This window comes from Triticum aestivum, chromosome 2A (assembly GCF_018294505.1).
Source record: "Triticum aestivum cultivar Chinese Spring chromosome 2A, IWGSC CS RefSeq v2.1, whole genome shotgun sequence".
NCBI classification, from domain to species: Eukaryota; Viridiplantae; Streptophyta; class Magnoliopsida; order Poales; family Poaceae; genus Triticum; species Triticum aestivum.
Genome location: NC_057797.1, coordinates 148,872,493 through 148,944,581, shown reverse-complemented (window position 1 = coordinate 148,944,581; position 72,089 = coordinate 148,872,493). Strand labels below are relative to the sequence as shown.

Sequence of the window (72,089 nt, the reverse complement as noted above, 5' to 3'; positions counted from 1 at the left end):
CAGCACGAGGTCCATCCCCCACATGGCGTCCTGTTGTGCCTCGTTGAATGCCAGGACCCGCGCGGAGCGACGTCTGACCTCGTGAGGGAGGACCGCTTCTGCTCCGTAGACCAGAAAGAACGGGGTCTCCCCAGTCGGCTTGGTCACGGTTGTGCGGATGGACCATAACACAGACTGAAGCTCGTCGTACCAACCTCTGCCACAGGCCTCCAGCTTCTTCTTGAATGTCCTGGTCTTGAGGCCCCTCAGGACCTCCGCATTGGCTCGCTCGGCCTGGCCGTTGCTTCGGGGGTGCACCACTGAAGCGTAGCATATCTGCGTTCCAAGGTTAGCATAGTATGTTTTGAAGAGGTTACTGGTGAACTGCGAACCGTTGTCCGTGATGATGCGATTCAGCACCCCGAACCGGCTCACGATGCCTTTGATGAACTTGACCGCGGAACCCGCAGGAATAGTGCGGACAGCCTCCACTTCAACCCACTTGGTGAACTTGTCGACAGCAACGTAAAGGTAGCGGTAGCCCCCTGGCGCCCGAGGAAACGGACCCAAGATGTCGAGCCCCCAGACTGCGAATGGCCATGAAAGGGGGATAGTCTGCAAGCCCCCTGCCGGCTGATGGATCTGCTTGGCGTGGAACTGGTAGGCCTCACAAGCTTTCACTAGTTCAACGGCGTCATTGAGCGCGGTGGGCCAATAAAACCCACTGTGGAACGCATTGCCGATGAGGGTCCATGACGATGAATGATGTCCATAGTCCCCGCCGTGTATATCTTCCAGTAGTTCCTTCCCTTGCTCCCTGGAGATGCAGCGCAGGGATACATCGTTTGGTCGCTTCCGGTAGAGCTCTCCATCTCTGATGCAGTATGCCGTGGCCTGGCGTGCCACTCGCTCTGCTTCCTCCTCCTTCTCTGGCAGGGTCCCTTACGTCAAGTAGCCCCGGAGCTCCGTGATCCAACATCCCTCCTGAGGTTCCATCGTCAGGAGCAGGCGTGCTCCTGAGGCCGGGCCACAGGCCGGAGCTCCAGAGGCAGGTGGCTGGGGGAGCTCCTCTCGGGGCTGAGCCGTGTTTGATAGTGACGGCAAGGCTGAAGGCTTGAAGAGTCGTTCCTCGAAAACGCCAGGCTCTTGAGGTAACCGCCTGGACGCGCGTTTGGCGATGTCATCGGCCTCTTGATTGGTGCCACGGGGCACATGCTACAACTCCAACCCCCAGAACTGCTTCTCCATCCTGCGGACCTCTGCAAGGTAGGCTTCCATGTGCTCATCCTTCGGCTCGTATGCCTTGTTAAAGAAATTGACAAGGAGCTATGAATCGCCCTTGATGGTGAGGCGTTTCACCCCCAGGGCAGCTGCGGCCTTCAAGCCCGTTATTAAACCTTCATACTCCGCTATGTTGTTGGAGACCATTTCGCCTTGCTGGAAACAAAGCTGCACGGCATAATAGAGTTTGTCCTGGGTGGGCGATATAAGCACCGCCCCAGCCCCTGCGCCGTGTCTGGAGAACGCCCCATCGAAGTACATGACCCAGCCTTCTGGCGCCTCGCTTCCCGGGGACAGGGACCGATCCTCGTCGGCCTTGAGGCCTGGCGCCTCCGTCCATTCTGCCACAACATCCGCCAACGCTGCTCCCTTGATGACTCTGGTCGTGCTGAATTCGAGCTAAAACGTTTGCAGCTCTATGTTCCACTCAGCGACTCTCCCAGCTGAATTGGGGCTCCTGAGCACCCTCTCCAGGGGATATGACGAGACGACCTTGATGGGGTGACCCTGAAAATAGTGCCGCAGTTTGCGCGAGGCCACCAGTAGCGCGAGGAGGAGTTTCTGAGGCATAGGGTACCGCGCCCTTGCATCCCGCAACACTGTGCTGACGAAGTACACTAGGTGCTCAACGAGGTGGAGTGCGTCAGTGCTGGCGGCTCCCTTTGGAGACCATGGCGCCTCTAGAGACAATGGGGCCTCCTGAGACTAGCCATCTGGGAGAGGGGCCTCTTCTGCCTCTGGTGCGCCCCTCTGCGGCGGCTGGTCCTCATCAGCCGCTGTGGCGGCTTCTATGGGCCTTCCTCGTACCTGTTCCGCCTTGTCCCGGGCTGCTGCCGCGGTTTTGATTCAACGCTCCTCTCTGACTGCCACCAGGGCTGCGCTGGCGGAGTAGGGAGTGGCGGTGAGGTAAAGCACTAGGGGCTCTTGAGGGCGCGGAGCCACCATGACCGGTGGACTGGTCAGGTATTTCTTGAGATCCTGGAATGCCTTGTCGGCCTCTTCAGTCCACTCGAAGGGCCCCTTTTTCTTTATTAGCTGGAAGAAGGGTAGCGCTCGCTCCCCCAACTTGGAGATGAAGCGCCCTAGCGCGGTTACGCGCCCCGTGAGCTTCTGCATTTCTCTGAGGGTCTTTGGTGGGCTCATGTCTTCCACTGCCTTGACCTTCTCCGGGTTAGCCTCGATGCCTCGGTGAGACACGAGGAAACCCAAGAGCTTGCCCGAGGGGACTCCGAACACACATTTCTCTGGGTTGAGCCGTAGGTTCACTGCGTTGAGGCTCGCGAAGGTTTCCTCCAGGTCTTGTATCAAGGTCCTGGCCTCCCGAGATTTTACCACGATGTCATCGACGTAAGCTTCAACATTCTTCCCGAGCTGCGGGCCCAAGGTGATATGCATGAGCCGCTGAAAGGTCGCCCCTGCGTTACGCAGCCCGAATGGCATGCAGGTGTAGCAGTACACCCCACACGGGGTTAGGAATGCTATCTTCTCGACGTGTTCAACCGCCATCTCGATCTGGTGATACCCAGAGAAGGCATCCAGGAAGCATAGGAGGTCGCATTCCGCAGTGGAATTGACGATCTGGTCGACGCGGGGGAGCGGGAACGGATCTTGCGGGCACACTTTGTTGAGGTTGGTGAAGTCGACACACATGCGTTCCTTCCCTCCCTTCTTTGGCACAACGACAGGGTTGGCCAACCAATCTGGGTATCGGACCTCGCGAATGACCCCAGCAGCCTCTAATTTGCGGGTCTCTTGGACGATGAAGGCCTGCTTTTCTGTGGACTGCCGCCTGGCCTTCTGCTTCACAGGGCGCACGTTGGGGCACACGTTGAGGTGATGCTCGATTACACTCCTGGGGATCCCTGCCAACTGATCTGGCTCCCAAGCGAATACCTTCTTGTTTGCGCGTAGGGTCCCGACCAGGGCCTCCTCCTGCTCGGGTTTGAGGTGGGCGCCTATGGTGAAAGTGGTGTTGGTGGATTCGTCCTCATCGACGGGTATCTGCTTGGTTTCTGCCTTGTCTTGGGTGAACAATTGTTTCTTCTTGGCGGGCGCAGCCCCCTTGGGCTCGGGGGCCTCCAAGGCGGTGGGCTGTGCCGACGCCGCTGTCTTGAAGACGAGCTTGAGCACCCGCAGAGCGTCCCCAGTGTCCCCATGCACGGTGAGGACACCGCTGCTCCCGGGCATCTTCATGAGGTTGTACGCTGGGTGCGTCGCGGCCATGAGCTGGGCCAGCGCTGGGTAGCCGAGGATGGCGTTGTAGGGGAGGCCGATGGGGGCGATGTCAAAGTTGACTAGCTCCGTGCGGAAGTTGTCGTAGGTGCCGAAGGTTACTGGGAGCCGGATCTGTCCCAAGGAGCTGGACGACCTGCCCCCAACGCCTGAGAAGGGTCGGCTGGGCTGCAGCCGTTCCAGGGGTATGCAGAGGAGGTTGAAGGCCTCGACTGAGAGCACGCTGAGGCCTGCCCCGCCATCGATGAGAGTTCTGGTGACGACCACCTGGCAGATGGTGGGGGTGCACAGCATGGGAAGCGCGCCCGAGCAGGCCGAGTTGGAGGGGTGGTCCTCCGAGCCAAAGCTCAGGCCGGTCTCGGGCGCCGCCCGATCCGGGGGAGCCCCCTGCCGCGTGGAAGCGGCGCTGACCCGGCGGATGAACGGCTTGACGTGGCAACTTGTAGGTGGCGCCTGCGAGCCGCCCAAGAGGGTCGCAACGACTGGGGGTGTCGGTGTAGTGCGATAAGTGGGGGAGAGGTTGCGGGGCTCCATGGGCGCGCGGAGCGCGCGGGACGAAGAACCAGCTGGGGCGAGCGAGGGAGTTGCGGTGCGGCCGTCTTCGCGCACGGATGGATGCTGAGACGATGCTTGCTGCTCGTCCCCCGTCGGGCCGATGGCGGCACTGACGGCAGGTGGCGGGGAACGGCGAGGACGCCCGCCGACAGGGGCCGTCTGGGCGACGCGGGAAGTGAGGGCGGCCCGGCACTACGCGCGGGCCCGACGAGCGTCAAACATGAGCGCGATGGTCGGAGGAGAACGGGGTGATGGAGGACGAATTCCGGCGCACCCCTACCTGGCGCGCCAAATGTCGGATTTCGGGTTCCGGCAGACCCTTGAGGTTCGAACACTAGGGTGCGCACGGAGATTTCGCCTCCTACCTACCTGCACCCCTCCGTCTTGCTAGGGTCTAAAACTACGGAAAGAACAACGCAAGAGACACAAGGTTTATACTAGTTCGGGCCACCGTTGTGGTGTAATACCCTACTCCAGTGTGTGGTGTGTGGATTGCCTCTTGGGCTGATGATGATGAACAATACAAGGAAGAAAGGCCTCGCGAGGGCCTGTTCTTGGCTGGGGCGATGAACTGCTGGGAGGAGTTCAGTCACCTTTCTCTTCTCTCTCTCTCTGCTTCTAACCAGCCGACCTAACTCCTTCAACCCTCAGCCAATCGACCTCCCCTGCTACGTGGGTGGTTGGTCCTATTTATAGAGGCCCTGGTCCTCTTCCCAAATATCGAGCGGGAAGGGAGCCAACAATGGAGGGCTAATTTGAAGGGGGCAGGAAGTATCAGCTATCCTGACAAAAGTAGTCTTTGCCTGCGCAAAGCTCTGGTGATGACGCCGTCTTGGGCTCCATGGTGACCTCCGTCTTGTAGTCCTCTTGGTCTTGGTCTCGTTGCACCGAAATGGCAACCTTTGCCTGATGCCTCGGTACTCCGCGGCTGCGCTTGCCCCCTTTGCACCAAAGAGGGAAGGTGGACGCTGCGCGGGCTGGCACCCGCCTGGCGCCCTGAATCGTCATGGCTTGCGTCACGGGCACCTCGCGAGGTACCCCGCCTTGATCTCTCCGCCCCCCTCATGAGCCATCCTGATGAGGCCACGCCTGAGGAAGCTCTGCGTCGTCCGCCCCGCGAGGTTTGGCCCCTCGCTAGGGTCTTGGGTTTGTGTTGGTGAAGATGGGCCATGCTGGGCCCCCTTTTGAGCCACGCCGCAGGCCGCAGGCAGGCAAGTCTGGGGACCCCCGTTCCCAGAACGCCTACAGTCGAGGCCAACTGTATAGGCTCAGTCACACTTGAAGTGGTCTTCGGATCTCCGGATAATTTCCGAAGCGAGGAGTTAATCTTCGACATAGTCCCATTCCGCAGTGGCTATCACGCACTGCTCGGGCGAACCGCATTCGCCAAGTTCAATGCGGTACCGCACTACGCATACCTTAAGCTCAAAATGCCAGGCCCTCGAGGAGTGATTACAGTCAATGGAAACACCGAATGCTCCCTCCGAATGGAGGAGCACACGGCGGCCCTTGCAGCAGAAGTACAAAGCAGCCTCTCTAGGCAGTTCTCCAGTCCAGCCATTAAACGACCGGACACCGTCAAGCGCGCCCGGAGTAACCTACAACAAGACCGCCTGGCATGATCCGAGCAGGCGTAGCAATGCGGCCCCAACCCCAGCCCTCACAAAACCGTGATACTAGTACTTCGTGTACATAACTACGCTCTAGAAATACCATGGGTACAGGGGGAGGGGAACCATCACGGCACGCCCGAAACACGGCTTAAACCGCACCAAGGGCTGCCGATTTTTTAATTTTCTCTTACTTTCAGGACTCCACTCTTCGGAAGGCCTGTTCGGCAGCTCAATTGCCGCACAAATGATGCAAGAACCAGGGAAGCAGACAAGTGTTGGCTATAGATTCCTAGTAGTGAAATCTGAGGTACCTGACCAGAAGGTCGGTACAATTATGGAGTCTAAGGATGCTACGTTCTTCGAGGATATTTTTCCTATGAGAGATATGCAAAGCACTTCTAGACAGGAATCTGAGGAGACTCTTGAACCTGCCATTCCTATGGAATATTATGAATAAACACATTATGAAAATCCTGAGGAGGATGGCGAGGAAACCCTTGGTAGGGGCAAGAGACAAAGGACTGCAAAGACCTTTGGTGATGATTTCTTCGTGTACCTCGTGGATGATACTCCCACTTCTATTTCAGAAGCGTATGCCTCTCCAGAAGCTGACTACTGGAAGGATGCGGTCCGTAGCGAGATGGATTCCATCATGGCTAACGGGACATGGGAGATCACTGATCGTCCCTATGGTTGCAAACCACTGGGGTGTAAGTGGGTATTCAAAAATAAGTTAGGCCTGATGGTACTATTGAAAAGTACAAGGCTAGGCCTGTGGCCAAGGGCTATGACCAGAAAGAAGAGGAAGATTTCTTTGATACTTATTCACATGTGGCTAGACTGACCACCATTCGAGTATTACTCTCGTAGGCGGCCTCGCACGGTCTTCTCGTCCATCAGATGGATGTTAAGACAGCTTTTCTAAATGGAGAGCTAAAGGAGGAAATCTACATGCAACAGCCTGATGGCTTTGTGATAGATGGTCAGGAAAGAAAGGTGTGTAGGTTGATAAAATCTTTATATGGCCTGAAACAAGCACCTAAGCAATGGCATGATAAGTTTAATACAACTCTGACATCTGTTGGTTTCGTTGTTAATGAGGCTGACGAATGTGAATACTATCGCCATGGTGGAGGCAAAGGAGTTATATTGTGCTTGTATGTTGATGACATACTGATATTCGGAACAAACCTCAAAGTCATTGAGGAGGTCAAATCGTTTCTATCTCAGAACTTTGAGATGAAAGACCTTGGTGTGGCTGATGTTATCTTGAACATCAAGCTACTGAGAGATAATGAGGGTGGAATTACACTTCTGCAATCCCACTATGTTGATAAGGTGTTGAGTCGTTTTGGATATTCGGACTGCACGCCATCTCAAACACCATATGGTCCTAGCTTATTGATTCGAAAGTCCAAAGGCATGGCTAAAGATCAATTGAGATACTCTCAAATCATTGGTTCACTGATGTACCTAGCGAGCGCAACGAGGCCTGACATCGCGTTTGCTGTGAGCAAACTGAGCCGGTTTGTTTCCAAACCGGGTGATGTACATTGGCATGCTGTTGAGAGAGTTATGCGCTATCTGAAAGGTACTATGAACTATGGACTTCACTATACCGGATACCCGTCGGTACTTGAAGGGTATAGTGATGCGAATTGGATCTCTGATGCTGATGAGATGAAGGCCACAACTGGGTATATGTTTACTCTTGGAGGTGGCGCTGTTTCCTGGAAGTCTTGCAAGCAAACAATCTTAACGAGATCGACAATGGAAGAAGAATTAACAGCATTAGACACATCTGGTGTTGAAGCGAGATGGCTTCGAGATCTTTTGATGGACTTGCCATTGGTTGATAAACCGGTTCCGGCTATCCTTATGAACTGTGACAATCAGACTGTCATCACCAAGGTGAAGAGTTCAAAGGACAACATGAAGTCCACCAAACACATAAGAATGAGATTAAAAGTTGTCAGAAAATTAAGAAACTCCGGAGTGATAGCGTTGGACTATGCCCATACGGCTAAGAATCTGGCAGATCCCTTTACGAAAGGGCTATCACGTGTTGTGATAGATAATGCATCGAGGGAAATGGGTATGAGACCCACATGAGTTGACATGGTAGTAACCCAACCTATGTGATCGGAGATCCCGTGAATTAGGACCTGGGAAAACAAGCCAGTGGTGAATTGAGGAGAGTAACTATACTAACCCACTCCGTTGGAGATGCAATACTCTCGATACTGTATGGTAGGATGACTATTGTCTTAATGTGTTCCAAAGCTTATGTAAGCAAAATGCTATCCTATAGAGCGATCTTTGGAGGAACACACCTATGTGAGCCCGACTGGTGGTCACAGTCTATGAGATTGGGGTGATCTCTAGTAAGCTCATGAATAGGCCAGGAGTGTGACTTATATGCTCCACCCGAGGGGTCAGCCTTCGGCAGCCTAGTACTAGTAAGACATGTAGTGAAACTTCTTTACACCAAACTAACAATTCAAGGCATAGTCCATTGTTCAGTTGTGAAGGAGTGTAGCTACCTGCTCTAGGTGAAGTTCAACCTTAACAGGTCTTCACTGACACACTGGTATATCGAAACAGCAATTGGAACGGAGGACACAATGGGCCCTCGAGATCTGGTGGGAGATTGCTGAAATTTGAGATGGGCTCTAGGCCCATATAGCAATTTCTGAAAAATCTCTAAGGGCCCATGTGGGTTATATGGCACTAGGTGTAGTGGGAAGTTTAGTCCCACCCCGCTAGTGGAAGGAGAGTTGGAGTGGTTTATAAGGGTTTCTCTTCTACATGCTATTGGAGCTTGAGAAGAGAAGAGACCCTCGCGCACTCCTCCTTCGCCGCCCGCCTCGCCACGCCACGCCTCGCCTCATCATGACGCGCCCCGGGTTGCGAGATTGAGCCGAGACGAGCTCACACCTACGCGCTTATTTTTGCCAGTCACTAACGGAGAGTTCTCTGACAGCTGGGCCACGATCTGAGACGTCGGATCGTGGGCTATCACGTACTCGGACGTGGGTCGAGCCCACGTCTCCCCATGCGGTTGCGTCTATATAATTGTGTGGTGTCTCCTAACCCTAGCCACCACGAACAGATCACATCTGCTCCACGCGCACGCCCACCGTCGTTCCCTTGCTGCTGCTGCCACCGGTGACTCCATCACGTCCGCCGCGTACACGGTCGACGGGAGAGCAGGTCTCCGAAACCACACCCTTCTGGTTCCTGTATGGGGTGAGGGGCGAATAGGTTTTTGGGCAGCGAATACGCGACTGCTCGCTTCCGATCGTCTACTTCATCTACGTCCACGTCGCCTTCATCATCACCATGTCCACCGACACCGAATATGCCGCCGCCGAGAAAGCTAAAGCCGACAAGAATGCTGCTGAGGACGCCGTTGCCGCCACCAAAGCCGCGGCCTCTGCATGGCCTACTGGAGGGTATAACTCGTTTATCCCGCTCCTACTGTTTTCTGTTTTAGCCATGCTAGCGTTATACGTACATCTTTCTGCAATTAGCGTAGTATGTGCTAGCTTGACTGAATATCAGTATGTGTTTATTTGTGTCAATGTCGTGCTAGTGATTTACTCGTGGATTAATTTAATGAGAAATTGCCTATTTACTCAACAATCCAAAAACCTATTATGTGTAGGAATTTTTCGGCAAGTGGCTTTGTCGCTGCACTGAAACCGGATAAGTTTACCGGTACATACTTTAAGCGTTGGCAGACTAAGACCACGTTATGGCTCACGGGTATGAACGTGTTCTGGGTCACTGGTGTCTCCACGGGAACGATTGCTCCTGAACAGGAGCAGGCATTCAAGGAGGCTACCATTGTGTTTCTCGGAGCAGTTCTTAGCGTGATCGGAGATAAACTGGTCGATGCATATTTACATGTGCATGTCGCCAAGGACTTGTGGGAGGCACTCGAATCTAAATTCGGGGCCGCCGATGCAGGGAGCGAGATGTATATTATAGAGCAGTTCCATGATTACAAGATGGTTGAAAACCGTCCTGTATTGGAGCAGGCTCATGAGATAATATGCATTGTTACGGAGCTTGAACTTCTTAAGTGCGAGTTACCGGGCAAGTCTGTCGCGGGCTGCATAATCGCTAAGCTCCCTAATTCCTAGAGGAACTTTGCCACCACTCTGAAACATCAGAGGCGTGAATTCTTTGTGGAGGATGTCATTGGCCATCTGAGTGTTGAGCAGAATTCGAGGGCAAAAGACTCGCATGGAAAAGGGACCGAAGGGACTTCTGTCGCCAACATGGTGAACCAGAGGAACCATAACTCCCACAAGCCCAAGGGAAAGAATGGTGTCCAACAGAATACCGACTTTAAGAAGAAGGGTAAGAAGACCTTCAAGAAGAACAAGAAGGATGAGGGCTACTTTACTTGTGGTTCGGTTGAACATCGGGCCAACAAGTGCCCAACATAATTGTGGGCAACAATGAGAATGGTGCATCTGGGTACGGTAATTTATTTACTGTTTTTTCAGTGTTTCAACCCAACGATTGGTGGGTGGACACAGGTGCAGGTGTTCATGTGTGTGCTGACATTTCATTGTTCACTTCTTACTAGGTCACAGGTCACGGGTCCGTATTGATGGGGAATGGCACGAGTGCTTCTGTTCATGGTGTTGGCACGGTCGATTTGAAGTTTACTTCAGGAAGGATCGTGCAGCTGAAGAACGTGCAGCATGTCCCCGCCATCAAGAAGAACCTCGTTAGTGGCTCCCTTCTATGTAGAGAAGGGTTTAAGTTGGTTTTTGAGTCTAATAAATTAGTTGTTACGAAATATGGACTCTTTGTTGGAAAAGGTTATGAGAGCGGAGGGATGTTCCACCTTTCCCTCGCAGATTTTTGTAATAAAGTCATGAACCATATTCATTCGAATGTTAATGAATCTAAAGTTTGGCATTCACGTCTTTGTCACATTAGTTTTGGTGTTATGACGTGGCTAGCCAAGTTGGATTTAATCCCGAGTTTCACCATAGCCAAAGGTTCTAAGTGCCTTTCATGTGTGCAAGCTAAGCAACCTCGCAAGCCTCACAAGGCCGCGGAGGAGAGACAGATGGCACCATTAGAACTCATACATTTTGATCTTTGTGAGATGAATGGTGTGTTGACTAAAGGTGGAAAGAAATACTTCATGACATTGATAGATGACTCCACTAGATATTGCTATGTGTATCTGTTAAACACTAAAGATGAGGCTCTACGCTACATTAAAATCTATAAGGCAGAAGTTGAGAAACAACTTGAAAAGAAAATTAAACGAGTCCGGTCAGATCATGGTGGAGAGTACTTCTCGAGTGAGTTTGATTCTTTCTGTGTGGAACATGGCATTATTCATGAGAGGACGCCTCCCTATTCACCCCAGTCAAACGGGGTTGCCGAGCAGAAAAACCGTACTCTAACTAATTTGGTTAACGCCATGTTAGATACATCGGGTTTATCCAAGGCATGATGGGGGAGGCTATATTGACGGCATGTCATGTCCTAAATAAAGTTGCGACAAAGGATAATGAGATCACTCCCTATGAGAAATGGGCAAAGAGAAGGACAACACTCTCGTACTTGTGTACTTGGGGTTGTTTGGCAAAAGTTAATGTGCCGATCCCCAAAAAGCGTAAGCTTGGACCAAAGACTGTGGACTGCGTTAATTTGGTTACGCTAAGAATAGCGTTGGCTATAGATTTCTAGTAGTGAAATTTGAGGTACCTGACCAGAAGGTCGGTACAATTATGGAGTCTAAGGATGCTACATTCTTCGAGGATATTTTTCCTATGAGAGATATGCAAAGCACTTCTAGACAGGAATCTGAGTAGACTCCTGAACCTGCCATTCCTATGGAATATTATGAACAAACACATTATGAAAATCCTGAGGAGGATGACGAGGAAACCCTTGGTAGGGGCAAGAGACAAAGGATTGCAAAGACCTTTGGTGATGATTTCTTCGTGTACCTCATGGATGATACTCCCACTTCTATTTCAGAAGCGTATGCCTCTCCAGAAGCTGACTACTGGAAGGATGCGGTACGTAGCGTGATGGATTCCATCATGGCTAACAGGACATGGGAGATCACTGATCGTCCCTATGGTTGCAAACCACTGGGGTGTAAGTGGGTGTTCAAAAAGAAGCTTAGGCTCGATGGTACTATTGAAAAGTACAAGGCTAGGCTTGTGGCCAAGGGCGATGACCAGCAAGAAGAGGAAGATTTCTTTAACACTTATTCACCTGTGGCTAGACTGACCACCATTCGAGTATTACTCTCGTAGGCGGCCTCGGACGGTCTTCTCGTCCATCAGATGGATGTTAAGACATCTTTTCTAAATGGAGAGCTAAAGGAGGAAATCTACATGCAACAGCCTGATGGCTTTGTGATAGATGGTCAGAAAAGAAAGGTGTGTAGGTTGATAAAATCTTTATATGGCCTGAAACAAGCACCTAAGCAATGGCATGATAAGTTTAATACAACTCTGACATCTGTTGGTTTCGTTGTTAATGAGGCTGATAAATGTGTATACTATCGCCATGGTGGGGGCGAAGGAGTTATACTGTGCTTGTATGTTGATGACATACTGATATTCGGAACAAACCTCAAAGTCATTGAGGAGGTCAAATCGTTTATATCTCAGAACTTTGAGATGAAAGACCTTGGTGTGGCTGATGTTATCTTGAACATCAAGCTACTGAGAGATAATGAGGGTGGAATTACAGGTTCCTTATGAACTGTGACAATCAGACTGTCATCACCAAGGTGAAGAGTTCAAAGGACAACATGAAGTCCACCAAACACATAAGAATGAGATTAAAAGCTGTCAGAAAATTAAGAAACTCCGGAGTGATAGCGTTGGACTATGTCCATACGGCTAAGAATCTGGCAGATCCCTTTACGAAAGGGCAATCACGTGTTGTGATAGATAATGCATCGAGGGAGATGGGTATGAGACCCACATGAGTTGCCATGGTAGTAACCCAACCTATGTGATCGGAGATCCCGTGAATTAGGACCTGGAAAAACAAGCCAGTGGTGAACTGAGGAGAGTAACTATACTAGCCCACTCCGTTGGAGATGCAATACTCTCGATATTGTATGGTAGGATGACTATTGTCTTAATGTGTTCCAAAGCTTATGTAAGCAAGATGCTATCCTACAGAGCGATCTTTGGAGGAACATACCTATGTGAGCCCGACTGCTGGTCACAGTCTATGAGATTGGGGTGATCTCTAGTAAGCTCGTGAATAGGCCAGGAGTGTGACTTATATGCTCCACCCGAGGGGTCAGCCTTCGGCAGCCTAGTACTAGTAAGACATGTAGTGAAACTTCTTTACGCCAAACTGACAATTCAAGGCATAGTCCATTGTTCAGTTGTGAAGGAGTGTAGCTACCTGCTCTAGGTGAAGTTCAACCTTAACAGGTCTTTACTGACACACTGGTATATCGAAACAGCAATTGAAACAGAGGACACAATGGGCCCGCGAGATCTGATGGGAGATTGCTGAAATTTGAGATGGGCTCTAGGCCCATATAGCAATTTCTGAAAAATCTTTAAGGGCCCATGTGGGTTATATGGCACTAGGTGTAGTGGGAAGTTTAGTCCCACCCCGCTAGTGGAAGGAGAGTTGGAGTGGTTTATAAGGATTTCTCTTCTATATGGTATTGGAGCTTGAGAAGAGAAGAGGCCCTCGCGCACTCCTCCTCCGCCGTCCGCCTCGCCACGCCACGCCACGCCTCGTCACGACGCGCCGCGGGTTGCGGGATTGAGCCGAGTCGAGCTCACACCTACGCGCTTATTTTTGCCAGTCACTAACGGAGAGTTCTCTGACAGCTGTGCCACGATCTGAGACGTCGGATCTTGGGCTGTCACGGATTCGGACGTGGGTCGAGCCCATGTCTCTCCACGCGGCAACGTCTATATAAGTGTGCGGTGTCTCCTAACCCTAGCCGCCACGAACAGATCACATCTGCTCCACGCGCACGCCCACCGTCGTTTCCTTGCTGCTGCTGCCGCCGGTGACTCCATCCCGTCCGCCGCGTACACGGTCGACGGGAGAGCAGGTCTCCGAAACCACGCCCTTCTGGTTCCTGTATGGGGTGAGGGGCGAATAGGTTTTTGGGCAGTGAATACGCGACTGCTCGCTTCCGATCGTCTACTTCCTCTACATCCGCGTCGCCTTCATCATCATCATGTCCACCGACGCCGAACGTGCCGCCACCGAGAAAGCTGAAGCCGACAAGAAGGCCGCCGAGGACGCCGCTGCCGCCACCAAAGCCGCGGCCTCTGCATGGCCTACTGAAGGGTATAACTCGTTTATCCCACTCCTACTGTTTTCTGTTTTAGCCATGCTAGCGTTATACGTACATCTTTCTGCAATTAGCGTAGTATGTGCTAGCTTGACTGAATATCAGTATGTGTTTATTTGTGTCAATGTCGTACTAGTAATTTACTCGTGAATTAATTTAATCGAGAAATTGCCTATTCACTCAGCAGCACGCTGACACTTTCTTCGTGGCCGCCGCCGTCACGGAACGAGGCCAGGATCACCAAGATGGTCGTCCACGGCGGCCATCTCGTTGTCTACCTCATCGACGCCGTGCTGATTCCGACGGAGCCGGAGCCTGGCTTCTCGTTCTGGGACTTTTTGGGGCCTTTCCTACTTCTTGTCGCTGGGCCCCCGGCCTTGTGAGTTTTCTTTCCTTGCTTAATTCCGCTACGATCAAATGGAAACGCAGCTCGTACGCCTGCCTGTCTATAGCATCACTTCATGCGATTTGTTGGTGTGCTAGAGGATTTTAGTTAGAGCTGCAAAACGTACGTAAGCTCGCCTACGTCTATACATAAATCCTATACTGTGGTGCATTTAGTCTGACGATAATTTAGATTTGGGCTTTCTGTACATACGTCAATTTAATGAACATTACTCCCTCCGTCCCCATAATTTAGTGTCAGAAAACGTCTTATATTACGGGACATAGGAAGTAGTATTTAGTTAACTTGACTATTATGATCTTCAAACTGAACGGTATATTTTAAACCCCACCGTCAATTCATTTAGTTAACTTTTTTTGCGGGGAAATTCATTTAGTTAACTTGACTATTATGCTTGTATGGTTTCTTGAATTGCTCCAGCTGTTCTAAATCTTAATTATGTACGCTAACTGTTTCTGTTATTATTGTTTTGCGGGTGGCTAAATGTATCTATGTTTATTTACCCTTGCAGAATCTTGTTGTGGCGTGCACTTGTATATCTTTGTTCTCTCGTGTGCCGGCTAAGAAGATGGTGTAAGGATCGTGCTACTGCCTACATTTCAGCTGCCCGTGTCACTCCACATGGTCAACAAGAACATTAGTCCGTGGCCGCTTCAGAGTGCATCGTCCCGGGGTCGTTCCCCATGGTCTGTAGTCATCGTTTAGTTTGAACGATCTAGGTCTGTGACTTGTGTATATAATGTTTGCTCACTTTTGAATCTAGGCTTCGTTTGATTTAACCAAATGTTGGTGACTATGAATTTGATATGTAGTAGTAATAGTGTTGTTTTTTAAGGCAACTTCTATTGCAAGCATCCGTCCATGGGGGCTGGATCAGCATTTTTGTTGCAATATTGAGTTATTGTAAAGAAAATGTAGCATGCTGGATGGGGGAAGGTTCCATTTTATACACCATGGTTACAACAACTTTCCAAAAATCATATATAGTACTCCCTCTATTCCATATTCTAATGCGTATAAGGTTTTGGATATTATTCCAAATTGTAGTGCTCATAAGCGCCTTTAGTCCAATATAACCCCCCGCTGAATCAGCGCAGCAAAGTTGAATGCACCCACATTTATGTCAGACGAGCAGACGAGGGGCAATTCTAGTCCAAATAAATATGCCACCACATGTCTTGATATAAGTGCCACAAATAACGGGCATTGGGAATGGAGGGAGTATATATTATAAATTTTTCTACGGCTCCAAAAAAAAGAGGATCTTGGTCATGTGTCGCTCCTGGACGACAACTGGGCGTCCTCAACCTTAGTCGCCAGTATCCGCTGCCACCCCTCGCCATAGCCGACACCGGTGTGCACAGTGGCGGCGAGTCTGCTCATCTGGCCCACGGGCGTGTATGGCTCGTGGACGCAAACCTTTCCAAGAGTTGCATGTATGGCTCGTGGGTGTGTTCCCCACACCAAGCGGCCATAGCCACGGCCATCACGAGTGGGTTGTTTGCTACGGTACCCCTTGCTCCTCACGAGTCCAGCTGTCATGGCCAGCATGGATCTGGAGCGAGCGACGGATTCCTACGATGTGGCGGCCCCTTGCGTGTGTCGGATCTAGGGCACGACGACCTACTTCTTGCGCTGGCATTCCCTGGTTGTTGCTCCTTCGACACTGCACTACGGTGGCTCTTCGGGCGCAACGAATCCGTCCATGGAGGCGGCCCCATGGTTGTGTGGCGATGGACCGGGGGCGCGGTGAACTGGGTGCGTATGTTGTGGCGCTCGCTGGTTGTGCCACTCTGACGCTGCTTGAGCTATCGATTGCGGCGGCTACTAAAGGGTCTTCGTGAGGGTTTCTTCTATCCAAATCCCGTGGCCCCTGCCGGTGGTTATGCATACTATGGACGACGATTTGACACAGAGGTATAGTTGTGCAACAGCGGGCGATGGGTTCTCTAGCCGAGGCATTTAGGTGCTGGGATCGTGGAAAAAGTAGCGGCGACAACACATCATGGACTTCGATTTGGTGATACTCCTTGTGTACCCGGTCTCAAGCTCCGACTTGAAAACCGTAGGTCTAACCCGAGTTTGTTATACCTAGCAGTGGCGATGTTTTTGCATCGTTACTTCGTTGAAGGCATTACTCGATTATCCTCGGACTTCTTCTTCAGGCTAAAAACCTAGATTCTCACCTCTGGTGGTTGGGTTCGATGACAGCAGCGCCTGAGCATTGTTCCCTTTTTGAAGGCATTGTCGTTGAAGAACCTCGTTATCCTTGTGCTGTCAAAAGATGATTGGTATGGATATGGCCGTTCATGTAGTTCGCAGACTGCTCTTTTAGTTGCTTCGTTTCCTTTTTCTTTTCATCGCTTAGGCATCGCTTCGTTCTTGTATGACTTTGCTCTTGCCAATGTGTTTTTGTGTGTGTGCTTGGTTGTGTGCATCCTAATTATGCATAGGTTGGATATTATTCATTGTGTTTTGTATTCACTTGATGCTTCATTTTGAGTTATATATATACTACAACCCCCCTCCCCCTAAGAGTATAAGCTTATTCTACAACCCCCACCCCCCTCCAACCGAAGCAACTACCCCGATTTAGAGTTGCCCCTAGATCCAAATCAAACACTCCCAGATTTACTGTGGCGCCGGGCTCTAGTACGAGTGTTGGTACGCCCACGCCCGGTTGTACTAGATGCCATCGATATCTCTAGACTCCCGGAAGAGTTCCATATTTTGGTCATTATTTCTTATACGGTCTCTGATTTTTTTTACATTGCTGGGCTCGTTGGATTGCTACCGGAAAGCCCGATGCGTCAGTGTCGTGGATCTTTACTTTGGATACTTTAATAAATGTCAAAACATCAAACACTCCATAAGGCTTCAGTTTAGTGCCTCGAATTTCTTGGGCTTGTCCCCCAACTTGGTGTTTTTGATGTGCCAAGTCCATGTACAAGCCAACATACCTACAAAGACCACAAAACAACGAATAACTAATTAAAACTAAATAAAAATAAATGTTGTGCGACGAACTTGGTAAAACAAGTAAAAACCAAAAACTATGCATTGTGAACATGAATAAGTGCTAGATGGATAAGATATAAGAGATTTTAGCACTAAAATATACTCTAAAAGTATGCATAAAATTCGCTCATCATAAGCGTCAGAGTGTGGACTGGGTGGACAAGGTGTTGAACATGAGGAGGTATCGAGAAGAGTAGATCTTTGTCGTGTGTTTACTGTTTGGTCTAGGGTGCTGTATTGTCCTTTGTAGTGGTGGTGTGGATCTAGCACATGTCAAGAACGCGAGCGTAGCTAACACCAGTATGCGAGATTTAGCATTTGAGAAACGTCCTACACGCTTAATAGAGCTAATTCTAGTTCGTCACTAAGTGTTGTTTTTTTGTTTTTGACGAGGATAAGTGTCATTTTCTTCTCTTTTTTAATTTTTTGAATATTTTTCAAATTCGTGAACTTTTTCCAAATCCTTTTTTTCGAATTATTTTTTTCTCAAATTTTTGAACCCTTTTAAAATTTATGTACTCTTTTTAAAATTATATTTCTCCTTTCTTTCTTTTTTGCAAACATTTTAAAAATTCATTATCTTTTTCAAATAAAAACTTTTCTCAGATTGTTAATCTTTTTTGAAATTTGTGAATTTTTCTGAATTCGTGACCTTTTCCAAATAAAAAAATATTCATTTCGTGAACTTTCTCTCAAATTTGTGAACTTTTTTCAAATGTGTGGACACTTTTTTTAAGGCATGAACTTTTTCCAAATTCATGAACTTGTTTCAAAATCATGAACTTTTCCAAAATATGTGAATTTTTTAAAATTCATGAACTTGTTCTTCAAATCCATGAACTCCTTTCGAATTCATGATTTTTTAAACTCAAAATATTGTTTCAGATTCTAAAAGAAAATCAAATCCAAGATTTTCCATAAAGTCTATCGGTCAATGGTTGACTGCTCAATGGTCAGCAGTTAACCAGAGGGAAACCTGATTATTGGGCCAACCTATGCGAGTGGAGCGCCTGAGCGCCAGGGTGTAAACTGGACGCGCAAGGCGGCAATTCCTATTACTGCGTATTTTACAAACGGGCGCTTGAAGCGCCCAGCGCTGGGCCGGCCCATCTAAGTTTTTTTCTATGTTTTTAACCCAACAAAAAAGGCATACTGGTTGTGATCGAACCGGTAACCTTTCTCTTTGAGGAAGGTTGGTAAGTTTTTTTAGGGAAACAGGATGTGGTAAGTTACAACCTTTTCCTTCTTTCATTCATCCTTTTCTTTTCTTATTTTGGTTTCCTTGTTGGTTTTCTATTTTTTTTTCTTCCTTGTTCAATGAAATGTTTGCAAATACGTGAAATTTATCTTCAAATTGATAAATTCTTTTTGAGATTCGATGAACTTTTTTTGAAATTCAATGAACTTTTTCAAATTCAATGATCCTTTTTTCAATTTTTGAGGAAATACTTTTCAGATTGAATGAAGTTTTTCTTAAATTCAATGAACCTTTTTCAATTTCGATGTAATTTTTCCAAATCCATGAAGTTTTTTGAAATTTGATGAACTTTTTTAAAAGTTTAGTGAACTTTAAAAAAAATCCATGAACATTTATTTATTTTTCATGAAAATTTTCAAATACAATGAATTTTTTTAAATTGATGAACTTTTTTGAAAAACTATGAACATATTTTAATTCACAATTTGTTCCCATCTTTATGATTTTTTTGTTTTGTTTATCAAATGCGATCGAGCGAACCCACAGGAAAAAAATGCGATCGAATCTTGCTCTACATGGGCCGGCCCACCAGGGTTGGTGCATGGGCGCCAGGGAGCTTCCCTGACACCTGAAGCGCCCAATAGGACCACCCATAGGGCCAATCCCTATTCTGCGCCTTAGGCATTGTTTTCTTCATTATGCATATGTGGCACTCATGCGCTTCTACACTGGGTTGACCCATATAACACTCCAGGTAGCTTCGGTTTTAGGGAACTACAAGACGAATTTGGTTCGGGGGCCTTTCCTATGTTTTGTTGTTTGGTTTTTCTACCTGTTTTTTGTTTGGTTTATTTTTCTTTCTCTCGTTCTTTCTTTCTTTTTTCTTTTTCGGGTAGCCTATGAGAGCCGCTGACTCCGAATGTCATCCATGAAAGATTCATATTAGATTTGACCAACTGCGCATCCTACCCCTCTATCTTTTTGACAGGTCATCTTTTTATCTCGGTAGTCTTTCAATGGCATGTTTCAGTCATCTTCCCATTAGTTAGAAAAGGTGAGCCATCGGTTCAGGTACAAGATTTTATTGTTACAGTCTAAACAATTAGACAGACACTTGTAATCGCAACGACCCAGTTGTAAGATCCGAGCTCCACCAACTGACCTATATCCCCCCCCCCCCCGAGCCAAGTGAAGTATGCATAAAAGAGTTGGATGCTTTTTCTATTTTGTTCCCTCGCGCGGCCAGGCCATCATGGACTTGAACTAGAGACCTTCCCGTGAACTAAATTCTCGACCCTACAATCCAGCCAATTGGGAGAAAATAAATAGACTCCTTTTCTGGAGTGGTTCATCCTTTCTCAACGCAACATACAACTGCCCGTTGTACCGCGTTCGTTAAGTGTGCTTCTTCCTGGAAAATCCATCTCGGTGCCCGGGCTCATCTGAGCCTGGTGAACAGTAATGCGATTTAAAATAGAAAAAAATTCTGATTTTTTTGCAAGCAAGACGGGCATGTGCAAGATGTTCATGCAAAATTTGGCGATTATTGGACAATGGAGTAGCACGCGGCAAAAAAGGCAAATCCAAGCATGAACAATGTTGTTTTTCAAATGTTTCTCTCAGACCTGAATTGTTTTTTTGTCACGAGCTTCTCGAATGCTCAAACTTATCCAAATTTGGCACAGACATCACACACTCAAACATCTTTCACCACAAAAAATTAGATTTTTTTAATTTGTTTTCTATTTTAAATCGCGTTACTGTTCACTCACGGGCTCATCTGATCTCGGGAGCTAAAACGCTCCTCTCCTTCTTCCTCTCTTTTATATATTTTGGTTTTAGTTTTTAGTTTTTCAATATTTTTTCAAATTTGTGAACTTTTCCAAATTGAAATATTTTTTTCAAATTCTTAAACTTTTTCTTAACTTTGTGAAATATTTCAAATTCATGTACTGTTTTTTTCTAATGCATGAATATTTTTTCAAATCCTCGGACTTTCTTCAAATTTTTGAACTTTTTTCCAAATTCATGAACATTTCTAAAATGTGCAAAGCTTTTTCAAATCCGTGAAATTTTTCTTCAAATGCGTGAACTTTTTTCAAATTCGTGATTTCTTTTCACTCACAAATACTTTTTCCAAATTTGGCAAGGTTGAGGATTCATCATGTATTCATGTGACTAATATTTGGCGAGTTTTTGTAAGGGACATGCTACGCATCGGTGGATCTTTTTAGAAGATCCGCCGGGTTGCGAGCCGTTAGATCCGGCATAATCTCGTGGCTGAGCGTTGTTCTCAGTTTTGCACTAAATGCCGTGTTGCGAGTTCCCTTTCGGAACAAAAGTCTTGCTGCAAAACCTTTTGCAATAAAGGTTATGTTGTACATTTCTTTTGCAAGAGAGGTTTTGTTGCAGATTGTTTTTACGTCTTCACTTTTTTGCAACATAGGTGTTGTTGCGGAAGCAACTTTTGCAATAGAGGTGATGTTGCAAAAAAATTACAACGAAGACCTAGTTGTGACAACGCCGGAGAATACTATGGTGCGGTGCACGAGCCACACACCGGACACGCGTCATGTGCTGAAGGCGGCGGATGCCCTGTGCTGGATCAGCCAGCTGTTCCCAAGTTTTTCCCTTTTCCTAGTTGTTTTTAGATTTTTGGTAAATTTTATGTTTTATGAAACATTTGTGTGTGATTGTGTATAATACACACATGACATTATTCAAATATGGTCCTTATAGTATATCAAAGTGAAGTATTCCGTCCAAACCATATTGATTATCGCTCAGACGGATGTACCTAATACATCTAGATAATGGATCGAGAGAGTACTTTAGGTTACATTGTGGTCACGCTTCGAGAATTTGCTAGCTCCGCCACAACCGTCCCCCACTGGTTAACCCAATCCTCAAAAACTATCACCCGTGTATAGTTACAAACACATTATTTATTTAACTGGTTTGTCATTAATCATACGTGAAAAATAAGAAAGAAGAAGAACCATGCAAAACACACACCGAGGATAGATATGCGCGTTCCTGCCATCTTGTCCAAGCCAGACGTGAACACTGGCATCCATTTGCCAGAATCAAGCCTTCCTCGGCAGAAATCATTGTTTTGACCTAAGGACGAAATCAATTCACAAACTGAACTGTTCTGAGAAAAAATTCACCCAACTGACCTTTTTATGTGGCGCCCGATAGCTAGGCGCCACACTACACTATGCAGCGCCTAACACACAGGCGCTATACATCTGGACAGCGTGGCACCCCGGAGCCAGGCCTGGCCCCACCCCTGATGGTGCAGCGCCTAGGCGAAAGGCGCTACACTATCATGTGCAGCGCCTAGACGAAAGGCGCTACACATGCACTTACTAACCATCTCGGGGGCAACAGAGAGCAAGACTAAAAATTGATTGATCCACCACGCGTGGCCTGACCGGCGAGCTTAAACGCATAGGGCGCGGCGTGACCTGACATGCCATGACATGCACGGTCCGAATTTGAGTTACTACCTGCTGTGGTTGATCTGCAGGTTGGTTGGCTCAGGGGCAGAGACTGGCTGCTGGTCACGTATTTGTACACCCATGCTCCTGCGGTTAAAAGCAAGCAAGCACGGACCCTTGGACGGTCACCGCGGATTTTCTCCATCCCTGTTATGTGTCGGCCACTATGCAATCAGATCAAATGATCTTCTTAGAAAGAAAAAAAGAGCCCGGGGTATGATCAGAACGAGCATATGTGCATGGATCGATTAAATAAAAGGAATATGTAGCCAAAGATCAACAAGAGTGAGCGCGCGCTGGAGAGAGTAGTATATTTCCGTTTAGTTTCGCCAGATTTTGTCTCTCCTTCAGTAATGACCAGGCATTGAGCAGTGGAGTACAACTAGCATCTAGCCAGTGTAGTTAATCAAGAATAGTGTAGGCCGGCCCGTGGTGGTAACAGTAAAACGGAAGCGCAGAGCTGTTGCTACTAGCCACTGCAGGGCAGTGCGTACGTAAACAGTAAATGCGCAACAGAACTTACCAGTAGTAGGGATAGATTCATCGCATGGCATATCTACCTACTGCGAGCAAGGCAGGGCAAGTGCAGGTAGTAACTCAAATTTTGACCGTGCATGTCATGTCACGCCACGCCCTATGCGTTTACAGCTCAGCCGGTCAGGCCACATGCGGTGGATCAATCTTGCAGCGCCTAGACGTTAGGCGCTACACTGTATCGTGTAGCGCCTAGCTCTCAGGGGCTGCACACTGACTTAGCAATTTTTAGCTTTGCTCTCTGTTGCCCCGAGGCGGTTAGTAAGTGCATGTGTAGCGTCTTTCGTCTAGGCGCTGCACATGATAGTGTAGCGCCTTTCGCCTAGGCGCTGCACCATCAGGGGTGGGGTTAGGCCTGGCTTCGGGGTGCCACGCTGTCCAGATGTGTAGCGCCTGTGTATTAGGCGCTGCACAGTGTAGTGTGACGCCTAGTTGTCGGGCGCCACATAAAAAGGTCAGTTGGGTGAATTTTTTTCAGAACAGTTCAGTTTGTGAATCGATTTCGTCCTTAGGTCAAAACAGTGATTTCTGCCGCCTTCCTCCGTGCAAATATCCAAGCCCGATCAACGTTAGCAGAATCTGAGGATAGCTACGCCGCTCCGCTCAGTCGATGTCAGCTGTTTCTGCGACTGCGACACCGCACGATCCGTGCGACGCGACGCTTATACATACATAAAGAAAGGAGCAGACAGCTGTTGCGTGTCAAGGCAGCGTCGCGTCGTGCACGGGACAGAGCCACAAAGCCATTAGGCCAAGTCAAACGCACGACTCTATCCTGTCCGGCCTCGTTCGTTAAGGATAAAAGAGACAAAAAAAAGAAGCCCAGCGTGCGGGAGCAAATGGATTTTTGTCCGCTTTATGTCCGCTTTCGACCCATCCGCGACCCAAGTTTGTGCCGCTTTTGGGGTGAAACGGACACCACGCGGACGCGCGGATAGTCTGCGCGTGTCCTCCCCTGGCCCGCCCGTCGATGGTACAAGACGAGCCTTTTTTTATCTGCCCCCCTCCCTCCCTCCGGCCGCACCCCCTCCACTCTTCCCCACTCTTCCCCTCGCTGCCGCCGCCGCCGCCGCTGCCATTGCAGCCGTGCAGTTCAGACGCGAGCTCGCCCAACCCTTTCCCCTCGGCGTCGCCGAGCTACCCAACCACGGCCACCTGGTTTGCGCACCTGCCGGCCGGTTTTGGGGCGGATCCGGTCGGTCTTGAGCTCGGCCGGTTGTGGGAGGCCTGGCCGCGCCATGGACTTGTCGGGCACCTCGCCGGAAGGCCCTGGCAGGGCCGCAAGGCCACATGCGGCAGTGGCTCCTCTAGCCGCTCGGATCTGCACCGTCGGTGGGCCGCCGACAGATACACGAATGGCGGCCGGCCGGGCTCGGTGCTTGCTCAAAAGCTCGCCGGCGCACCGTTGCCACTCATTAAGTGCGACCACTGCCCAAGGATGGTCGTGCGCCGCGTCTCTACAACGCCGGAACATCCCGGATGGGTGTTCATCAAGTGCTTAAACGATGGGATATGCGCTTTTTTTAGCTTCGGTTTGTGCTCTAGATTTGACTAGTTGTGCTAACTTCAAATTTTGTTGCGTAGAATGGATGCAAGTTTTGGTATTGGGAAGAAGAGTACATCGATATATTGATAGAGCGAAATTTAGTACATGTTCGTGCACTTTTAGCTAGCATAGAGGCTGTAAATGAGACAAGTGCACTTGTTGCTAGATTAGAGGCTAGACACGAGACTAGGTCTGAGGAAGCAACATCTACTTCTGGCTTGAAGAAGAAAGGAGGATGCCAGATCGAGCCTCCTCCACAGATCAGCAATGAGTGCATCGAGAAGTCTCTAACCCAACTCAAGGAGGCAGTTATGGAAGTTGGCTATCTTTTAAAATGTATTCTTGTTGTTCTTATTTTTTTGTCTTGCTTTACTAGTCAAAATGTGATGATGCATTTTCCATGTACTAAAAATGAATGATGAAATAAAGTTAAGGACTTGCAAAGAAATAATACGCGGACAGGATGCGGCCGGGATGCGTCCGCGCGGTGGACGCACGACCATCGCATCCCAGAACACGTCCGGACACGACCTCAAATCCTTACCCAAACGAACAGAATCTGCACAAAATGAACGTCCGTTTGAGGTCGCGCGATGGAGTTGGCCTTAGTCAAACGCGGCCCGGCGCGGGCAGCGTCATGGGCTCGTGGTCATAGAATAGAGACCTCCCCCGCACGGCCCCAGATGCGCGGACACGGCCGCCGTGCGGCGTGGGCGTACGCGACTCGAAAACACAAGGGGGAGGCAGCGGCGCGTGACCCCGGCAGGGGAACCTGCGCCCGTGTCTCGGCCGGGCAACGCGACGATTCCCGCCGTGCGCAGCGCGGCCGCCGATACGCGGGATCGATCGACGCCCGGCCGGCCGCGGGATTTTCTTGGTCGTCCCTCCCATGCCGCAATCGTGGAAGCCGTATATTACATCAGTCTACAGGCATGGCGTGCTGGACTCGTCTTCACCGTGGTGGAGCGAGCGGGCTCTTATCTTACCCAGCCATCGCGACCCCGCGCCGGTTTAACGCGGTCAAAGCAGGCCGTGCGACGCAACGAACGCATGCACGTGTGTGCCTTGCCCACAAATCTTGACCGCTTTGGCTTAGAAAAGCGTTTGAGCACGGTTCCATTCCAAGCAAGGATTCCTCACCGTCACTTTGCATAAAGTGCAGGTCACAGCGCACGTACTCCTACCCAACACTGAAGCAGGGAAACAAACGTACCAGGGACGGTCACTCCCTTTTAGACAAAACTTTTGGGGAGAAAAGAAGACAAAGGGAGCGATCGATGCAAGTAGAAATCGTCTCAGTCTGGACTCGGTGGAGAACGAGCAGAGGAGACGCGACGCAACAGCACTGACCGCGCAGTCAAGAAAGCATAGCTGGTCCGCTCGTACTAGCAACAACAGTACCCCGAAGACCATTCAAACAAAAACACGGCCTGACGACCGACCCTCGCAGACAGCAGGATCGTGCTTGGGTCCGGCATGCATGATTTAGCAATGGGCAACGCTTGTCATGGCCTGATCATCAAGCCCATCTGGTCTAATCAAGCGTCAACATCGCACAATGCATCTACGTAACTCTTACCAGACAGCTCTCATTCACGATCAGATTACCGCCGTCCTTGAAGCAGTGCAAGTCCATCGACGGCGAGAAGCCGCGGACGCCTCAATTATTGCGGCGATGAGCTACGGGACGCGGTTACTTGTGCTCCTCTTGCTAACACTTTCCGACGAGCAGCAGCAACGAGCTCTCACAGTGGCAAAACGGAAAGGCCAAAAGCAGGATAACGAAGAAAGAAAGAACAATCGGCGTCGGCCACTAGCCTATGCAGGTGTCGGCTAGTGAACAATAATTGGGGGAGATATCTTGCAAGTACAGTACGGTTTTGGAGGCATGTTCCGTGGATTAATTAACAAATCATACGTAAGTACTCCCGATAGATAGATACAGACAGACAGACAAGCACATCAACCATTAACCATCAATCATTAATCATACTCCCGCAGTAATCCGACTGTTACATCAACCATTAACCATATTCCAGCCTCATTCCTAGCATCAAAGGTGGCACCGTACTCACTCTCGCTCTTCTACTGCTACTGCTACTACTAGCCGATGCCGACGCCGACGCCGACGGCAACACCCAAAATTTTCATTCAGGCGGAGCCGCCGTCGTGCTTCGTGGGGCGATCGCCGTCGACGAGCTCTAGTCGGAGCGCCGGGCCGGGGTCCAGTGCGGCAGCGCGGGGCTGAAGTGGCTGGACACCACGCGCGAGTCCAGCAGCTCGATGATCGGCGGGAACGTCACGCAGCGCGGGGCCTTGTACTGGTTGATGCTGGCGCCCCGGGAGATGGCGTAGTCCATGAGCTCCTCGAACGTGCCGGCCCGGACGACCCGGATCTCGAGCGGCCCGATGGAGCCGTCCGCCACCCTGCTCTGCCTGTACACCGTGTTCAGCGCCTCCTCCATCTCCAGGCAGCAGGCGTCGAGCGTGCCCTTGTCCACCGCCGTCGCCGCGCCGGCGCCCGTCGTCAGCAGCTCCCAGTAGATCACGTAGTGGCCCGGGATGCTCTTGGTGCACGCCTGGCTGGTGTACTCCGCCACGGACGCGCCGTGCGGGCGGAGAAGCGCCGACGCGCGCTCCACGGCGCGCTGCAGCTCCGCCTCGTCGGTCTTGTCGGACTCGATGGACAGCAGCACGTTCTTGCGGCGGACGAACTGGAACTGCGGCGCCGCGTTGTGGAACCCCGTCACGCGGAGCACGTCGCCGACGCGGTACCGGTTCAGCCCGGCGTAGGTGGTGATCACCAGCTCGTACTCCCGCCCGGCCTCCACGCGGGCAAGGTCCACCAGGTTGCCCGCGTCCACGCACGACGCCGCGCCGGTCGCCGAGTCCACGGGGAGGAACTCGAAGTACCCCATGTTGGGCATGATGGTGTAGGACACCTCCGAAGGGTCGCAGAGCGGGCGGAGGTTGAGCCCGAAGTAGCACTCCGACGACGCGTACATGGTGCACGCCATGGGCAGGTCGCCGCTGTAGTACTTGAGGGTGCCGATGTACTGCGCCATGGCGCCGGTGACGATGACGTCGAGGTACTTGGTGTTGGGCCAAATGCGCCTGACGATGCCGGCCCAGTCGTCGTTGCAGCACTCGTCCCGGACGAACTGGGCGAGCTCGGGGTCCGGCCGGAGGATGCCCGCGACCGCCTCGCGCACGGACGCGTCGGTGACGCGTGGGCTGAGCGCGCCGGCCTCGATGTCGGCGGCGAGCTCCTTCCAGTTGAGCTGGAGGAAGCGGATCGCGCGCAGGAGGCCGGAGGCGAACACGGCGCCGACGCGGAGCACCTCGTGGCGCTGGCAGAGCCCGCACACCATCTGAGCATACATGCTCTGGAAGGCGTCGGCGCAGAGGATGGCCGCCGTCGGGCTGGTGTAGTTGTGGTAGGGGTCGTAGGGGCGGTTCTTGAACTGCTCGCTCTTGTAGTAGCTGGTGAGCACCGGCCGCGCCGTCAGGCCGCTCGGGGTCTTGGTCTCCGACTTGACGAACAGGAAGTAGAGGCCCTTCCCCTTGTCGAGCCCGGACAGATATCTGCAAGAAACATTGGATCGATCGATCAATCAATCAGTAGCTGATCTCTAGCTCTGGACTGCCACCCAAGATTACTTGATCATGGAATGCCATCAAGTGCCGACTTACAGGTTCATGACCGGCATCAGGAGGCTGTAGAGGAGCTGGCGGCGGTCGAGCTCGTCCTTGATGGTGGGCATGAGCTTGCGCTCGCCGGCCGACGTGCCGGAGCTGGTGAGGAACTCGGAGACGGGGTGCGTGGACAGGATCGGCGACCGGTCCCCGTTGACAATGCGCTGGATGTAGGGCTGCAGAGCGTCGTAGGACACGACCGGCACCTTGGCCCGGAAGGCGTCGCGGTCGGCGGCGCCGTCGAGGCCGCAGTTCTTGAGGTACTCCGTGTCGACGTTCCGGGCGAGGATCTCGGCGAGGACGCGCTCCTGCACGGAGTCGACGTTGCAGGTCATCTCGTCGATGAAGCGCAGCTTCTCGGCGTCCTTGGCTTTCGCCGCGGCCGCCGCCTCCGCCACCGGTGACGAGGCCGGGGTCCGGAGCGCCGCGCCGATGGCCCTCGACACATTCATCGCCGCCATTTGCTGAATCCGAGACACTAGCAGAGCAGCGATCGCGAGCTGTGAGGTTGGCTAGAGCTTGTAGCAGGTAGGTAAAGAATGCCGGCCGGATGCGTAGGAGGGAGGGAGGGACGAGGGTCAGGAATGTTTGCTCGATCGGCTGCTGCTGTGGTGGTACTAAGCCTGTGTCAGAAGGGCTCGGCGTGGGCAGTTATTTATAGGGGAGGGGGGCGCGCGGATGAGGATGACGGAGCTCGGCGGCCGGGAAGACGGACATGCGATGACATACGTCAAGGACTTGTCCGTCCATGGAGCGGCAGCCAGGGCCCAGTGTCCCGTCCGGGGGTGGACAGGCAGCCGGCAAGGACAGCGGCACGTACGCGGCTGCCGGCCCGGCCGATCCCGACGGTGAAGGATACGAGTGCCAAAGTTGCCATTGTGTGCACGCATCGACCGCGACGCGACGGCCGTGCCTTGACGCATCTGCGTTCCATGCATGTAAGGGGGGCAGCAGCGGTTATGCGATGCGACCGACGTGGTGGTGGCGACGTGCATTGAACCGCAACCGCTCGGGGCTCAGTAGTTGGGAGAGCGACTGGACCGGCTCCCCTCGCGACACGTCCGTCCCCGGAGCCGCGGCGCGATCGCGAACGCAGGGAGAAGGAGAAGAAAAATTGGGGCCTGCTCGCTAAATGTGCGGGATCCGGGTGGGGATCCGGTTCGCGTTAAAGGAAACTTCGAATCACCGGCCTCGCCGGAATTTTTATTGCAACATGCAGCAGGGGGCTGACCGGCGGTTTTTTTATGCGCGCCACCGGATGGATGCCAGTGCGCCAGTGAGCGGCCGGCGGCTCGTGCGCGCAGGTGGTTTGTTGACGAGCGCCACCGCCCGCACCGCCCATGCGGTCGCCTCGCCGGCCTGTGCCTGTGCCTGTGCGTGCCTGCATTATTGGGCGTGAGCGGCAGCAACTGGGCGGCTAGCTACAGCGTGGAGCGGCGAGACCTTCCAGACCGACCGGACGTGCGAGCGGGGGGCTGAGGTGAGCTGGTGACCACGCGACACCGCGTCCCCGGCCGCGCGCGCGCGCGCTCCCGCGGGCGCCACCGCACGCCGGCCGAGACGGGGAGCGCGGGCGGGCGTGAAAGTCCTCGCCCATTTTTGACCAGGCAACCACGGGTGGGTTTCTGGGTTTCAGCGTGCGCGGGTGCGCAGAGGCTGTGTGCCGGCAAGCGCCGGGAAGCTTCGCCTTTTGCTCGACAGGATGACGGGGGCAAAAGGTTTGGATTTTGTCTCACGTGAGCCCGAGGAGGACAGCGAGCCATGTGTATGTGTTGGAAACCCTTTTTGTCCAAAGATGCCATTGCCATGCACGCCCGTGCTGGAATTTCCTGCGGCTAACACTATTCTGACCGTGACAGTCACTTTGGGCGCTGCTTAGTTTACTGTCAACTAGTATTCCTATAGATTACTGTTAACTACAGGTGAGGCTGCGTGTTTTGCATGTGCGCTAGACTGTTTGGTAGTAGTAGCTGACTTGCTGCTGCGTTGGTCTTTGCCCGGGTGGAGTTGTTAATTATTGTTACAGGTGCGATCGGCTGTGATGCAAGTGCACGAACATAACATGTCGATTATGCCCGGGCATCGATCTTGTGATTTGAAATGACGTTAGATTGCCTGGCACGCACGGCGTTCCTATGGTCAAGTCAGGCAGATGTGGTTGCTGACGAGTACGTCCCGTGTCTGTCAGCGTAACGATTTCAGTGACCATGCACGCAGAATAGCCAGACAGAGACGGCCACCGGCTCTCCACTTCATTCAGTTTGATGTGGATGGCGCGGCCTGATTTATTGGTTCGTACGCGGTTCGGCGCGTGCTGCATACTGCTCGCTGGTAGTAGTACAAGTTGCTGTCGCGCACAGCTCAATATCTTCATCGTACAGGGGTTTTCCAAACGTGTGCAACTGTTGATCAAGGGTACAACACACACAATCTAGATGCCGTCACCATTAAACACCATGTGATGAGATGTGGGTTTCAATAATCGATCAATAAATAAATAAATACGTGTTTATGCCTCGGTTGACCAAGGATTTGCCAATTTTAGTTCCATTTCACAAATTTGTTAATATAAATATAAAAAATGCCCAACTTGGTATGATAATTTTTCATCCGGTGCAACAAAATATACTCCCTCCGACTCCGAAAGAAGGCGCACAACTTTGTACGCAAAGACCAAGGTTTTGCTCCCAATATACCCTCGGAAATGGGCTAAACTTCCTCTTCCACACGAGTCTTGGCGTCCTTCTTGTGAAGTCTCGGGCGAACAACCACTTTATCACGACAGACAATGCAAACCCAATAAATAAAAGGAAGAAATTTTCATTGACTGAGGTCGAAGAGGACATTTATGCGGTGCGATTTTATATGTGATTTGGATCGGGATTATAGATGAAGTTTCACACACACAAAAGAGCTGTCGGCTCTTGCCGTCGTTCCTTAGGAGAGACCCGGGAGGCGAGGTATGTATGCCCTACTTTGACGATCAGAGGGAGTGGTATAGACTCATCCTTAACAAATGTCCAAACAAGTTTTTATAAATTTATTCATACATATCTAGAAAATGTTCGCCTTATGCAACAAGTTGTTCATACATTGCAAAAAAGTAGTGTTTCATAGTTGAAAAAAATATATAAAATCTTGCATGAATCTCAACACACGGTCAACAATTCTCAACATTGACTAAGAGCTAAGAAATTCATTGGGCAAATAAGAGCAACTCTAGTAGAGTTGCCATATTAGCAACCTCCATATCTATAAGAAGTGTGCTTCATATGCATTATGGAGGCTGCTGAGGTGATGCGCAGATTCAGAGTCACCATATTTGTTGCCTCCATAATCATTGGACCCACTTGTTAGTGGGATATGGTTTCGCTACAATCTCCCTGTCATCCCACATGAGGTGGGGACCACGTGAAGTTTCCTCCGCACTACATGTGACTATTATATGGAGCGCTCCAAAAGGTAGCACCGAGGCGCCAAATATGGAAGCTGGGAGACCAAATATGAAGGGTGGCAAATTAATTTTGAGGCTATGGCATGGAATAACGACTTTGCTCGAGTATGCTTTTCGGCCGTGATAGTCATATTGATAATTATTATGGTGTTTGTGTCATTGTGGCGACTCTACTATAGTTGCTCTAAAAATTAGCAAAATTGATAAAATTGAGTGGTGCGCCGCTAAGATGATTGTGAGTTTGTGGCAGAGGAGGACGCTAACTAGCAAAACCATAGACGTTGATGCTGACTTGTCTAGCTCTAACGCTAGCACGTGATACTAATATCCCCTGTCAAAGTAGAATCCAACAAATCCCTCGATGGGGTGTCCCGACGAGGTGAGTATATCATAGTGGGAAATAAGGGATCAGACTTACCCAGGTTCAGGCCCTCCTTATGAGGTGAAACCTTACTCTTACTCCTGCTCATGTTGTATATTGCAATAGGGATGTACAAAGTATGGTCAAGTCAGGCAGCAGTGGTAGCTGACGAGGATGTGCCGTGTCTGTCAGCGTAACGATTTCAGTGACCATGCACGCAAAATGGCTAGACAGAGACGGCCACACGTATCTCCACTTCATTCAGTTTGACGTGGATGGCCCGGCCAAACTAAACTTATTGGCCAATACACGGTTCAGCGCGTGCTACATAGCTCGCTGGTAGTACAAGTTGTTGTCGCGCACCGCTCAAAATCTTCATCGTACAGGGGTTTTCCAAACGTGTGGAACTGTTGATCAAGCATCAAGGGTACAACACACACAATCTAGATGCCGTCACCATTAAACGCCATGTGATGAGATGTGGATTTGCAATAAATAAATAAAGACGTGCTTATGCCTCGGTTGACCAATAATTTGCTAGTTTTAATTCCTTTCACAAATTTGTCAATATAAAGAGAAAATAAAATAAAATTCCCGCAAAAAGAAATAGAAAAAAAATGCTCAACTTGATATGATAAATTTTCATTCCGTGCAACTAAGACTACTCACAGTAGGGAGTAACTTAGAGTAGTAACATGCATCTACCTTCACAGTGGGTGGTAATATATGTGTTGTGTCATGCATCACTTCATTTATTAGGTTGTACATTCATCTTTTCTTCATATGTGTGATGTTACAGTAACTAGCTATGTTACCACATAGCTCTCTTTCTTCATTAATTACATGCCACATCATCTATTTTGTCTAGATAAGTGTGATGTTACCACCTATGTTATTTCCATTATGAATAGTCTAAATGTACTCCCTCCAACTCCGAAAGAAGACGCACAACTTTATATGCAAAGACCAAGGTAGGGTCACATTAACAATTTTGCTCCCCCATATACCCTCGAAAATTGGCTATACTTTTCCTTCCACATGGCTGTTGTAGCGTCCTTCTTGTGGAGTCCCGGGGCAAACAACCACTTTATCATGGGAGACAATGCAAACCCAATAAATAAAAGGAAGGATCTTCCGTTGGCTGGGGTTGGAGACGACATTTATGAGGTGCGATTTTATACGTGATTTGGAATGGGGTTACAGGTGAAGTTTCACAACACAGAGAGCTATCGGCTCTTGTCGCCGTTATTTAGCGGAAACCCGGGCGGGGTATGTATGTCCTTCTTTGGCGATGAGAGGGAGTGGTATTGACTCATCCTTAACTATTTTTCAATCAATTTTTATAAATTTATTCATACATATCTAGAAAATGTTCACCTTATGCAACAATTTGTTCATACATTGCAAAAAAGTAGTGTTCATGCTCATAGTTGGAAAAATGTAAAATCTTGCACAGATCTCAACACACGATCAACAATTCTCGCATTGACTAAGAGCTAAGAAATTCCTTGGGAAAATAAGAGCAACTCTAGGAGAGTTGCTATATTAGCAACCTCCATATCTATATGGAGTGCGCTCCATATGCATTACGGAGGCTGCTGAGGTGATGCGCAAATTCAGAGTCTTGATATTTTCCTGCCTCCACAATCATGGGACCCACTCGTCAGTGGGACATGACCCCCCAATCTCCTTGTCATCCCACATGAGGTGGGGACCGTCTGAAGTTTCCTCCGTGCCACATGTGACTTTTATATGGAGCGTCCAAAAGGTAGCACCTAGGCGCCAAACATGGAAGCTGAGAGGCCAGATATGGAGAACGGTCCATAAATTTTGATGTCGTGGCACGGAATGGCGACTCTGCTAGAGTGTGTTTTTCAGCCGCGATCGTCATATTGGTAATTATTATGGTGATTGTGTCATTGTGGCAACTTTGCTACAATTGCTCTAAGAATTAGCAAAGGATAAAAATGAGTATTGCCGCCAAGAGGATTGTGGGGTTGTGGCCGAGGAGGATGCCGACCGAAAAAACCATAGACATCGATGCTGACTTGTCTAGCTCTGACGCTGACACGTGATACTGATATTTCCCGTCGGAGTAGAACCCGGTAGATTCCTCGATGGGTGTCCCTGCGAGATGAGTAGGTCAGAGGAGGAAACAAGAGACCAGATTTACCCAGGTTCAGGCCCTCCTTATGAGGTGAAACCCTACTCTTGCTCATATTGTATATTGTGATAGGGGTGTACAAAGTACAAGGTATAACCGAGGTGTTGTATGTTGTCTATTGACTAGCTCGACCCCTACTTATATAAGGTAGCAGGGCCCCAAGGGTTAAATGGTCCTAGTCGATTATGTCGGTGTTGGAAAGTCCTTCATGGCTTCGGCTTCCTCGTCTTGAACAACATGGCTTCCAGAGTCTTTGATGTCTACTACGCAACTTTATTCTTGTAGACACGTGTTGGGCCTCCAAGCGCAGAGTTTTGTAGGACAATAGCAATTTTCCCTCAAGTGGATGACCTAAGGTTTATCAATCCGTGAGAGGTGTAGGATGAAGATGGTCTCTCTCAAACGACCCTGCAACCAAATACAAGAAATCTCTTGTGTCCCCAACACACCCAATACAATGGCAAATTGTATAGTTGCATTAGTTCGGCGAAGAGATGGTGATAAAAGTGTAATATTGATGGTAGACATATATTTTTATAACCTGAATAAATAAAAACAACAAGGTATCAAATAGTAAACGGGCACAAAAATGGTATTGCAATGCTTGAAAATGAGGCCTAGGGTCCGTACTTTTACTAGTGCAACCTCTCAACAATGCTAATATAATTGGATCATATAACCACCCCTCAAAGTGCGATGAAGAATCACTCCAAAGTTCCTATCTTTTATAGGGTACGAAACCACCTCAAAGCTATTCTTTCTGTTTGATCTATTCAAGAGTTCGTAATAAAATAACACAAAGTTGTTCTTTCCGTTCGATCTATCCTAGAGTTCGTACTAAGATAACACCAAAGCAAATTCATATTCATAATACTCAATCCAACACAAAGAACTTCAAAGAGTGCCCCAAGATTTCTACTGGAGAAACAAAGACAAGAACGTGCATCAACCCCTATGCATAGATTACCCCAATGTTACCTTGGGAATCCGCGAGTTGAGTGCCAAAACACATATCAAGTGAATCAATATGATACCCCATTGTCTGTTGGGGAACGTAGTAATTTCGAAAAATTTCCTACGCACACGCAAGATCATGGTGATGCATAGCAACGAGGGGAGACTGTGATCTACGTACCCGGTAGATTGACAACGGAAGCGTTTGGTTGATGTAGTCGTACGTCTTCATGGCCCGACCGATCAAGCACCGAAACTACGGCACCTCCGAATTTTAGCACACGTTCAGCTCAATGACGATCCCCGGACTCCGATCCAGCAAAGTGTCGGGGAAGAGTTCCGTCAGCACGACGGCGTGGTGACGATCTTGATGTACTACTGCCGTAGGGCTTCGCCTAAGCACCGCTACAATATTATCGAGGTCTATGGTGGTTGGGGGCGCTGCACACGGCTAAGAATAAGATCATGTGGATCAACTTGTGTTTCTCTGGGGTGCCCCTGCCTCCGTATATAAAGGACTAAAGGGGGGAGGCCGGCCGGCCACATAGGGCGCGCCAGGATCCCCCCCCCCAATCCTAGTTGGAATAGGACTCGCGGAGGGGGGAAAAGAGAGAGAGGGGCCGGCCCCCTCTCCTTGTCCAATTCGGACCAAGGGAGGGGAGGGGCGCGTGGCCCACTATGGGCTGCCTCTTCTCTTTTCCACTAAGGCCCATTAAGGCCCATCTAGCTCCCTGGGGGGTTCCGGTAACCTCCCGGTACTCCGGTAAAATCCCGATTTTACCCGGAACACTTCCGATATCCAAACATAGGCTTCCAATATATCAATCTTTATGTCTCGACCATTTCGAGACTCCTCGTCATGTCCGTGATCACATCCGGGACTCCGAACAACCTTCGGTACATCAAAATGCATAAACTCATAATATAATTGTCATCGTAACCTTAAGCGTGCGGACCCTACGGGTTCGAGAACAATGTAGACATGACCGAGACACGTCTCCGGCCAATAACCAATAGCGGGACCTGGATGCCCATATTGGCTCCTACATATTCTACGAAGATCTTTATCGGTCAGACCGCATAACAACATACGTTGTTCCCTTTGTCATCGGTATGTTACTTGCCCGAGATTCGATCGTCGGTATCCCATACCTAGTTCAATCTCGTTACTGGCAAGTCTCTTTACTCGTTCTGTAATACATCATCCCGCAACTAACTCATTAGTCGCAATGCTTGCAAGGCTTAAGTGATGTGCATTACCGAGAGGGCCCAGAGATACCTCTCCGACAATCGGAGTGACAAAACCTAATCTCGAAATACGCCAACCCAACATGTACCTTTGGAGACACCTGTAGTACTCCTTTATAATCACCCAGTTACGTTGTGACGTTTGGTAGCACCCAAAGTGTTCCTCCGGTAAACGGGAGTTGCATAATCTCATAGTTACAGGAACATGTATAAGTCATGAAGAAAGCAATAGCAAAATACTAAACGATCAAGTGCTAAGCTAACGGAATGGGTCATGTCAATCAGATCATTCACTTAATGATGTGATCCCGTTAATCAAATAACAACTCCTTGTTCATGGTTAGGAAACATAACCATCTTTGATTAACGAGCTAGTCAAGTAGAGGCATACTAGTGACACTCTGTTTGTCTATGTATTCACACATGTATTATGTTTCCGGTTAATACAATTCTAGCATGAATAATAAACATTTACCATGATATAAGGAAATAAATAATAACTTTATTATTGCCACTAGGGCATATTTCCTTCAGTCTCCCACTTGCACTAGAGTCAATAATCTAGATTACACAGTTATGATTCTCACACCCATGGAGCCTTGGTGCTGATCATGTTTTGCTCGTGGAAGAGGCTTAGTCAACGGGTCTGCAACATTCAGATCCGTATGTATCTTGCAAATCTCTATGTCTCCCACCTGGACTAGATCCCGAATGGAATTGAAGTGTCTCTTGATGTGCTTGGTTCTTTTGTGAAATCTGGATTCCTTTGCCAAGGCAATTGCACCAGTATTATCACAAAAGATTTTCATTGGACCCGATGCACTAGGTATGACACCTAGATCGGATATGAACTCCTTCATCCAGACTCCTTCATTTGCTGCTTCCGAAGCAGCTATGTACTCCGCTTCACATGTAGATCCCGGTACAACGCTTTGTTTAGAACTGCACCAACTGACAGCTCCACCGTTTAATGTAAACACGTATCCGGTTTGCGATTTAGAATCGTCCGGATCAGTGTTAAAGCTTGCATCAACGTAACCGTTTACGATGAGCTCTTTGTCACCTCCATATACGAGAAACATATCCTTAGTCCTTTTCAGGTACTTCAGGATGTTCTTGACCGCTGTCCAGTGATCCACTCCTGGATTACTTTGGTACCTCCCTGCTAGGCTTATAGCAAGGCACACATCAGGTCTGGTACACAGCATTGCATACATGATAGAGCCTATGGCTGAAGCATATGGAACATCTTTCATATTCTCTCTATCTTCTGCAGTGGTCGGGCATTGAGTCTTACTCAACTTCACACCTTGTAACACAGGCAAGAACCATTTCTTTGCTTGATCCATTTTGAACTTCTTCAAAACTTTGTCAAGGTATGTGCTTTGTGAAAGTCCAATTAAGCGTCTTGATCTATCTCTATAGATCTTAATGCCTAATATGTAAGCAGCTTCACCGAGGTCTTTCATTGAAAAATTCTTATTCAAGTATCCCTTTATGCTATCCAGAAATTCTATATCATTTCCAATTAGTAATATGTCATCTACATATAATATCAGAAATGCTATAGAGCTCCCACTCACTTTCTTATAAATACAGGCTTCTCCAAAAGTCTGTATAAAACCAAATGCTTTGATCACACTATCAAAACGTTTATTCCAACTCCAAAAGTCTGTATAAAACCAAACCTTTGTCGCACTGCTTCTCCTAACGCCGAATTATGATTGTGTAGACCGCCTGAACCCGTATCGACGTATCCTCGTCGGACAGCTCCCTGGGCTCGTCGGATATGGATAGCGACCCACTTCCGACCGCCACCTCCCCTTGCCCTACAGACAACGCCGAGGTGCTGCCTCAAGAGGCACTAGGTCGAGGGGAGACAGTCCCCGAGGCGCCTCAAAGCGACCTTCCGGACTTCGGGAGCAGGGGGAGCAAAGCCCCCGAGGGCTCCGAGTTCGGCCCTCAGCCGAACACCGCGCCGGAACCTCCAGTGGCTCCGGACTCAGGCAGGCGGCCTCCTTCCAAAAGGGGCAAGACGCCTGTGCTGGTGACCTCTGTCCAACCAGAGGCACCGGACAATCTGCTGGGAGCGCTTCGCAGCGCTTCCATCGACGAAGAGCACCACACTATTATGAGTGCGGTGGTCCAGAAGGTTCAGTCCGCCAAGAGTGGATTGAATGAAGCCTGTGCCAGCCTTCTAACAGGCTTTGAGGTAAGTTTTTGAAATATGGGAAAAATATTACCGCATAGACAGTAGCCCCTGATGCTCTGTTCGGTGTTCACAAAGAAAAGCCGAATAGAGGATCAAACAATATCGCATGAGTCTAATATAAGTATGTCTATATGCGTATGCAGGCTTCGCTGCTGGCCTCTGCCGCACTGACTGCGGAGGTCGCCGCACTGAAGCAGGACCTCGAAGGGTCCAAGAAAGAGCTCGGCCTTGCTAAGAGGCAGCTCGAGGAGAACAAAGGTAGGTAGTACCTAGTCTATGGTTATATATATATATATATATATATGTGTGTGTGTGTGTGTGTGTGTGTGTGTGTGTGTGTGTGTGTGTGTGTGTGTGTGTATAAAGAACGCGATTGCAAAATGACAGGATCATCGTAAATTTGCCAGGGGCCACGACCAAGGTGGCAACCCTGAAGCAAGCGATATCTGAGGCCGAAGACAAAGCGGCCAAGGAGCGTACCGAGCGGGAAAGGCAGGAGGCACGGGTGGGCGAGGTGGAGCAAGAGCTCCAGGCTCTCATGATGAAGCATGAGGCGTTGGAGCTTGACTCGAAGACACGAGAGTCCGAGATTTCCGCGGCCCTCGAGAGCGCAAAGAATGCCAAGGCCGAAGACCAAAAGGCCCTCCAGGAGATTGATGCGATGAAGAAGATAGCGGCGGGTAAGGCATTCTATATGCAAATCAAGCATGTGAAAGTAAATTACTTGTTACTTACCCGAATCCGGAGCTCTCCAGGAGCATTCGCAGATTTGCCCCGCAGCGTGTCGGATGCTGCAACGTTTTACCAGGCTGAGGAGGGAAGCTCAACGGAGAAGTTATTCTGGGCCCAATATACTGGGACCGAACACCCGGTGCCTATGAGCGACCGGCTAAAACAGCTGGTCGAGCCGCACAAGGCGGCCGAACAGGCCATGAAGGGCTTTATAGTTCGGCTGTGGCCTGGCGACGCCCTTCCGAAAAGCTACTTCGGCCTGGTGAGGCGGCTTGTGGATGCCTGCCCACGGATGGAAGTCGTCAAGCGGTCCGTCTGCATCGAAGGTGCACGCCGGGCTTTCGCCCGTGTGAAGGTGCAATGGGCCAAGCTAGACGCCGTGAAGCTGATCAAGGAAGGGCCGCTGGAGGGCAAGGAGCATCGCCACCCCGAGATGTACTATGAGGGTGTCCTGAAGGGTGCTCGTCTCGTAGCGGACGAGTGTACGAAAGATATAATATTCGAGTAAACTTGCTCGTGTAATCCTGTAGTTATGAAAACTTGTTCATATGCGCTATGCAACGCTTGTTTGAATTTAAAATATTACCTTTTGTTTGGCTGTTTATCAAATCTGAGAGATGGCTAGTCGTCGGCTTCTGCCCCCATGCCACGAGTGCTGGGGTGTTCGGGATAAACCTAAGCACTCTTGTTCCCATTGTTGGGTCCTTCGAGGGAGGTGCTCAGCACAACGAACAAGGCAATCGGACTATAATGCGTTATCACTCTCACTTAGCCATAGAATTCTATAATTTTAAATTTCGGCGAAGCCCCTAGTATTGGGAAGGCCGAATTCGGGGCGCGATACATGCCTTAAACCGGATAGGGCCGACTCCTCGCTCTAAGCGGCATAAGTCTTTAGGGACTCGAAAACCTCTCGAACAACGACCAGTCTCTCGCCTTACCATGACAGTCAGTTTTAGCTTTCTCTACTAAGGTGCTTAGCCCAGCTGAACCGGGGCACAATCGCAGTAGTTCTCCCAGTGCTACCTTAGCCGATATAGCAGAACGTAAGGTACCAAAACATGGGAGCCGGGCAAACCCAACTATTGACCAAAGACATGATTCGGAGCTGATGCATATAATGCTATAAGTTCGGGGTGCCGCACTTGTGAAAGTGTTCGGACTTCTCACACCATATTGTGGGGTACTTAAGTCCCTAGTGTATTGGCCGTACCAAAGTGTATAGTTGCAAGGTGTCATTAATGAACACACACACACACACACACACACACACACACACACACACACACACATATATATATATATAAGAAGAATGCAATAATAGTCTTAATGCTATGCATTATTTATTCAAAAAGGTGCGTTAAGGCAGAATGATACATGCAGTGCAATAAGCAAAAACTAGGACTATGTCCCCTCCAAGGGCGAGCTGAAGAATAGTATTAAGGCAAGTATTACACTCGTTGTCGTAATCCACCTGGGAGTTCCGTGGTGTGACGTAGCTTTCTGCCTTCTTGGTTGCTGCATCATATGTTCGGCAATCATGCTGTCGGACCGGGTTTCCAGAGATTAAAGTCCTGAAAAGAAAAGAAAAACAAAACAGGGAGCCCCTAGTGCGGTTTAAGCCGCGTCTTGGGGCGTGCCGTAGTCATGCCCCCCTCCCCGCCTGTGCCCATGGTATTTTTAATGCGTAATTATGTACGCGTGGCACGAATTTCGCCATTTGGCTTGGGCTGGGGTGGGGGCCGCATTGCTATGCGAGCTCGGAATGTGACAGGCGGTCCTGTTGCTGATTACTCTAGGCGCGCTTGAAGGTGTTTGGGTCCTTAAACGCCAAACTAGTGGATTGCCTTAAGAGGCTGCTTTGCGCTTCGGCTGCGAGGGCCGCAGTGTGCTCCTCCGTTCGGAGAGAGCGCTCTGTGTTTCCGTTAACTGTAATGACCCCCTGAGGTCCTGGCATCTTGAGCTTGAGATATGCATAATGCGGTACTGCATTGAATCTTGCAAATGCGTTTCGCCCAAGCAGTGCATGATAACCACTGCGGAACGGGACTATATCTAAGATTAACTCTTCGCTTCGGAAGTTATCCGGGGATCCGAAGACCACTTCCAGTGTGACTGAGCCTGTGCAATGGGCCTCTACACCTGGTATGACGCCTTTAAAGGTTGTTTTTTTGGGTTTGATCCTTGAGGGGTCTATACCCATTTTGCGCATTGTGTCCTGGTAAAGCAGGTTCAGGCTGCTGCCGCCATCCATAAGGACTCGAGTGAGGTGAAATCCGTCAATGATTGGGTCTAGGACTAGTGCGGCGAATCCTCCATGATGGATACTAGTGGGGTGGTCCCTGCGATCGAAGGTGATCGGACAGGAGGACCATGGGTTGAACTTTGGGGCGACTGGCTCCAACTCATATACGTCCCTGAGCGCACGCTTCCGCTCCCTCTTGGGGATGTGGGTTGCGTATATCATGTTCACCATCCACACTTGTGGGGGGAACCTCTTCTGTCCTCCGGTGTTCGGCTGCCGGGGCTCTTCCTAGTCATCGCTATGTGGCCCCTTATCTCTGTTTTCGGCGTTTAACTTGCCGGCCTGCTTAAATACCCAACAATCCCTATTGGTGTGGTTGGCTGGCTTATCGGGGGTGCCGTGTATTTGACATGAGCGATCGAGTATGCGATCCAAACTGGACGGGCCCAGAGTGCTTCTTTTAAATGGATTTTTCCGCTGACCGGGTTTAGAGCCTTTGAATCCGGCATTGACTACCGTATCCTCGGTATTGTTGCTGTTAATGCGGCGCTTGTGCTTGTTGCGACGTGACCTGCCATTGCTGTCCTTGGTATCCGAGTTACCAGGGCTCTTTGACATGTTATTGCTACGAGCTAGCCAGCTATCTTCTCCCGCACAAAAGCGGGTCATGAGTGTCATGAGGGCTCCCATAGATTTCAGCTTTTCCTATCCAAGGTGCCGGGAAAGCCACTCGTTGCGGATGTTATGCTTGAAAGCTGCTAGGGCCTCTGCATCCGGACAGTCGACGATTTGATTTTTCTTAGTTAGGAACCATGTCCAGAATTGCCTGGCCGATTCCTCTGGCTGCTGAATTATATGGCTCAGGTCATCGGCGTCTGGTGGTCGCACATAAGTGCCCTGAAAGTTGTCGAGGAATGCGGCTTCCAGATCTTCCCAACAGCCAATGGACTCTGCTGGCAAGTTGTTGAGCCAATGCCGAGATGGTGCTTTAAGTTTGAGTGGGAGGTATTTGATTGCGTGTAGGTCATCACCGCGGGCCATGTGGATGTGCAGGAGGAAATCCTCGATCCATACCGCAGGATCTGTCGTGCCATCGTATGATTCTATGTTTATGGGTTTGAAACCCTATGGGATTTGATGATCCATTACTTCATCTGTGAAGCATAAGGGGTGTGCGACACCTCTGTACTGGGCTATATCGCGACGCAGCTCCAATGAGTCTTGCCCGCTGTGTTCGACCCGACCGGATTTACTTTTACTGTATCCGGCATGATGTTTATCGTCTCGCATAGTGACATGCCCTCGTGATCCGTAGATCGATCTTGCATGTTTTGCTTTTTCCTCCAATACGTCTCGCAGGTCTGGTGTGTTTCCCCATGCCTTTTTATTTGAATGGCGTCGGGGTGCAGGCTGAGCTTTTGGCTAGAATGCCTCTCTATCGCGGCCACGAGGTGGCCGATCAGCCGCGTCATACGCTTCTTCCTACAGTCGGGGTAGCAACCTGCATTTTGGGTAACTCTTGGAGGGGCGTTCGAGTTTATATTCCTCTGCCGCGAGGACTTCAGTCCATCTGTCAGCTAGCAGATCTTGATCAGCTTGAAGCTGCTGCTGCTTTTTCTTAAGGCTATTTGCCGTGGCTATAAGCCGGCGCTTGAAGCGCTCTTGTTCGACGGGATCCTCTGGCACGACGAATTCGTCATCGTCGAGGCTTGCCTCGTCTTTGGAGGGGGCCATGTAATTATCATCCTCCACCTCTCCATCTGCCGCTCTCTCTGGAGGGCTGGCCTCTCCATTCTCCTGTCCTAGATCGTGCTGGAGGGGATTGTTGCCATCTTCGGCACTATCCGGAGTGTTATTATCTCCTATGCCGGTATCGCCACTTTTGCTTTGGCGGGACTTAGAGCGGCGCCGCTGATGTTAGCGCTAGGGTTGCTTCTTGGAGGGGTCACCCTCCGCTGTCTCGTCGCCATTGCCTTCTTTGGGTGTGTCCACCATGTATATATCGTATGATGAGGTGGCTGTCCAGTGCCCTATGGGCAGTGGTTCCTCTTCGTCTCCCGCATCGTCGTCCATACCGTCGATGTCTTTGGAGTCGAAGTTGAGCATGTCGGTTAAGTCGTCGACAGTGGCTACTAAGTGGGTGGTGGGTGGGCAGCGAATTTCTTCATCATCCGCATCCCAATCCTGCCGGACATAGCTCGGCCAGGATCCTCCTAATAAGGAGAGAGACCTTAATGAGTTCAGTATGTTGCCAAAGGGCAAGTGCTGAAAAACATCCGCGGAGGTAAACTCCATGATCGGCTTCCAATCGGATTCGCTAGGAACGGGCACAGGCGGTTCGGAGTCCGTGGCTGGAGAAGGATCCGGCAGTCTGACAACACGGCTCTCGTGCAGGGTAAGGTCGATGTTTGGCTCGATCGCCGCTGAGGATAAGGCCTCCGTGGCGGGGTCCATGGACGGCGCAACTGGCTCCGAATTGAGGGTCAGAGCGGCTGCTGGTGTGATCTCCTGAACACCGTCTGATGGTAGAGCTAAATCGTACTCATCATGACCGCGTGACGCACAAGGCAGAAGCTCGAATCCGTCGAAGATCAAGTCTCCGCGGATATCGGTCGTGTAGTTTAAGCTTCCAAACCTGACCTGGTGGCCAGGGGCGTAACTTTCGATCTGCTCTAGATGGCCAAGCGAGTTGGCCCGCAGTGCGAAGCCGCCGAACACAAAGATCTGTCCGGGGAGAAAAGTCTCACCCAGGACTGCATCGCTATCAATGATCGTAGGAGCCATCAAGCCTAACGGCGACAACACAGAGGAACTCCCAATGAAAGCACCAATGTCGGTGTCAAAACCGGCGGATCTCGGGTAGGGGGTCCCGAAATGTGCGCCTAAGGCGAATGGTAACAGGAGGCAGGGGACACGATGTTTTACCCAGGTTCGGGCCCTCTTGATGGAGGTAAAACCCTACGTCCTGCTTGATTTATTCTTGATGATATGGGTATTACAAGAGTTGATCTACCACGAGATCGGAGAGGCTAAACCCTAGAAGCTAGCCTATGGTATGATTGTATGTTGTCCTACGGACTAAAACCCTCCGGTTTATATAGACACCGGAGAGGGTTAGGGTTACACAAGGTCGGTTACAAAGGAGGAGATATCCATATCCGTACTGCCTAGCTTGCCTTCCACGCCAAGTCCCATCCGGACACGAGACGAAGTCTTCAATCTTGTATCTTCATAGTCCAACAGTCCGGCTAAAGGATATAGTCCGGCTGTCCGGAGACCCCTAATCCTGGACTCCCTCAGTAGGGCCCGACCCTGCGCATACCTCAGCCGCCGTTGGGTCCTCCGGATCACCAGGACGAGTCCAAGGGGTGAGGGGATACGTGATCAGTTAGGCTCTTGAGTCGCGATGCTCAGGAGTCCCTCTTGACGCGCAAACGACCCATGGGAAGGAGATGTGAGTGTAGGTCTTAGCGTTCTGTGTCGGTAGGGCCCGACCCCATGCATACCTCGGCCGCCGTTGCGTCGTCCGGATCACCAGGACGAGACCAAGGGGTGAGGGCTACGTGGCCAGTTAGGCTCCTGAGTCGCGATGCTTAGGAGTCCCCCTTGACGCACAAACAGACATCCATACCTTTTCTCACTGAGGTCCCGCTTGGGAGGGATGCGCGACGACCAAGTCCGAGGGACCTGGCAGGGTGGCATACGCTAGGCGTGACCTGAGCGTAGCCCCCATGCCCAGCCCCCCTCGCGCGACTCTCCCGAGGGGAAGGTGTTGTGATGAGGCTGGACACTGATCCTGGTGGCTCCCTGAGGTTGATGCGGCCATGGGGCCGGCTGATGTCTACTACAAAACCTTCTTCTTCTAGACGTTGTTGGGCCTCCAAGTGCAGAGGTTTGTAGGACAGTAGCAAATTTCCCTCAAGTGGATGACCTAAGGTTTATCAATCTGTGGGAGGCATAGGATGAAGATGGTCTCTGTCAAACAACCTTGCAACCAAATAACAAAGAGTCTCTTGTGTCCCCAACACACCCAATACAATGGTAAATTGTATATGTGCACTAGTTCGGCGAAGAGATGGTGATACAAGAGCAATAGGCCAAACTCCCCGATTAGGCGGCTTCGTCGTGACCACCCCGTCGTCTATCACGCCGACGATGACCTCTCGGGTCATCAAAAACAGCCTCCACGTCAGCTCGGGATTCATCAAGCAGATGGATCTAGTGGAGCTCTCTTCTTTGAACGAGCTCTTGGATCGCATCGCCGCCTTGGGAGTCGCTACGGACTATGATTGGATCGGGCTTAAACCCGACCAAAGGGGGATTAACTCTTCGCTGGTTACCCATCAGATAGCGGTGGTGGAGGAGCGATGCAGCGATTCCTCCTCTATTTTGAGGACAAACTATGTCCGGATTCCCGATCTCTCTGAGCCGGATACCCGTCTACGGGAGGACATGGCCCAAGCTTCGAACCTGGAATCGAACAGCGGGCTAGTACCGTCTGGCAACGTCCCAGAGCCAGAACTACCAAGCTCGGAAACTCCTTTGGGTCTCAGACCAGGCCAGGGTTTGGACTTAAATCTACCCACCCACCCTCACATAAGTGATCTTTCCCATGTTAGACAAGAGCCCCAAGAGACAGTACATCACTATTGGGCCAGATTCCTCCTTGCAATAAGCAAGGTGAAGGACTGTCGCGAGGAAGACGCAATTTCATTCTTTTGCAAAAATTGCACGGACAAGGAATCCTCAATGCCATAAGTCGCCATGATATAACACACTTCGCTGACTTGGCGTCCATAGTACGGAAGTACTGTGCGACGGAAAGCACCTAGAAAACCCAAACACAATTCTGGGATCCTCCGACTCTAACTAAACCCTCTGTCCGAACTAAAAGGGTGTACTCTCGTAAGTCACCCAATCCAATTACTAAGAAGCCAAAACCCACTACAGGGTGCGGAACCGTATTGGAGGGATGGCTCAATGGGCCATGCAAAATTCACAGTACATCGGATACCATGCCAACACACAGCCTTAGAGCATGTTGGATACTCCGACAAGTGGCCAGGAGCGGCGAGGATCTCCTCGTCAACAATACCGCAGAGCACCCTCCCGCGGAAAATAACAATACAGTCCTAACAGTCTTTGAGACTTTTGCCTCAAACAGTAGGCGCAAGCGGGCACTTCGTAGCCTCGCCGAAGTCTGCCACGTCGCAACAATAAATCCATGGAACGACACGACCATAACCTTCAATGCCAGTGATGAACCTCAATTCCGCACAGCCCGAGCTCCAGCCGCTTTGGTCCTTAGTCCAATTGTGGACGGCTTCCGTCTTACTAAAGTACTCATGGACGATGGCAGCGGATTAAACCTCATCTATGAGGAGACTCTTAGAAAAATGGAAATAGAAAAGAGCCGCATTGAGCAAAGCAGCACGACCTTCAGAGGAATCATCCCTAGTAGGGAGGCACGATGTGCGGGAAAATCACACTAGATGTGGCATTCGGCACGCCGAAGAATTACAGGTCCGAAGAAATCACATTCCAAGTGGCCCCATTTAGTAGCGGATACCACGCCCTTCTAGGGCGAGAGGCATTCACGATCTTCCAAGCTATACCCCATTACGGGTACATGAAGCTCAAGATGCCCGGACCCAATGGAATCATCACTCTAGCTAGTGATCCAGACATAGCACTCTGCGCCAAAAATAAAACCACCGCACTGGCCCTCGAAGCGTTATCCGAAGCCCTCGCCGCCGAAGAACTAACTGCGCTACACTCTACAGTGGACAGGGACAACATGATACTCGACAAAAGACCCAAGTCCACCTCTTTTAAACCAGTGGACGAAATAGTCAAATTCCAGGTCGACCCAACGGACGTTACAAAAACAACATCCATCAGGGCACAGCTGAACCCCACAACAGACGCCGCACTACGGGAGTTCTTACGCGAGAATTGGGACATCTTCGCCTGGCATCCTTCAGATATGCCAGGCATCCCACGCAGGCTGGTCGAGCATAGCCCAAACATTCTAAAGGGATACAAGCCGGTCAAGCAAACTCTTCGCGTTTCTCCGAACCCAAGCGACAAGCCATGGGAGAAGAACTAGCCAAGTTACTCGAGGCCGGATTCATTAGAGAAATAAAACATCCGGATTGGCTAGCAAACCTGGTGATGGTACCAAAGAAGGACAAATCCTGGCGCTTATGTGTCGATTTTAAGGACCTAAACAAGGCTTGCCCCAAGGATCCCTTCCCCCTCCCCCGCATCGATCAAATAAGCAATGCTACCGTAGGACATGACTCATTGTGTTTCCTCGACGCATACTCCGGATACCATCAAATCAAGATGGCGGAGCCCGATCAAGCCGCAACGACATTCATTACTCCATATGGGCCCTTCTGTTTCAACACTATGCCTTTCGGGCTCAAAAACGCCGGTGCGACCTATCAACGCATGATTCAGCCATGCCTGGAAACACAAATCGGCAAAACAGTGGAGGCATACGTAGACGATGTGGTAATTAAAACCAGACATGTTGAATCTTTGATAGATGACTTGAGGCTCACATTCGACAATCTCCGAACATATGACATTAAGCTCAATCCGAAAAAATGCGTTTTCGGCGTACCCGCTGGAAAGCTCTTGGGCTTCATCGTTTCCAACAGAGGAATTGAAGCGAATCTGGCTAAAATCCAAGCTCTGTCATAGTTGGCTATCCCAACAAACCTCAAGCAAATCCAGAAATTAACCGGATGTGTGGCTGCCTTAAGCCGCTTTATCTCCCGATTGGGAGAAAAGGCATTACCTCTTTATCGCCTTCTTCGGCACACCGAACACTTCGAGTGGACGAACGCGACTACGGCCGGATTGGAAGAAATAAAAGCTGCCTTGGCCAGCAACCCAATCTTGGCCGCACCAAATATCGGCTAACCAATGTTGTTATATATAGCGCCAACGTACCAGGTTGTAAGCGCAGTGCTCGTCGTCGAACGAGAAACGGACGGACATAAGTTCCCGCTTCAAAAGCCGGTATACTACGTATCTACTGTCCTCACTCCATGCAAATCCCGGTACCCACATTATCAAAAGATAGCATACGTGGTCTTCATGGCATCCAGAAAACTACGACACTACTTTCAAGAGTGTTCAATTACGGTGGCCTCCGAGATTCCACTCAACGACATTATAAACAACCGCGATGCCACGGGCCGGATTGCCGAATGGGCTATTGAGCTCCTCCCGTTCGACATATCATACAAACCACGGCGAGCCATTAACTCACAAGTACTGTCCGATTTCATCGTCGAATGGACAGAAGCCGAACTCCCTAAAGAATACGACGCGTACTCCAATTGGATCATGCACTTCGATGACTCTAAAATGCTGGCGGGTCTGGGAGCAGGTGTCGTCTTGACATCCCCAACCGGAGATACAATCCAATACATAGTCCAAATATTATACACAGACTCCAACAACGCAGCCGAATATGAGGCCCTGTTGCATGGTCTCCGGATGGCAGTCTCCATGGGCATTCAATGCCTAGAGGTGCGTGGGGACTCGAACCTCACAATATCTCAAATAAATAGAGATTTTGATGCCAAGGACCCAAAAATGGCGGCTTATCGCAATGCCGTCCTCAAGATGTCAGCTCGATTCGAGGGGCTCGAATTCCACCATGTGGTCCGAGAAAACAATCAAGTGCAGATATCCTCGCCCGAAATGGCGCTAAGCGTGACCCTGTCCCACCGAATATCTTCCTGGAAAGGCTGTTCAAGCCATCCATGGTGTGGGAAGGGGAGACCGGTAACAATAGTCCGGATCCGGCTACAACACCACACCCCGAACACTCTGACATAATCGGAGGCTCCGCCACCGAGATAACACCTTCGGCCCACGTGACTATGGCTGTAACCGCCCCGTGGACGGAACCCTTCTTGGCTTACCTAAATAGGCAAGAACTCCCTGAGGACCAAAATGAGGCACATTGCATTGTGCGGCGGTCTAAAGCCTACAAGGTCCACGAGGGGGAGCTTTATAAGAAAAGCGCTACCGGAGTACTGCAAAGATGCATCTCCGAGGAGGAAGGACGTCAACTTTTGGCAGAAATTCAAGCTGGACTCGGCGGCCATCACACCGCAGCTCGGGCCCTTGTAAGTAAATCCTTCCATACAGGTTTCTACTGGCCGATAGCTCAAGCAGACGCACATGACCTCATTCAACATTGTGTCGGTTGCCAGCTCTTTGCAAACCAAAGCCATATGCCACCTACCGCTCTCCAAACAATCCCCATTACTTGGCCCTTTGTGGCCTGGGGGCTTGATATGGTCGGACCCCTTAAAGGAGGAAGCCAAAAGAAAAAGTACCTATTGGTCATGGTGGATAAATTCACCAAATGGATAGAGGCCAAACCAGTTAAAACGGCCGAATCCGGACCAGTGATAGATTTCTTATCCGGGGTTGTACACCGCTACAGTGTCCCCACAGTATCATCACCGATAACTGCTTGAACTTTACAGCCGATGAGGTAAAAACTTGGTGCAGCAAAATGGGCATTAAGCTCGATTATGCATCCATCTACCACCCTCAAACTAACGGTCAAGTCAAACGAGCAAATGGTCTTATAATGAGCGGCATTAAACCTAGACTAGTGTGGTCCTTGAAGGAATCAGATACGCACTGGGTCGAGGAGCTCGACTCCGTACTGTGGGGGCTGCGGACCACGCCAAACCGCACCACCAGATACACACCTTTCTTTATGGTGTACGGCGCAGAGGCGGTACTGCCCTGCGACATCATTCATGACTCACCTCGCGTGCGCATGTACGAAGAAAAAGAAGCCGAGCTAGATCGGCAGGACAGTTTGGACGCCCTGGAGGAGGAGCGTTACGTGGCAAAAGCCCGATCCACATTCTATCAACAACAAGCTCGACGATATCAAAGCAGAGAAGTACAAGACAAAACTTATAATGTTGGCGAACTCGTTCTACGCCTACCAGAGAAGAAAAAGGACAAGCTGAAACCCAAATGGGAAGGTCCCTTTGTTATTGACAAAGTTCTGACCGGTGGAGCGTACCGTCTGTGTGATGCATCGGACAATCGACTCCAGCCAAACCCATGGAATGCGGCCAGACTCCGAAGGTTCTACGCCTAGCGCCGAACTCTGTGTTCGTCTCCTTACCTTCGTCAATTTTTTTATATATACATTCGTTATATATATTTTTCTGTCTTTCTTCGTTTTCTTCGCGGCCTTCAAAGGTTAAAATGTGTCTTGACTGCACAATTTGTACGCGCTAAGCGCGCTCATTATACCTGGGGGCTTCTTATACAAAAGCTTAATATAATTATGATCCGGGCTCTATGCCTGCCGCATATGTGTTATTTTTACACATGCACCTTTTCTTTGCCATTATATGCATCGATCTGACTTAAGTTTTGGCCAACCTGGGTTGCCTGGCTGTTGTATTTATGCCCTACGTTCCCGTTAATTCGGCTAGGGCATAAGGGGAGCACCTCTGCGATTGTTACTGCCGGGTCAGTCGGACGTGTACCTCACACTGGGTGAAGCCGAAAGCTAGCATTCTTAAGGGAATATTCGGTCGGCGAACAAAGGATGACTTTTTTACTTATTAGAATACATACCCCAGATGTTATATCCTACGTCTCTTGTCGCAGTTCGGACATGCACATTAATGCATGTGTACCCAGGGAAAGGAACCCTTAACGGAACTATTCTCCCTGGAAGATGTTTCTCCCTGGAAAATATTGACTGGTACATCTCGTTCTTTTCGATAGGAACAAGTGTTACCAGATGGGGCCTTCTGGGAATCCTCTATTTTGGCAACTGCGGCCCGTAGCTGGGCTTTGCACTCCTCCAGCTCTTGAGACAACTGGGTATTCTTCTCAGTAAGAACCTATGCAAATAATGATCCTTAAATCAGTCGTGCCAACTGTTTCAAGTCTTAGGGGCTACTGGTACATATATAATTATCAGATTTTCTTACCAATATATCCTTTACATACTGGTCCGTGGCTCTGGCAAGACCATTTTGAGCAGCTCGGATGTACGCGTCCCCTGAGTTGAAGGCATCAATCGCCTCTTCGGAAAAACTGGGGTCGCGGAGTACGGCCCGGCGACGCCTGTGCTTCATGGCACTCTCCACTTCGGAATTTGTGGCGGACAACCTATCCGCATCCTCGGTAGGAGGAATATCCGACGTTGTCCCCATGTTAGCATCTGCCTCCTAGTACGGCTCTGGAGCCCGATTGGTGGAGGCATGGCCAGCAGACTCTCCGAATACGGTCCGGCGAGCGTTTTTCCTGGTTTTAACCACGGACGTTATTATATTTTAAAGACAATAACCACGGAGCATGGTTCTTTTTCATACCTCTGCGATGGCATCTCAGTCCTGACCGCCTTCCTTTTAAGCCTACCCGGTTTCGGTGCCCCTTGTTGGTGAGTCACTGCGGGTTCGGCATGGCGTCCCGAGGGCCTTCCCTGCAAGACACCATACGTGTGCGGTGGATGAAGTGTGAAAAAGGGGATCCTTCTCGGAAGTTGGGACTCCGGTTTTACTTACATGTGATGCAGGGAGCAATCCAGGATAATCGGCGGTGATGAGCACCAAGGCACCGTCGCAGCTTAACTGATAAAACGTCCTGTTGATGAGCTCCACGAATATGTCCGGATCTTCTTCGAGTCTGGGATCAAGGGCCCGATCAGGGTCCTCTGGCTGTGGAGACGGGATGTGAATCTCCCTCATAGCTTTTCACAGTTCCTGCTATGAAATAGCAAGGTAAATATTTATGACAAAGTAAGCAGGAAGGTTTGGAGTAAAAAGCAGCATCTCACCCAGTTTGGGGGGTTGTACATGGATAATCCATCCCGTGGCTTAATACGGATGAACTCCTCTCCCTTATATAAATCGGACAGTATTTTTGCCAGAGCGGCGGCGGAGTCCGAGCCTTTACGGCCGCAGCGGGTTGCATCGTCTTCTCCATTGAAGTGCCACATGGGTTGTCCCTGATATTGAAGTGGCTGCACCCCCCGTGTTATACATATTGACATAACCTCGATTATTGTCAGTCCTGATTCGGCCAATGTCTTTATCCGGCTCATCAGGTAAAGGACCTCTTTGTTATCTTCCTCCTGGGGGCTCCGAGGGCGCCAGCTACGACGTTTCTTCAAAGGGGCGTTGTTGAACTCAGGAAGGCCCATCCGAATAGGGTCCGGGAGGGGAACGTCCTCCATATAAAACCACTCCGAAGGCCAGTCTTCGGATGTCTTCTTCGGAGTACCCGACAGGTATCCGGTCCCGGCGATGAGCCATATTTCGGCTCCGCCCACTTGAAATATTGACCCCTTCTGTGTACGAGGCATGAGGCAGAATAGCCTCTGCCATAGCTCGAAATGAGCTTCGCAATCCAGAAACAGCTCACAATGGGCAACGTAGCCTGCGATGTGTAATATGGAAGCGGGAGTAAAGTTATGCAGCTGGAGGCCATAGAACTCCAGGAGCCCGCAGAGGAATGGATGGATTGGAAATCCGAGTCCCCTCAATAAATAAGGGACGAGGCCTACCCGCTCCCCCATGGATGGGTTGGGAAAGCTTTCCGCTTGCTCCCCGCCATTATATGTGGCTAGTCCGGCTCGGACAGGGATCATGTACGCATGAGGGAGAAACCCCTGGGTCTGCAACTCTACTAGTTGGCTATGGGGAACAGAACACTTCTCCCAACTACCTGGCTTAGGGCTACGGGGGTGAGATGAGGAGCTGCGGTGGCCGGCCATGATGGGATGGATTTTTCCGGGCACACTCCGATGGATACTCGCTGTGGGAAGGTGGTGTGATCCAGATCTGAAGATCCCCGACTGTTCAAATAGACGATTCACCTACCTGGTTAGGGTGGTAAATGGCAAAACACCCCGACCTCTCGCATTCACTCGACACATGGAAGATAGCCATTATTGAGGCACAGAAGCTGAGGAGTGCAACATTCATGGGAGGTTGGACACAACTCATTACGACAGGTACTCAGGATTTGGAGGAGAACCCGCCTTGCAATGCCGAAGACAATCTGCGCGCCGGACTCATCATCATTGAAGCCTGGTTCGGGGGCTACTGAGGGAGTCCTGGATTAGGGGGTCCTCGGATAGCCGGACTATATACTTTGGCCGGACTGTTGGACTATGAAGATACAAGATTGAAGACTTCATCCCGTGTCCGGATGGGACTCTCCTTTGCGTGGAAGGCAAGCTTGACAATTCGGATATGTAGATCTCCTCCCTTGTAACCGACTCTGTGTAACCCTAGCCCCTCTGGTGTCTATATAAACCGGAGGGTTTTAGTCCGTAGGACAACAACAATCATACCATAGGCTAGCTTCTAGGGTTTAGCCTCTCTGATCTCGTGGTAGATCAACTCTTGTAATACTCATATTGTCAAATCAATCAAGCAGGAAGTAGGGTATTACCTCCACCGTGAGGGCCCGAACCTGGGTAAACATTGTGTCCCCCGCCTCCTGTTACCATCCGCCTTAGACGCATAGTTCGGGACCCCCTACCCGAGATCTACCGGTTTTGACACCGACATTCCCCCCTCCGGCAAGGTGCCGGAATGGGTCTAGATTTATTTTCGGTGGCTATGGAGGCTTCTGGCGGCGGAACTCCCGATCTAGGTTTCTTTTTGGAAGTTTCAGTATATATAAGAGGTTTTGGCGTGGAGAACAAGTCAGGGGGGTCTCCGGGCCGTCCACGAGGTAGGGAGGCGTGCCCAGGGGGTGGGCGTGCCCCCACCCTCGTGGGTAGCCCGGGACTCTTCTGGCCCAACTCTTTTACTCCATGTCCTTCTTCTGGTCCAAAAATAAGTTCCGTGAAGTTTCAAGTCAATTGGACTCCATTTGGTTTACCTTTTCTGTAAAACTCAAACACAAGGAAAAACAGAAACTAGCACTAGGCTCTAGGTTAATAGGTTAGTCCCAAAAATCATATAAAATAGCATATAAATGCATATAAAACATCCAAGGTTGATAATATAATAGCATGGAACAATAAAAAATTATGGATACGTTGGAGACGTATCAAGCATCCCCAAGCTTAATTCCTGCTCGTCCTCGAGTAGGTAAATGATAAAAACAGAATTTTTTATGTGGAATGCTACCTAACATATTTATCAATGCAATTCTCTTTATTGTGGCATGAATGTTCAGATCCATAAGATTCAAGAAAAAAGTTTAATATTGACATAAAAATAATAATACTTCAAGCATACTAACTAAGCAATTATGTCTTCTCAAAATAACATGGCCAAAGAAAGCTTATCCCTACAAAATCATATAGTTTGGCTATGCTTCATTTTCGTCACACAAAAATGCTCTCATCATGCACAACCCCGATGACAAGCGAAGCAATTTTTTCATACTTTAGTAATCTCAAACTTTTTCAACTTTCACGCAATACATGAGGGCGAGCCATGGACATAGCACTATGGGTGGAATAGAATATAATGATGGGGGTTGTGTGGAGAAGACAAAAAAGGAGAAATTCTCACATTGACGCAGCTAATCAACGGGCTAGGAGATGCCCATCAATTAATGTCAATGCGAGGAGTAGGGATTGCCATGCAACGAATGCACTAGAGCTATAAATGTATGAAATCTCATCAAAAGAAAGTAAGTGGGTGTGCATCCAACTTGCTTGCTCACGAAGACCTAGGGCATTTGAGGAAGCCCATTGTTGGAATATACAAGCCAAGTTCTATAATGAAAAATTCCCACTAGTATATGAAAGTGACAAAATAAGAGACTCTCTATCAAAAAGATCATGGTGCTACTTTGAAGCACAAGTGTGGAAAAAGGATAGTAGCATTGTCCCTTCTTTTCTTTTTTTGGGCCATCCCCTTTTTTTATTTGGCCTTTTTTTCATGGGAAAATGCTCTATTAATGATGATCATCACACTTCTATTTATTTACAACTCAAAGATTACAACTTGATACTAGAACAAAATATGACTCTATATGCATGCCTCCCGCGGTGTACCGGGATGGGCAATGAATCAAGAGTGACATGTATGATAAATTATGCATGGTGGCCTTGCCACGAATACGATGTCAACTACATGATCATGCAAGGCAATATGACGTGATGATGTGTGTCATGATGAACGGAACGGTGGAAAGTTGCATGGCAATATATCTTGGAATGGCTATGGAAATTCCATAATAGGTAGGTATGGTGGCTGTTTTGAGGAAGATATAAGGAGGTTTATGTGTGACAGAGCATATCATATCACGGGGTTTGGATGCACCGGCGAAGTTTGCACCAACTCTCGAGGTGAGAAAGGGCAATGCACGGTACCGAAGAGGCTAGCAATGATGGAAGGGTGAGAGTGCGTATAATCCATGGACTCAACATTAGTCATAAAGAACTCACATACTTATTGAAAAAATCTACAAGTCATCAAAAACCAAGCACTACGCGCATGCTCCTAGGGGGATAGATTGGTAGGAAAAGACCATCGCTCGTCCCCGACCGCCACTCATAAGGAAGGCAATCAAAGAAACACCTCATGCTTCAAATTTGTCACACAACGGTTACCATATCTGCATGCTACGGGACTTGCAAACCTCAATACAAGTATTTCTCAGATTCACAATTACTCAACTAGCATGACTCTAATATCACCATCTTCATATCTCAAAACAATCATCAAGTATCAAACTTCTCATAGTATTCAATGCACTTTATATGAAAGTTTTTATTATATCCATCTTGGATGCCTATCATATTAGGACTAGTTTCATAACCAAAGCAAATTACCATGCTGTTCTAAAAGACTCTCAAAATAATATAAGTGAAGCATGAGAGTTCATCTATTTCTTCAAAATAAGACCACCGCCATGCTCTAAAAGGATTTAAGTGAAGCACTAGAGCAAACGACAAACTACTCCGAAAAATATAAGTGAAGATCAATGAGTAGTTGAATAATTATGTAACTATGTGAAGACTCTCTAACATTTAAGAATTTCAGATCTTGGTATATTATTCAAACAGCAAGCAAAACAAAATTAAACAAAATGACGCTCCAAGCAAAACACATATCATGTGGTGAATAAAAATATAGCTCCAAGTAAAGTTACCAATGAATGAAGACGAAAGAGGGGATGCCATCCGGGGCATCCCCAAGCTTAGGCTCTTGCCACTCCTTATTCCATAGTCCATCGAATCTTCACCCAAAACTTGAAAACTTCACAACACAAAACTTAACAGAAAACTCGTAAGCTCCGTTAGTATAAGAAAATAAATCACCACTTAGGTACTGTTGTGAACTCATTCTAAATTAACATTTGTGTAATATCTACTATATTACGACTTCTCTATTGTTCATACCCACCGATACTATGCATAGATTCATCAAAATAAGCAAACAACACATAGAAAACAGAATCTGTCAAAAACAGAACAGTCTGTAGTAATCTCTATCATTCGAATACTTCTGTAAGCCCAAAAAGTCTGAAATAAATTGGTGGACTTGAGGAATTTGTCTATTAATCATATTCAAAAAGAATCAACCTAATCGCACTCTCCAGTACGAAATGGCAGCAATACTCGTGAGCGCTAAAGTTTCTGTTTTTTACAGCAAGATCGCAAAGACTTTCCCCAAGTCTTCCCAAAGATTCTAATTGGCACAAACACTAATTAAAAGCAGAAAACCACATCTAAACAGAGGCTAGATAAATTATTTATTACTAAACAGGAACAAAAAGCAAGGAACAAAAATAAAATCGGGTTGCCTCCCAACAAGCTCTATCGTTTAACGCCCCTAGCTAGGCATGATGATTTCAATGATGCTCACATAAAGGATAAGAATTGAAACATAAAGAGAGCATCATGAAGAATATGAATATCACATTTAAGTCTAACCCACTTACTATGCATAGGGATTTTGTGAGCAAACAATTTATGGGAACAATAATCAACTAGCATAGGAAGGCAAGACATGCATAACTTCAAGATTTTCAACACATAGAGAGGAAACTTGATATTATTGCAATTCCTACAAGCATATATTCCTCCCTCATAATAATTTTCAGTAGCATCATGAATGAATTCAACAATATAACCATCACATAAAGCATTCTTTTCATGAGCCACAAGCATATAATTTTTATTACTCTCCACATAAGCAATTTTCTTCTCATAAATAGTAGCGGGAGCAAACTCAACAAAATAACTATCATGTGATGCATAATCCAATTGAAAATTAAAATCATGATGAAAAGTTTAATGGTTATCATTAATATTTATAGCATACATGTCATCACAACAATCATCATAGATAGCAACTTTGTTCTCATAATCAATTGGAACCTCTTCCGAAATAGTGGAATCGTCACTAAATAAATTCATGACCTCTCCAAATCCACTTTCATAATTATCACAATAAGATTCAACATCGTCCAAAATAGTGGGATCATTACTTCCTAAAGTTGACACTCTTACAAACCCACTTTCATCAATATAATCATCATAAACAGGAGTCATGCTTTCATCATAATAAATTTGCTCATCAAAACTCGGGGGAGAAAAAATATCATCTTCATCAAACATAGCTTCCCAAGCTTGTGTCTTTGCATATAATTGGCATCATGGATATTCAAGGAATTCATACTAACAACATTGCAATCATGCTCATCATTCAAATATTTAGTGCCAAACATTCTAATGCATTCTTCTTCTAGCACTTGAGCACAATTATTGGCATCTTTATTCTGACTAAAGATATTAAAAAGATGAAGCATATGAGGTACCCTCAATTCCATTTTTTGTAATTTTCTTTTATAGACTAAACTAGTGATAAAACAAGAAATTAAAAGATTCGATTGCAAGATCTGAAGATATACCTTCAAGCGCTAACCTCCCCGGCAACGGCGCCAGAAAAGAGCTTGATGTCTACTACACAACCTTCTTCTTGTAGACGTTGTTGGGCCTCCAAGTGTAGAGGTTTGTAGGACAGTAGCAAATTTCCCTCAAGTGGATGACCTAAGGTTTATCAATCCGTGGGAGGCATAGGATGAAGATAGTCTCTCTCAAAAAACCCTGTGTCCCCAACACGCCCAATACAATGGTAAATTGTATAGGTGCACTAGTTCGGCGAAGAGATGGTGATACAAGTGCAATATGGATGGTAGATAAAGGTTTTTGTAATATGAAAATATAAATACAGCAAGGTAACTAATGATAAAAGTGAGCACAAACGGTATTGCAATGCTAGGAAACAAGGCCTAGGGTTCATACTTTCACTAGTGCAAGTTCTCTCAACAATAATAATATAATTGGATCATATAACTATCCCTCAACATGCAACAAAGAGTCACTACAAAGTCACTAATAGCGGAGAACAAATGAAGAGATTATGGTAGGGTATGAAACCACCTCAAAGTTATCCTTTCTGATCGATCTATTCAAGAGTCCGTAGTAAAATAACACGAAGCTATTCTTTTTGTTCGATCTATCATAGAGTTCATACTAGAATAACACCTTAAGACACAAATCAACCAAAACCCAAATGTCACCTAGATACTCCAATGTCACCTCAAGTATCCGTGGGTATGATTATACGATATGCATCACACAATCTCAAATTCATCTATTCGACCAACACAAACAACTTCAAAGAGTGCCCCAAAGTTTCTACCGGAGAGTCAAGACGAAAACGTGTGCCACCCCCTATGCATAAGTTCACAAGGTCATGTAACTCGCAAGTTAATCACCAAAACATACATCAAGTGGATCACGTGATATCCCATTGTCATCACAGATAAGCACATGCAAAACATACATCAAGTGTTCTCAAATCAGACTCAATCCGATAAGATAACTTCAAAGGGAAAACTCAATCCATTACAAGAGAGTAGAGGGGGAGAAACATCATAAGATCAAACACATAGCTACCGGTACATACCCACAACCCCGAGGGTGAACTACTCCCTCCTCGTCATGGAGAGCACCAGGATGATGAAGATGGCCACCGGAGAGGGATTCCCTGAGGGAGTCCTGGAGTAGGGGGTCCTCGGACAGCCGGACTATATAATTTGGCCGGACTGTTGGACTATGAAGATACAAGATTGAAGACTTCGTCCCATGTCCGGATGAGTCTCTCCTTTGCGTGGAAGGCAAGCTTGACAATTCGTATATGTAGATCTCCTCCCTTGTAACCGACTCTGTGTAATCCTAGCCCCTCCGGTGTCTATATAAACCGGAGGGTTTTAGTCCGTAGGACAAAAACAATCATACCATAGGCTAGATTCTAGGGTTTAGCCTCTCCGATCTCGTGGTAGATCAACTATTGTAATACTCATATCATCAAGATCAATCGAGCAGGAAGTAGGGTATTACCTCCATCGCGAGGGCCCGAACCTGGGTAAACATTGTGTCCCCCGCCTCCTGTTACCATCCGCGTTAGACGCATAGTTCGGGACCCCCTACCCAAGATCCGCCGATTTTGACACCGACATTGGTGCTTTCATTGAGAGTTCCACCCTGTCGTCGCGATAAGGCCCGATGGCTCGTCTTGTTGTCAGGGACAATGTTACCTCTGGGGGAGCCCTGGCTGTAGGCCAAACTCTCCGATTAGGCGGCTTCGTCGTGACCACCCCGTCGGCCGTCGCGCCGACGATGACCTCTCGGGTCATCAAAAACAGCCTCCACGTCAGCTCGGGATTCACCGAGCAGATGTATCCAATGGAGCTCTCTTCTTTGAACAAGCTCTTGGATCGCATCGCTGCCTTGGGAGTCGCTATGGACTATGATTGGATCAGGCTTAAACCCGACCAAAGGGAAATTAACTCTCCGCCGGTTACCCATCAGATAGCGGTGGTGGAGGAGCGATGCAGCGATTCCTCCTCTATTTTGAGGACAAACTATGTCCGGATTCCCGATCTCTCCGAGCCGGATACCCGTCTACGGGAGGACATAGCCCAAGCTTCGAACCTGGAATCGAACATCGGGCTAGTACCGTCTGGCAACGTCCCAGAGCCAGAACTACCAAGCTCGAAAACTCCTTTGGGTCTCAACCGGCCAGGGTTTGGACTTAAATCTACCCACCCACCCTCACATAAGTGATCTTTCCCATGTTAGACAAGAGCCCCAAGAGACAGTACATCACTATTGGGCCAGATTCCTCCTTGCAATAAGGAAGGTGAAGGACTGTCGCGAGGAAGATGCAATTTCATTCTTTTGTAAAAATTGCACGGACAAGTATTCCTCAACGCCATAAGTCATCGTGATATAACACACTTCGCTGACTTGGCGTCCATAGTACGGAAGTACTATGCGACGGAAAGCACCTGGAAAACCCAAACACAATTCTGGGATCCTCCGACTCTAACTAAACCCTCTGCCCGACCTAAAAGGGTGTACTCTCGTAAGTCACCCAATCCAATTACTAAGAAGCCAAAACCCCTATAGGGCGTGGAACCGTATTGGAGGGATGGCTCAATGGGCCATGCAAAATTCACAGTACATTGGATACCATGCCAACACACAGCCTTAGAGCATGTTGGATACTCCGGCAGGTGGCCAGGAGCGGCGAGGATCTCCTCGTCAACAATACCGCAGAGCACCCTCCTGCGGAAAATAACAATACAGTACTGACAGTCTTTGAGACTTTCGCCTCAAACAATAGGTGCAAGCGGGAACTTCGCAGCCTCACCGAAGTCTGCCACGTCGAAAGGATAAATCCATGGAACGACACGGCCATAACCTTCAATGCCAGTGACGAACCTCAATTCTGCACAGCCCGAGCTCCAGCCGCTTTGGTCCTTAGTCCAATTGTGGACGGCTTCCGGCTTACTAAAGTACTCATGGACGGTGGCAGCGGATTAAACCTCATCTATGAGGAGACTCTTAGAAAAATGGAAATAGAAAAGAGACGCATTGAGCAAAGCAGCACGACCTTTAGAGGAATCATCCCTAGTAGGGAGGCACGATGTGTGGGAGGATCACACTAGATGTGGTATTCGGCACGCCGGAGAATTACAGGTCCGAAGAAATCCCATTCCAAGTGGCCCCGTTTAGTAGCGGATACCACACCCTTCTAGGGCGAGAGGCATTCACAATCTTCCAAGCTATACCCCATTATGGGTGCATGAAGCTCAAGATGCCCGGACCCAATGGAATCATCACTCTAGCTAGTGATCCGGACATAGCACTCCACGCCGAAAATAAAACCACCGCACTGGCCCTCAAAGCATTATCCGAAGCCCTCGCGGCCGAAGAACTAACTGCGCTGTGCTCTACAGTGGACAGGGATGACGTGATACTCGGCAAAAGACCCAAGTCCACCTCTTTTAAACCAGCGGACGAAATAGTCAAATTCCAGGTCCACCCAACGGACCTTACAAAAACAGCATCCATCGGGGCACAGCTGAACCCCACAACAGACGCCACACTGTGGGAGTTCTTACGCGAGAATTTGGACATCTTTGCCAGACATCCTTCAGATATGCCAGGCATCCCACGGAGGCTGGCCGAGCATAGCCCAAACATTCTAAAGGGATACAAGCCGGTCAAGCAAACTCTTCGGCGTTTCTCCGAACCCAAGCGACAAGCCATGGGAGAAGAACTAGCCAAGTTACTCGAGGCCGGATTCATTAGAGAAAAAGAAACATCAGGATTGGCTAGCAAACCTGGTTATGGTACCAAAGAAGGACAAATCCTGGCGCTTATGTGTCGATTTTAAGGACCTTAACAAGGCTTGCCCCAAGGATCCCTTCCCCCTCCCCCGCATCGATCAAATAATCGATGCTACCGTGGGACACGACTCATTGTGTTTCCTCGATGCATACTCCGGATACCATAAAATCAAGATGGCGGAGCCCGATCAAGCCGCAACGGCATTCATTACTCCATACGGGCCCGTCTGTTTCAACACCGTGCCTTTCGGGCTAAAAAACGCCGGTGCGACCTATCAATGCATGATTCAGGCATGCCTGGAAACACAAATCGGCAAAACAGTGGAGGCATACATAGAGGATGTGGTAATTAAAACTAGACACGTCGAATCTTTGATAGATGACTTGAGGCTCACGTTCGACAATCTCCGAACATATGACATTAAGTTCAATCTGGAAAAATGTATTTTTGGCGTACCCGCCGGAAAGCTCTTGGGCTTCATCGTTTCCAACAGAGGAATTGAAGCGAATCCGGCTAAAATCCAAGCTCTGTCATAGTTGGCTATCCCAACAAACCTCAGGCAAATCCAGAAATTAACTGGATGTGTGGCTGCCTTAAGCCGCTTTATCTCCCGACTGGGAGAAAAGGCATTACCTCTTTATCACCTTCTTCAGCACACCGAACACTTCTAGTGGACGGACGCGGCTACGGCCGGATTTGAAGAAATAAAAGCTGCCTTGGCCAGCAACCCAATCTTGGCCACACCAAATATCGGCGAACCAATGCTGTTATATATAGCGGCAACATACCAGGTTGTAAGCGTAGTGCTCGTCGTCGAACGAGAAACAGACGGACATAAGTTCCCGCTTCAAAAGCCGGTATACTATGTATCTACTGCCCTCACTCCATGCAAATCCCGGTACCCACATTATCAAAAGATAGCATACATGGTCTTCATGGCATCCCGAAAACTATGACACTACTTTCAAGAGTGTTCAATTATGGTGGCCTCCGAGGTTCCACTCAACGACATTATAAACAACCGCGATGCCACAGGTCAGATTGCCAAATGGGCTATTGAGCTCCTCCCGTTTGACATATCATAGAAACCACGGCGAGCCATTAAGTCACAAGTACTTGCCGATTTCGTCGTCGAATGGACAGAAGCCGAGCTCCCTAAAGAATACGGCGCGTACTCCAATTGGATCATGCACTTCGACGACTCTAAAATGCTGGCGGGTCTAGGAGCAGGCGTTGTCCTGACATCCCCAACCGGAGATACAATCCAATACGTAGTCCAAGTATTATACACAGACTCCAACAACGCAGCCGAATATGAGGCCCTGTTGCATGGTCTCCAGATGGCAGTCTCCATGGGCATTCAACGCCTAGAGGTGCGTGGGGACTCGAACCTTGCAATATCTCAAATAAATGGAGATTTTGATGCAAAGGACCCAAAAATGGCGGCTTATCGCAATGCCGTCCTCAAGATGTTAGCTCGATTCGAGGGGCTTGAATTCCACCATGTGGTCCGAGAAAACAATCAACTGCGGATATCCTCGCCCGAAACGGCGCTAAGCGTGACCCTGTCCCACCGAATATCTTCCTGGAAAGGCTGTTCAAGCCATCCGTGGTGTGGGAAGGGGAGACCGGTAACAATAGTCCGGATCCGGCCACAACACCAGACCCCGAACACTCTGTCGTAATCGGAGGCTCCGCCACCGAGATAACACCTTCGGCCCACGTGATTATGGCTGTCATCGCCCCGTGGACAGAACCCTTCTTGGCTTACCTAAATAGGCAAGAACTCCCTGAGGACCAAAACGAGGCACATTGCATTGTGCGGCAGTCTAAAGCCTACAGGTTCCACGAGGGAGAGTGAGGGAGTCCTGGATTAGGGGGTGTTCGGGTAGCCGGACTATACCTTCAGGCGGACTCCTGGACTATGAAGATACAAGATTGAAGACTTTGTCCCGTGTCCGGATGGGACTTTCCTTGGCGTGGAAGGCAAGCTTGGCGATGCGGATATTCAAGATCTCCTACCATTGTAACCGACTTTATGTAACCCTAACCCTATCCAGTGTCTATATAAACCGGAGGGTTGTAGTCCGTAGGCAATCAACTCCATACACAACAATCATACCATAGGCTAGCTTCTAGGGTTTAGCCTCCTTGATCTCATGGTACATCTACTCTTGTACTACCCATATCATCAATATTAATCAAGCAGGAGTAGGGTATTACCTCCATCGAGAGGGCCCGAACCTGGGTAAAACAAAGTGTTCCCTGCCTCCTGTTACCATCCGGCCTAGACGCACAGTTTGGGACCCCCTACCCGAGATCCGCCGGTTTTGACACCGACATTGGTGCTTTCATTGAGAGTCCTCTGTGCCGTCACAATCAGGAAGGATGCCTCCTCCCGTCTTTAAAGACGGCGCCTTTGCTAAGGGAGCCTTGGCTGTCGTCCAAACCCTCTGGCTAGGTGGTTTCCTCATGACCGCCTGTTCGGCTGTTGCGCCGACGGTGACCTCTCGGGTCATCAAAAGCAACCTACACGTCAGCTCGGAGCTCGTCAAGCAGCTAGATCCAATGGATCTCTCTTCCATAAACAAGCTCTTGGATCACATCGCCGCCCTGGGGGTCGCTACGGATTACGACCAGGTTGGGCTTAAACCCGATCTAAGAGAAATTAACTCTCCCCGAGTCACCCACCACGTTGCCGTGGTAGAGGCGCAGTGCGGCGACCCTTCATCTATTTTAAGAACTAGCTACGTCCGAATTCCCGACTCCTCCAAGCCGGATACCCGCGGAGAGGAGGATGTAACTCAAGACCCGAGCTTAGGATCGGGCAACAGGCTAGATTCGTTGGACAACATCCAAGAATCCGAACGTCAGAGTTCGGAAACTCTTCGGCCTCCGAATCTTGGATTGGGTGAGGTTTCAGATTCAACGACACCCGCCCACCCGAACATAAGCGATCTCTCCCAAATCAGACAGAGGCCCGAGGAAACAGTACATCATTACTGGGCCAGATTCCTCCTGGTTATGAACAGGATAAAGGATTGCCGTGAGGGAGGCGCAATCTCTATTTTTTGCAGTAATTGCACGGACGAGGGAATCCTTAACGCTGTAAGCCGTCGTGATATTACACGCTTCGCTGACTTGGCGTCCATAGTACAAAAATACTGTGCGATGGAAAGCGCCTGGAAAACCGAAATAAAATTTTGGGACAATCCGGCCTTGAATAGTAATCCCGTCTGAACTAAGAGGGTGCATCATCATAGGACACCCGGGATAAACACCAAAAAGCCAAAACCCTCTACAGGGCATGGAACCGTACTGGAAAGGTGGCTTGATGGACCCTGTAGAATTCATAGTACAGAGGACACCACACCAACTCACAGCCTTAGAGCATGTTGGATACTCTGGCAGGTGGCCAAAATCAGCGAGGACCTCTTAATCCTGGAGGCCGCAGAAAGCCAGCCCGAGGACACCAGTACCGTTCTCACAGTCTTCGAGACTTTCGCATCAAACAATATGCGAAAAAGAACACTCCGCAGCCTCGCCGAAGTCTATCAAGTTGCAACAATAAATCCATGGAGCGACACTGCCATTACCTTCAACGCAAGTGATGAACCTAGATTCCGAACAGCCCGAGCACCAGCCGCATTGGTCCTCAGTCCCATAGTGGACGGCTTTTGCCTCACCAAGGTGCTCATGGATGGAGGCAGCGGACTGAACCTCATTTATGAGCAAACCCTTCAAAAAATGGAAATAGACTGGAACCGCATCGAGCGAAGCAGCACAACCTTTAGAGGAATAATCCCCAGTCAGGAAGCGTGCTGCACAGGAAAAATCACACTAGATGTGGTGTTCGGCACGCCGGATAATTACAGGTCCGAAGAAGTCACACTTTCAGGTGGCCCCATTTAAGAGCGGACATCACGCTTTACTAGGGCGGGAAGCCTTCACAATCTTCCAAGCAATACCCCATTACGGGTACATGAAGCTTAAGATGCCCGGGCCGAATGGAATTATCACTCTAGCTAGTGATCCGGACATAGCACTCCGCACCGAAAACAAGACGGCCGCATTAGCCCTTGAGTCACTATCCAAAGCCTTAGCGGCCGAGGAACTGACTACGCTACACTCCACGGTTAACAGGGATGATGTGATACTCGACAAGAGATCCAAATCCACATCCTTCAAGCCAGCTGACGAAATAGTCAAATTCCAGGTCCATCCAACGGACCCCAATAAAACAGCTTCCATCGGGGCACGACTGAACCCTGATGTAGACGCCGCACTGCGAGAGTTCTTACAAGAGAACTGGGACATTTTCGCCTGGCACCCTTCAGACATGCCAGGGATCCCACGCAGGCTGGCTGAACACAACTTAAATATCCTAAAAGGATCCAAACATGTCAAACAAGCCCTTCGGTGTTTTTTCGAACCTAAGAGACAGGCTATGGGAGAGGAGCTAGACAAGCTATTGGAGGCCGGATTCATTAGAGAAATAAAACATCCGGACTGGCTAGCAAACCTGGTGATGGTACCAAAGAAGGACAAATCCTGGCGCCTGTGTGTCGATTTTAAAGACCTTAACAAGGCTTGCCCAAAGGATCCCTTCCCCCTCCCCCGTATCGATCAAATTATCGATGCCACCGCAGGACACGATTCGTTGTGTTTCCTCGACGCATACTCCGGTTACCATCAAATCAAGATGGCAGAATCAGACCAAGCTGCAACAGCATTCATCACACCATACGGCCCATTCTGCTTCAACACAATGCCCTTTGGGCTGAAAAACGCCGGTGCAACATATCAGCGCATGATCCAGACATGTCTGGCAAACCAGATCGGCAAAACAGTGGAGGCGTATGTGGATGATGTGGTCGTCAAATCAAGGCATGTCGAATCCCTAGTAAACGACTTGAGGCTTACATTCGATAACCTCCGAGAGTATGACATCAAGCTCAACCCAGAAAAATGCGTCTTCGGCGTTCCAGCCGGAAAGCTCTTGGGCTTCATTGTATCTGGTAGAGGAATTGAAGCAAACCCAGCCAAGATCCGAGCTTTGTCACAATTGGATGTCCCAAAGGACCTCAAACAAACACAAAAATTAACCGGATGTGTGGCGGCTTTAAGCCGCTTCATCTCCCGCTTGGGAGAAAAGGCACTACCCCTCTATTGCCTCCTTCGGTGCACCGAACACTTCGAGTGGACGGAGGCTGCCACGGCCAGACTTGATGAAATAAAAGCCATATTGGCAACAAACCCAGTCCTGGCCGCGCCGAACACCGGCGAACCGATGTTATTATAAATTGCAGCAACACATCAAGTTGTCATCGCAGTGCTCGTTGTCGAGCGGGAAACGGATGGACACAAATTCCCCCTTCAAAGGCCGGTCTACTACGTATCCATTGTCCTCACTCCATGCAAATCACGGTACCCGCATTATCAAAAGATTGCATACGCGGTATTCATGGCATCCCGGAAGCTATGACACTACTTTCAAGAGTGTTCCATAACAGTAGCCTCGGAAGTACCACTCAACGATATTATCAACAACCGCAACGCAACGGGCCGGATTGCAAAATGGGCCATCGAGCTTCTCCCGTTCGATATAACCTATAAGCCACGGCGAGCTATTAAATCGCAAGTTTTGGCCGACTTCGTCGCAGAATGGACGGAGGCCGAGCTCCCTAAAGAGTACGGCACATATTCAAACTGGATTATGCATTTCGACGGCTCCAAAATGTTGGCCGGACTGGGGGCTGGCGTCGTCCTGACGTCCCCCACAGGAGACACAGTCCAATATGTGCTCCAGATCATGTACATGGATTCCAACAATGCAACCGAATATGTGGCCCTCCTACATGGCCTTCGGATAGCAGTATCCATGGGTATCCAGCGCCTAGAGGTACGCGGGGATTCAAACCTTGCGATATCCCAAATAAATGGAGACTTCGACGCCAAGGACCCAAAAATGGCAGCTTACCGCAACGCCGTCCTAAGAATGTCAGCTCGGTTCGAAGGGCTGGAGTTTCACCATATAGCCCGAGAAAACAATCAAGCAGCGGACGTCCTGGCACGCATCGGAGCAAGACGCGATGCAGCCTCCCAACATCTTTTTGGAAAGATTGTTCAAGCCATCCGTAGCATGGGAGGGGGAACCCGCAAATAATAGCCCGGACCCAGCCGCGCCACTCGACGCCGAACAATCTGACACAATTGGAGGCTCTGCCAACGAAATTACACCTTCAGCCCACGTAATAATGGCAGTCATCGCCCCGTGGACAGAACCATTCCTAGCCCACCTTACTAGGCAGGAACTCCCGGAGGACCAAAACGAGGCCCGCTGCATAGTGCGGCGATCTAAAGCCTATAGAGTCCATGAGGGAGAGCTTTATAAGAAAAGCACTACCGGAGTCCTTCAAAGGTGCATCTCCGAAGAGGAAGGGCGGAACCTTCTGGCCGAAATTCATGCCGGACTCGGTGGTCACCACGCTGCTGCTCGGTCCCTTGTTAGCAAGGCTTTCCGTACAGGCTTTTATTGGCCGACGGCCCGAGCAGACGCTCAGGACCTAGTCCAATGATGCGTTGGTTGCCAACTTTTTGCCAACCAAAGCCACATGCACCCACCGCACTCCAAACTATACCCATCACCTGGCCTTTTGCGGTCTGGGGGCTTGACATGGTCGGACCCCTTAAAGGTGGGACCGATAGGAAAAAATACTTACTTGTCATGGTGGATAAATTCACCAAATGGATAGAAGCCAAGCCTGTTAAAACGGCCGAATCCGGACCTGTGATAGACTTCATATCCGGGGTTGTACACCGTTATGGCGTCCCCCACAACATCATAACCGATAACGGTACAAACTTTACCGCCGACGAGGTAAAACTCTGGTGCAAAAACATGGGCATCAAGCTCGATTATGCTTCCATCTATCACCCACAAACCAACGGCCAGGTCGAACATGCAAATGGTCTTATCATGAGCGGCATTAAACCCAGACTGGTGCGGTCCCTCAAGGAATCTAACACGCACTGGGTAGAGGAGCTCGACTCCATGCTATGGGGGCTGCGGACCACGCCAAATCGCACCACCAGATACAAACCATTTTTTATGGTGTACGGCGCAGAGGTAGTTCTGCCCTGCGACATATTTCATGACTCACCTAGAGTGCGCATGTAAGAAGAAAGAGAAGCCGAGCTCGATCGGCAGGACAACTTGGACGCTCTGGAGGAGGAGCGTGACGTGGCAAAAGCCCGTTCCGCATTTTATCAATAGCAGGCCCGAAGATATCAAAGTAGAGAAGTACGGGCCAAAAATTACAATGTTGGCGAACTAGTTCTACGCCTACCGGATAAGAAAAATGACAAACTCAAGCCCAAGTGGGAAGGTCCATTCATAATCGACCAAGTCCTGACTGGCGGGGCGTACCGCCTGCGAGATGCGTTGGATAACCGACTCGAGCCGAACCCGTGGAACGCCACCCATCTCCGAAGATTCTATGCCTAGCACTGGACTCTGTGTTCGTCTCCTTCCTTTGTCCATTTTTTGCATTTTTCTGTCTTACATTTCTATCCTTCCCCTCTTTTCTTTTATAGCCCTTAAAGGCTCATCTAGTGACGCGCCACCCGCGCTCATTAAACCTGGGGGCTTCTTTAACAGAAGCTTATTTATACGGGCTTCACGCCCAACACATGCGTCAAACTTCCGCATGTACCTTTTTCTTCACCATTATATGCATCGACATGACTTAAGTTTTGGCCAAGCTGGGTTGCCTGGCTCCTGTGCTTACCCATACGTTCCCGATTGTTTGGCTAGGCGGTAAAGGGAGCACCTCTGCGATTGTTACTGCCGGGTCAGCCGGATGTGTACCTCAGACTGGGTGAAGCCGAAAGCTAGCGTTCTTAAGGGAATATTCAGTCGGTGAGATAAAAGATGATCTTTTTACTCATTCTATGTGCCCCCAGATGCTTTTTTCTGCGTCTTTTTACGCAGTCCGGACATGCACTTTAGGGCATGCCTCCCAGCGAAAGGAACCCCTAACGGAACTATTCTCTCTGGAAGATGTTTCTTACTAACCACGTAATATAACATAACTAGTTGGGCACTTGTCTGATAAAGCACTAATGACCCCTACGCATGGTCTCCACGCATACCACGGTTCTTATATAATCGCTATGGTATTCGGACACACTCCGGACCGTCAGGTCCCGAGGTTGAAGCGAAAGGGTCGGCAACGACAAACAATCTACAATCCGGCTAGAAGGCATTACACATGTTAATTCAAAATTACATAGTCATTCTGACTGATTGTATTCCTCTTCTATACCATCTAACAGGCTGTCTAATTTACAGTCCTGCTGGGAATACTTCGCGGCTAACTCTACTTAGCCGTATACTAAGATTACAGGGATCTCCTTCCCGTCAGGCCCCACTGGTCCGACCTCGGCCATGTGGTTTGGGTCAGACTTCGTAAAACGGGTCTTCACCATGGCCCAGGCCTCCCTAGCGCCTTGTCGGCAGGCCGATATCTTCCACAACCGGAAGCGCCGCCGAGCTCCCTTCAGCTTCTCTGCAAGCTCTCCAAGGCCCTCGGGCATGGAGTGAGCAGGCTATAAGGCTTGGGCAACACCTCGCATTGCCTGCCGAATTCGCTCGTGCAGTTGCATGAGTTCGGGAAGAAGGTCACCCGTAGAACCGGGCATCTCCTCTGAAGGACGACCTGTGAGCATACCTACAGACATTACTCTGTTAGTCGACTTCCTCGCCGAACTCTTTTTTCAAAGTTCATTCAAGCGCTTACTAAAAATGCCGCGTCGAAGCCGCTGATTCTCCTTCGTGGAGTCCGACAGCTGGCCACGAACATCTTTAAGTTCGATGTCCAGCCTGGTGTTGGCATCCTGAAGATCATTCTTCTCTTGCCTCACCTTTGTCAACATACTCGCACCGGCCTTTAACCAGCGTAAGAGTTGTTGTGTTTCCGGATCGAGTCCGGCGCCATCTGCAACATGATTTGTTAGATTTGCACCCACACTGCACAACACTAATCTTTCGAAGTGTATCTTACCTGAGGGGGTCTCTTTGGGCTCCCCTGTTGCGGCTAGTGCGGCCTCTAGTTGGGCCTTGCACTTTTCCAACTCCTGGGACAGTACGGTATTCTTCTCTGTAAGAAGCCGCATATTAAATGATCCTTAAATCAGTTGCTCTAACTGTTTCAAGTCTCGGGGGCTACTGGTATATATATATTTGACCAAAATTTTCTTACCCGTATGTCTTTTACATACTACTCCGTGGCTCTGGCTAAACCATTTTGAGCGGCACGGAGGTATGCATCTCCCAAATTAAAGGCATCTAAAGCCTCTTGGGAGAAACAAGCGTCGCGTAGAACTGTCCGGCGACGCCTGTGGTTCATGGCACTCTCCACTTCAGAATTTGTGGCAGACAGCCTGTCCGCATCCTCCGTCGGAGGAGCGTCCGGTGCGCGCCTTGTGCTCGCTTCCGCTTCCTGGCCAGACGTTGGAGCCTGGCTGGTCGAGGCGCGATTGGCAACCTCTCCGGATGTAGTCCGGCGAGGTCTCTTCGTTTTGAAGATAGCACGAATGTTAATATGCCCTGACAGAATAACACCAGGGAAACAGAGGGTGCGCTATACCTTTGCGCCGCCATCTCAGTCCGGACTACATTCCTTTTTGCCCCCACGGGGCTCTGCGGCCCCTTGTTGGCTAGCCGCCACAGGTTCGGCCTCCTGCCTCGGAAATCTCCCCTGCAAAACACGGTTGTCGTCAGAAACACCGGAATACGTGAGAATGGAATCTCTCTCAAGGGAATGAGACTCCGGTTTCTGTCACCTGGGAGTCCGGGATTAACCCTAGGTAATCAGCCGTGATGGCTACCAAGGTATTGTCCTTGCTTAGCTGATGGAACACCCCGTCGATAAGCTCCACCGATATGTCCGGATCCTCTCCGGAGTCCGGATCGAGGGACCGTTCTGGGTCCTCGGGCTGTGGGGGGCGGCTGTTTATATCCTTTACCTCCTGTCGCAGTTCCTGCAATAAAGTCGTTAGACTACATATCTAACAGTAGGAATATCAAACAAACGGGCAGGCGCAATTATTCACTTACCCAACTTGGAG

At 49.3% G+C, this 72,089-nt stretch overlaps 1 protein-coding gene across 1 annotated transcript; it reads right to left on the bottom strand.

Moving 5' to 3' along the window:
• Window positions 1–26,159: 26,159 nt before the first annotated feature.
• On the bottom strand, window positions 26,160–28,534 carry LOC123188079 (indole-3-acetic acid-amido synthetase GH3.8). Its single transcript, XM_044600113.1, has 2 exons — window positions 27,891–28,534; window positions 26,160–27,782 (listed from the first exon to the last, which is right to left on the bottom strand). Exons 1-2 carry the CDS (start codon window positions 28,352–28,354, stop codon window positions 26,399–26,401), a joined length of 1,848 nt encoding a protein of 615 aa, XP_044456048.1. The 5' UTR covers window positions 28,355–28,534; the 3' UTR covers window positions 26,160–26,398.
• Between the last annotated feature and the right edge of the window lie 43,555 nt (window positions 28,535–72,089).

What these genes read in the sequence shown, in the direction of transcription:
- LOC123188079 (XM_044600113.1), bottom strand. Translation starts at nt 28,354, where the DNA reads ATGGCGGCGATGAATGTGTCGAGGGCCATCGGCGCGGCGCTCCGGACC. An exon ending in CTGATGCCGGTCATGAACCT is followed by an intron (nt 27,783 to 27,890) that starts GTAAGTCGGCAC and finishes TGTTTCTTGCAG; the next exon opens with ATATCTGTCCGGGCTCGACA.